General features: G+C 55.5%; 1 protein-coding gene across 1 annotated transcript; it reads left to right on the plus strand.

The window, feature by feature from the left end:
* Window positions 1–18446: 18446 nt before the first annotated feature.
* GAS6 (growth arrest specific 6) lies at window positions 18447–60098 on the plus strand. Its single transcript, XM_004423191.3, has 15 exons — window positions 18447–18654; window positions 18866–19032; window positions 34095–34119; window positions 35523–35585; window positions 42394–42516; window positions 43454–43576; window positions 47657–47779; window positions 48522–48643; window positions 49458–49576; window positions 49935–50124; window positions 52070–52234; window positions 53382–53550; window positions 56727–56899; window positions 58390–58618; window positions 59614–60098. The coding sequence occupies exons 1-15, from the start codon at window positions 18579–18581 to the stop codon at window positions 59766–59768; spliced, it is 2022 nt and encodes a 673-aa protein (XP_004423248.2). The 5' UTR covers window positions 18447–18578; the 3' UTR covers window positions 59769–60098.
* Window positions 60099–60948: the final 850 nt, after the last annotated feature.

Below are 60948 nucleotides of genomic sequence, written 5' to 3' on the forward strand. Positions count from 1 at the left end.
GGATTGGTGGAAAGAACTAATGGCACAATCAAAACTCAATTGGCAACGCTTTCAGGAGCATTTACTCTCTCATGGCCAAAAGCACTCCCACTAGTGCTCCTCAATCTTAGATCTACGCCCTTTGGTAAACATTGGCTGTCTCCTTTCGAGATAATAACTGAACGGCCTATGTAATCAGATAAAGAAATGTATGAATCAACTTTGCTTAAAGGAAATATTTTAATTATTGTCAAGGTTTCAGTCAATAATACTGTCAATTATTGAGACACTTAAGAAAAAAAAAATATGAGAGGTTGGTAGCTGATTCTTTTCACAGGGAGCTCCCAGGCCTTAAGGATCATTCTTAAGGAGAATTTATTTATCAGAAGAGGCATTAAATATAAAACTCTTGGCAGCCCTGTTGGAAAGGACCATACAAGGTACTTTTAACCAATTCATGCACTGCAGAATCAAAGGACGTAGACTCATGGATTCACATTTCTTGTTTTAAAAAAAGGCTTCTCCACCTGAGTGGGCGTCAGTTCCTATTTCTGATACCCGACTTCAACTGACCAAAGCAAATCTCTCCAAACCAGGATGAGAAGAAGATGGCATCTGTTACAGACAGCTGTCCCAAGACTCCGGACCAGGCTCTTATTCCCAACCTTATATCTCCTCATTTAAACCTTTGTTATGCTTAAACTGTATACCTCTTTCATAATTGTTCCATTTAAGGTTTTCAGAATACTATCATGCTTAAAGAATTAAGTGATTGATATGGAAAGGACGTGTCTCGATGGCCAGGCATTTATCAGGTGGCTCCTAAAGGAACTCAGAGGTTATGTGGAACAAGTCTCTGGCCTTGGCTACTGCCTGGGTGGCTAAAACACTGCACCCTGAGCTTCCCTTGGATGCAGGGAAGGATTCACACTGAACTAACCGCTGTTGCCAACTTTCCTCTCCTTAAGGCCAAATGGGCTCATTCAGTGTTCCCCTGGTATGGCCACCAAGCAGCTGGCTATATTTGTTCCTTTTTTTGGGCTAAAGGATGTCGTATCACATACACAAGCTCTTAATAACAGTCCAGCAGGAACTGCCTTATTAAATACTAAAATGTCTTTAACAAAAAAGACTGTCCTTCAAAATAGAATGGCCTTAGATATTTTAACTACATCCCAAGGTGGCACATGTGCAATCATTCAAACTAAATGCTGTGTTTTTATACCTGACGAGTCTTCCACTGTGTCATCTCTGCTAAAGCACACGAAAACGCAGCTGAATGCCTTAAGCGATCCTGCACCTGGTCTTGAGTTGTTTGGTTGGCTCCCTTCTGGTATCTGTTCCATTTTTTGATCTGGATTGCAATTTCTATTTCTATTACTTCTTGGAATTCTTGTACTAGTCGTAATATTTAAACTAATTGCTGTTTTCTTTACTCGGTGTTGTAGACTGGCATGTAAGCTGGGGTAATGAAACTTGAGATCGTCGATTGATCTTATAATCCTGGGCAAATTTCCTTTTCTGATAAGGATTATGCCTAAGAGCCCGTTTTAAACTAATCTTTTCAAAATGTATTGAATTATTATCAGTGTTACTGTACTTGTTCTATAATTGTGAACAATGTAAACATAAGGAGTCATAGAAAAGCACATATACAATGTTTGTGCAACAACCTAAAACTAATCTAAAACCTATGAGATGCTTCCTCTGTTTACATATATATATACACACACCTCTATGCTTGTCCACTATATCTGATTAATTCCCCCCAACGTGGACAACTGAGCAAATAAATGAGATGAAAGCCTGGCACCGAGGGATATGATGGACCCAGGGCAGGTAGCAACCACCCTGGTGCCGAGAGACAATATTTTGATCATCAATGCTTTCTATTGAAAGATTATAGATCAAAAGGAGAAAATGATAAATAAATGGCAAGCAACAAGATATACTGGAGTATATGAGGAACCATTTGGTGTAAAACTAATTCGGCCTGACCTTGTTTTTCCAAAAGGGTCTGATGTGGCCTTTGAACATGCATTGTATATGTGCTTTAAGCATTTACTATGCCACAAAGACAAGAACAAATGTCCTTAAGATAAGGATGCAACTTCCCCCACATTGGCATTTCCTTAAGGATAAGCATTTCTCCCTAGGCTAGGAATTGATTGCTGCACTCATCCTGTGACCACCCAACTTGAGACAACAGACCTGCTACCCGCTGTGTCCATCAATCGCTGTGCCAACAGGACAATCTCGTGACTATTGTAAAAGGGACATTGCAATCATATGTGATACATGCTCTTCGATGGTATATAACCACTCTGTACACCCCACTTCTTTGGTTCCCTTCCTTCCTTGGGGAAGGAAGGCCCTGGGCTATATGGTCCTCAAATTTGGCTCATAATAAACTCACCCAAATTTTTATTTATAAATTGATTATGGATTATTTGCATCGACAGGTGTCTTCTTCAGGAAAATCTGAGTCCCTCCTAATTCCTTTTGTGAAAACTACATGAGTCATCTCAGTCTTCAGAGACTGTTCGCAGGGAAGATGGTTATTGCATAATTTCCTATGTGAATAAACTGAATTACGTGACTTTTCAAAGGCCCTGATGGCTGTTACAGGGCAGAGAAGGGAACAGGCAGAAAGCAATCCAGTAATTCACCCCACAAACCAAGCAACTCTAAAGATGTCGTAACCAGGCCTCTTCAGCCCAAGACATCTAGCTGCAAGGAGAGACAGCCCAGGGAGATGCCTTCATCTGAACCTTGATGCAGGTTGGGGTGGCATGCCTCAGGTCTTGCACTGGCACCCTCTGCCACTTACTTAAGCCCTTCCAAGTTTCTACAGATGCCCCTCTTTGTGCAGCAGCACATGCTCACCCTCCGAGGGGCTGTCGATGTTTGTAAATTATGTAGCTCATTGTAAAAAACTCAACAAGTGCAGAAATCTAAAAGTAAAACACAAAGGCAGTTTCCCCTCCAGCCTCCACAGGAAGCCGCTGTCCCGGGCAGGCATGGCACACTAAGTCACAGACATGTGGTGGGCCACACAGGTGGGCTCAGCCGCTGCCATCGGTTGTGCACGGCCGGGCCTCGCTGAGCACAGGGCTGTGCTTCCTGCCTCCTCCTTCAGCTGCGTTGGGACTGCATCCTGAGGCCAGAACTACACTCCCCTTGGAAACACCTGCTCACAGCTCATCATCAGAAGGCCCTCCCTGGGAGACATGTCTCTCTTGGGCTCTGTGAAAGCCGCCAATTACTCTAGAAACCAGGGTTCCCAGGCGTCTCCCTGCTCTGGTCTGTCTGGGGGAAAGGCCTGCCGCCCCACACAAGCTTTGGTTTCCAGCACTTCCCAGTAAGCGGTTTGCCCTTCTTCCTTCAGTGCCTCTGTCGATGTAAATAATCCATAATCAATCTATAAATCAAAACTGGAGTGAGTTTATTACGAGCCAAATTTGAGGACCACATAGCCCAGGGCCTTCCTTCCCCAAGAAAGGAAGGGCACCAAAGAAGTGGGGTGTACAGAGCTGTTATATACCATCAAAGAGCACGTACCACCTATGATTGGAATGTCCCTTTTACAACAGTCACAAGATGCTTTGGGCACAGTGATTCACACAGCAGTTGATGAACCCAGCAGGTAGCAAGTCTGTGGTCTCCAGCTGGGTGGTCACAGTGGGTCAGCAATCAATCCCTAGCCTAGAGAGAGAGATGCTTATCCTTAAGGAAATGCTGATGTGGGGAAAGTTACTTTATTTTAAGGGCATTTGTTCTTGTCTTTATGGCATAGTAAATACTTAAAGCAGATAAACAATGCATGCTCAAAGGCCACGTCTGGCCTTTTTGGAAAAACAAAGTCAGGCCAAATTAGTTTTACATCAAATGGCTTCCTCATATTCTCCAATATATCCTATTGCTTGTCATTTATTTATCACCTCAAAGAAACCTGAACTGCGAATTCCTGATGAGATGGGGTGAAGGAGGCCCATCCTCTAACACTTGTCTGTCACACGTGGGCAGTGAGGAAGACACCGGAGGCCCTTGTTGGGCCTGGGGCACTGGGTCATGCTCAAGCTTGGGGCTGGAGGGATGGTCCCAGCCAGACCAAAATAGGCCCCACGGCTCCCAGAGCCATCCAAAGAAGGTCCAAACACACCAGCTGGGAACACAACCCTCCATGCCCCCACTCCTCCCCTGGGGACATGACCCTCCACATCCCTGCTCTTCTCCTGTTCCTGAGTTTATCAACAGAGCACACGTGACATTCACGTGGAACAATCTGTGTGTGGCATTGTCTGCACAGGCAGGGTTCAGAACCCCTGGCCCAGGTCTCTAAATGCCAGTGACCTTCCCAATCACTGTGACATCGGAAATGATTGCCATACACTGCCCAGCCCTGAAGGTCGCCACAGACCGTGAGCACCTCTGTGTGTCCCCGGGAGGGACACCGGTCAGTACGGCCGACTGAGCACTTCCCATCACCCATTTCTTCAGTTCTTCTCCCGACCCTCCTCACCAACCCCTCGAGCGCCAGAAGAAAACCATGAATGAAATTCGGAAGGGCTTCCAAGAGGGAGAGAGCAGATCCGGGCTGAGGGCAGGAGTCAGAGAAGCCCTGGACGCATCCGTCCTGAGCAGTGGGTCCGGTAAGACACCCGGCTCCGAATAAACGCAGCTCCACCATGCTGATGCACACGGCACGGTGTGTGTGTGTGTGCATGTGTGCGTGTGCGTATGTGCGTGTGTGTGTATATGTGCGTGTGTGTGTATGTGTTTGTGTTTTCCATTTTTGCCCAGTCTGAAGTATCCGGGTCGCAGGCCACGAGTCATAACTTTGAGTTGAGCGCCTCAGTGGGAGGACATGAATCTTGACTGCGAGAGTGCGTGTCATGTCCCTGGGGAGGGGACGCCGGCTAAGCACCACAAACCACTGCCCAGTGACCTGACTCCTCCTGCGGCATCAGGAGTGAAGTCACCTCTCCAGAAGCCAGGTGCCTGGCTGGGGGGCTTGGTCCTCACATTATCAGGAAGGACCCTCGTGTTGTCCTGCATCCAGAATGACAACTTTGTATCTCGTGGGGACACGTGCAGCCTCTCCCCCAGAACCTCGGTGAGAACCTCCCACAGACGTCCTCCGCTGTGTTTCCTGCTGCCCGTCTGTGAACACCACCGTGGGGTCCCAAAAGAAGGAAGCGAGCGCGTGCTGAGCGGGGGCGACGGTTCAGGCTTCCTGTCCTTGGCAGCGCACCTGCTTCCTGACGTCACAAGACCCACATGCTGGGTGGCTGAGCCCAGCTGCACGGTGTCCAGGCCAAGCTTCTGGAATGTCCCTGCTTCACTGTGGACCTGGCTGGTTTCTCTGCCGGGAGAGAGAGGCAGCAGCCCCCATCTCTTGCTTTCAGTGAAGGGTCTTTGCCGAGATTCCCCTTCTTCTAAGTAAGCCTTGGCAGCGAGAGCAGGTGCACTGGCCGCACGGGCTGCGTCCATCTCCAGGGCCAGGGAGAGGCCTCATCTGGCCACACAGAGCTTCATCGGCGTCAATGACCCTGCAGCTGCTTTCAACCAACCGGCAAGTTCCATGTCAAAATTTGCTTTTGCCGTGCTGGGTGGGAATATCCAGTCCTGCCATGAAGACAAACACAGGCGGGAAGGACGGAGCCCTGGGAAGTGTCAGCACAGAGGGGAGCTAGCAGCCGTGAGACCCGGCAGAAATCATGTGTGTTCAACAGAGAGAGTGAGCAAGGAGACATACTGAAGGAACACAGAAAGGAGAAAAGAGAATGTCGCAAGTGTCACAGAGAGGGATGGAAAGACCAGACCGCGGCGGTGCGTCAGCCAGCGCTGGGCTGACGGATCCGGCGTCACCAGGTTGGCCAGAGGGCGGCGACTCCCGGTATGTCCGGTTCAGCCCACCCAGCTCTGCCTGCGACGTGGATCCCATCCAGGGCTTCCAGGAGGATGGCGGGACCCCAAGCTAGGGCCGGCTGCCTCCACACTCCAAACCTTGGTCTCCAGGGTCCGTGTGATTCCATTCTTCCCCGAAATGAGCAATAAAACACTTCCCTCATTCAATCCCACTCTCTCGGGACACAACAAACCCTCTGCCAGACTCCCCAGCTGTGAACTGCCTCGATGTCCCCTGTGGACCCGTGCTGACATTGCCCTGGGTCCCTGGGGAAGGGCTTCTGGGAGCAGCCCTCACACCCCACCCCACATCCCCTCAGCACCACTGACTGCTCGTCAGGTTCTCTGGGATGGGCCGTCCTGGGCAGCATCTGGCGTGACCCCTCGAGGCTGACAGCACCCCAATCATGACAAACAGAACTTTGTCCAGACACCTTGGCATCCCGGGGGATGGCCCCAGCGAGAACCCCGCACTGACGCATCCGGGAACAAACAGGGGCCTGGGGAGGACACTGCTGCCCCATTTCACCAATGTTTTCCTGCAGAAGAATTTCTCTCAGAGCCCAGACTAAAGTTTACTCTACACACCTGGCACCAGGTTATGTTTTCTCATCACAGTAAGAAAGCTCCTAAACCGTCACTCTTGACAAGCCCATCCAGACAGATCCGCCTGCGGCAACAGTGAGGACCGACTGGGTACAGACGGCCAACATGGTGTGGGCCTCCTGGGGGCTCGTCCCTCTGTCATTCTCAGGATGGCTCTGGGAGGAGGTTCTGTCATCCATTTCACAGGGAGGGTGGATCCCACATGCGGACCCTACTCCTGCCTGTTCACCAGCACCCACTGTGGGGCCAAGGGAACCAGGCTTTTGATGAGGCTGGAAGGAGGCTGAAATTCCAGTGGAATAAACATTAGAAACTAGAGACGGCCGTGGGGGTCACTGCCCGAGGAACAGGGTCACCTGAAGTCAAGGATCCGGCTGGCGGCAGAGCTGGCGGGGGCGTTATTGGAAGGAGAAGCCTGTGTGCAAGCGGCCGGCTCAGCCGGGTGGACCTGGCAGCCGAGTCACAGCATCTGTGGGTCTCAGTCTTCTCGTCTGTCAACTGCGGAAAATCTTGCACTTTCCTGCTCCCTCTCCACGTCGTCAGGGTGAACAAGACAAGTTGGGGGGATGTGCAGATCTGACAAACGCACAGGGTCGTTCAGCATAGAGGCTGCTCCCCCAGCAGAGTGGAGGGGAGACGGCAGCTAAGCGGGCCCCCTGCCTGCCTGCCTGCAGCCTTGCCCGGCCTCCCGTGACAGCACAGAACAGTGACAGCCACTTTCCTAAGGGTCACTGTTATCATTGTCACTGGCCGCAGAGACCAGAGGTCAATCAAGCCCAGATGGGTGGTCTCACTCTCGCAACCCCGCGTGGTGGGCTGGGACGGGAGCAGAGGCTTAGGAACTCTGTCTCTGACATACTAGGACAGCCCTGACTTCAACATTGTTACCTGAACACTGAAAAGTCCTGGAAGTTTCAGTATTTCAGCTAACGCTACCGAAGAGATTGTCCATATTACGCTGGAATGTTGGGAGCCACAGAAGCGGAAGATGGGGGAAGGGGGTGAGGAGAACCCCACACATGTGGTGGATGTGCGAGTTCTGCCCACACGACCTGCACAAGGGCCTGGAGCACCAGCGAGGGTCCCGCAGTCTATTCGCAGGAACCCCTCGCTCCCTTCAGGCCTCAGCGCCGGGCAGGCCCTGCTCTGAGCCTCCTCCCGCCTCCTGACTGCCCAATTTCACGGATGCACGGCCCGCCGCCGTCCCCTTCCTGGCCTGGCCCAGCCCTCCTTCTGCCAGGCTGCCCTCACACCCCCAGAAAACAGAGCTGACCCTCCTGGGCCTCCCGAGAGCCAGACTGATAAGGAACCCATAACAAAGGGGAGACGCCACCTGCTATTTCAGGGGGACTTGGCTTCAACTTAAAATCCCCCTGAAGCGTGCTCAGCATCACTCAGCTAACAAAATTATTTTGGGATGCTAAATGGTTACAAAAAGAAGGTTTTCTAGCAGGCTTTATGAAATACATATCTTTGCCACAATAGCAAAATTACAAGTCCACCTGCAGTTATGTGGTGCGATGAATGGGAGAATCTGACATCACCCCCCACCAGCTGGCACCTGAGCCGCCGTCCAGCACCCGGTGAAGAGTCTCCCACGTGCTGTGAGTCTGCTACGTGTCGCTGCAGCAAAGGGCATCTCAGACCCTACAAAATAACGTCAGCTAAAATATACTTCTAAGCAAACTTACGTATTTTTCTAACAAATAGTCTTATCAGTCAGAAGAAAAAAAAAAATGCTCTGAAAAAAGTTATTGTTCCGGAAGCTCTAAAAATGTAAACTTTTATATCATGGTACACTTATCTACGCCTCCAAAACAAAACGCTGTCCTTCTAGATAAGAGGCGTCTGCCGCATTCTGTCTGCATTTGTCAGCGACTTTTCTTCCTTGGAGCCCTGCCCCACCCGCAGGGCCACGACGGCAGGCACGTTTCCAGGCAGAGCTGTGTGCATGTGGCCACAGCCCACGAGTGGGAGACTCACCCCGGGAGCCCCTTGGAACCACGAACCACGTGTGTTCCCTCTGGGATCACTAAGCGTGAGGAGACTGCTAGCTAGAGCAGTGCAGCAGCCCTGACGCAGGGAAACGCTGCCAGCAGGAAGGCAAGTCCCAGGAGGGAAGAGCAGAGTCCTGGCTTTGCCAGAACCCCGAGGTCAGCACAGGCCTGCACTCCTGTTACCCAAACCAACAGGTTCCCGTATGCAGCGCAAGCACCTTTGCCTTGGTTTCTGCACATGCAGCCAAACTGGCCCTGCTTACCCCTGAATTACTGAAATCTGCGTCTTTCTGCAGCTACCTGGGCAATGGCAGTACAGGGCTCCCGCTCTGTCCCAAACACAGTTGCATCGGGGCGACTGGGGCCAAATATTTATGCCCTACAATGCTGCCAAGGTCATCTCTGCTCTCGGGGTTGCTCCAGACCTGCAGGTCATGTGGCTTGCTGGACGCCCAGGCGATCCCACCAGACTGTCCTGGGCGTGGCACCATCATCCCTCCAGCTGCCCTCACGCCCCTCCCACCATTCTCAGCTCCCACCAGGCTCCTCTGCTGAGGAGCCTCACCGTTGCAGCTCCCTTGTGCTGGACCTGCGTGTGGACTGGGTATGGACTGAACCAACACTGGGGTGGTGGCAGCAAAGGTCACCCTCAACACAGAGACTGCTGCCCCCTTTCTTCTCTGTGTCACCTGCAGGGAGTCAGGTGTGGAGGCTGTGCAGCTGCAGCAGGAGTGGGGAGTCAGTCCCAGCTTCCATCTGTACATGCCAGGAGCTCCTCTCACCATCTCATTGAATTGTCACTCTGAACACCAAGAGTTAGAAGGTGCCATGTTATTTTGCAGATAAGGAAATTTGAGGCGGAGAAGAAAAGTGACTTGCCAAAACTCACACTGAGGGGAGGAGACAAACCATATCTGCGTAGCTCAAAGTCCCTCTCCTCCACCTGCCCTCTCCCTGTCCCGTCTTCACCTACTTTCCCTCCCTCCATCTAGTCTGTAAACAGATAGGCCTGGACCCAGGACTCAGGACTCAGGACCAGGACTCAAGCCCTGGACTCAGCCCCAGAACTCAGGACGCAGGACTCAGGACCCAGGACTCAGTCCCAGGACTCAGGACCCTGGACTCAGGACCAGGACCCAGGACTCAGGTGCCAGGACTCAAGTCCCGGGACTCAGGGCTGGGACTCAGGACCCAGGACTCAGATGAGGACTCAGGACCCGGGACTCAGGACCCAGGACTCAGACCAGGACTCAGGACGGAGGACTCAGGCCCAGAACTCAGGATCCAGGACTCAGGCCTAGGACTCAGGCCCAGGACTCAGATGAGGACTCAGAACCCAGGACTCAGATGAGGACTCAGGACCCAGGACTCAGACCAGGACTCAGGACCCAGGACTCAGGACCAAGACTCAGATGAGGACTCAGCACCTGGGACTCAGGACCAGCACTCAGGACCAGGACTCAGGATCAGGACTCAGGACCCAGGACTCAGGCCCAGGACTCAGGACCCAGGACTCAGGACCAGGACTCAGATCGAGGACTCAGGACCCAGGAATCAAGACCAAGGACTAAGGACCCAGGACTCAGGACCCAGGACTCAGACTGAGGACTCAGGACCCAGGACTCAAGACCGGCACTTAGGACTAGGACTCAGGACCAGGACTCAGGTCCCAGGACTCAGGACCAGGACTCAGGACCAGGACTCAGGACCCAGGACTCAGGACCAGGACTCAGGACCCTGGACTCAGGACCAAGACTCAGGACCCAGGACTCAGGACCAGGACTCAGGACCCAGGACTCAGGACCAGGACTCAGGACCCTGGACTCAGGACCGGCACTCAAGCTAGTGTGACAGTCTCCGTTTCAGACCAAGGAGGGGTTAACCATGCCGTGGTCAGCAGCCTTGCCCAGAAATGGATGTTGTTCCTAAAGGAAAATCCCTACGGCATTCCTTAAAATCACTTATATGTGGACATTTGGCACAAAACCCTTAGTAACTCTCAGGCTGCACAGGGACCCCCAAGGGGCAGAGAAGGGGCAGCAACCACCTTTGTCTGCCCGGCTGAGGGGCTCAGGGGATCCAGGACTTTTGATCTTAACCTGGGAACGTTCTTGGAAAACCAGGACAAGCTGGCGTCCTCAGGGAAGGCCCTGGAGGACTTTTCCCAAAAGGCCTTTTAATGAGGTCGGACCCTCTCCATTCAGTGTGGTAAGCAGCGTTTTTCCAACTTTTTGATCAAAACCCACAGTAATAAATACATTTCACATCACAACCCAGTGCACACTCACAAAATAGATACAGCGGAAACGGAGGATAATAATAAACTCTGATATCCTCTATTCTCTTCTGCAACATTAAAAAATTGCTAGTTAACAAAATAATAAACTGATTTCAAGACCTACCTGTGGTTGCAAAATGTGGTTCGAAACAAGACAACTTCATTAAAATATGACTGGGGACTTCTGCTCTGGACAAGATAGAGAACAGGGACCAGACTTAGCCTCCTGCCCGAAACAACTAGAAAACCAGACAAATATAAGAAATGCCAGTTTTTAAGACACTGGACATCAGGCAACCCTGAGGGACAGGAAACAGAGGAGGTGGGCCCTGGGGCTGCCTGGAGAGAGCGTGGAGGGCGTCATGCCTGGCGGGGACACCCAGGCAGAGCCCACCGACTCCCTGAGGAGGCGCAGACCTGGGAGCATGAGAGGAGAGGGCCGTGCAGAGGAAGAACTTGCAGGTTGTGCAGAGGATCCCATGGGTCTTCAGCCAAATCATCACAGACTTGGGAAGAAACTCCCAAGGTTGAGGCGAGAACCACCTGACAGGATCCCAGGGACCAAATGGAGTGCTCACGGGGCGGGAGTGGTCCCCACCCCCTCCTGCCCCGCTGTGGATCTCGCACGCCCAGGCGCTGGATGCAGGGGCTTGGCCTCAGAGGTGGGCACTTAGCCCTGACTACATCTTGGTTCTGCCCAAAAAAGTTTCAGGCAGACCTCTAGTGATCAAAATAAAATGTCTGAGATGAAGAATACACCAGATGGAATGAACAGTGGATATGACGTTGCAAAAGATTAGATTGGGGAATTGAAGCCATAGCAATAGAAACTATCAAAATACAACAGAGAGAAAAAAGACAAAAAAATGAAAAGAGCATTGGTGAGCTCTGGGAAAACATCAAGCCAACACACATACGTCTGAGTGGAGTTCCAAAAAAAAAGAGAAGAGACTTTGAGGGACATAAAACAAAATTTGAAGAAATAATGGCCAAAATTTTTCCAAATTTGATGAAAAGTGTAAACTCACAAATCCAAGAAGCTCAACGATCCCCAAGCACAAGAAACATGAAACTACAAAAGCCACATTATAATCAATGTTTTTAAAATCAGTGATAGGGAGAAAATCTTAAAAGCAGCCAAAGGAAAAAGACACATATGTACAGAGGAACAAAGAAGAGGAGGATTGTAGATTTCCCACAAACTAAAACACAGCCTGCAACTTCTTTAGAGTGTGAAGGGGGGTGGAGGACTGTTGATGTAGAATCCTGTTCCCAGTAAAAAAGATCCTCCAAAAAGGGAAATGAAATAAAGACATTTAAAGATATGGAAAACCTGAAAGAATTCATCACCAACAGATCTGCACTCGAGAAAATGTTCAAGGATTTTATTGAGGCCCAAGAAAAATGATACTAGAGTGAGTCTGGCTCCACTCAAAAGAATGAACAGCATTGGAAACAATACAGAGATGGGTAAACAGAAAAGATTTTTTTCTTATTATTTAAATACATGTTAAAAGAACTGTTTAAAGCAAAAACAGTAACACTATATTGTAAGGTTTATAACATATCTAGAAGTAAAATGTGAGAAAACAAGAGCATAAAGGAGGGGAGAATGGAAGCCAGCATAAGTGAAGGAGCATAACAGCACTGAAGGCCACCTACACCAGGTCAGAGACGCTCACCAGAATCACAACTCAACAAACAGTTATGGTTCATGAGCCAATAGAGGAAATAAAATTGAATCATGAAAAATATTCAATTAATCCAAAAGAAATCATAAGAAAAGGGAAGAAATCATATCAACAATCGTACTAAATGAAAATGGTCTAAACATGGACCATTGTAATAAACATTCCAATTAAAAGGCAGATATTGTCATATTGGATTTAAAAAAAAAAAAGGAAGACCCACTACCAGCTAGCTATAAGAAACGCACTGAAGTAACGAGAAGATGACCATGAAAACACTGACCAACAGAAGGCTGGAGGATCTATACTGAGAATCAGATAAATGGATTGTAAAGCAAAGAATAGTACGTTTCATTATGATCAATGGTCAACTACTCGGGAGTACACAGTAATCCTAAACATTCATGCATCAAATAAAAGAACTTGAAAATACATGAAGCAAAACTTGGTAGAACTGTAAGGACAAATAGACAAATCCATAATTATAACAGGAGATTTCAACACTCCATTCTCAACATTCTAGAACAAGTAGGCTGAACGTCTGCAAGGACCTGGTACACTTGAACGAAACTATCACCCAGCTCGACCCGAGGGACTTCTACAGAGCCTTCTATCCACTAAGCGCAGAATGCACCTTCTATTTAAGAGCACATAGAATGTCTCCAAGATAGACCATCCTCTGGCCACAAAACAAGGGTCAATAAATTAAAAAGAGAACACAGCATGTTCTCTTTCCACAATGAAACTAAATTATAAATTGATAACATAAAGATATCTGGAAAGTTCCTAAACTGTTGGAAACTAAATAACACAGTTCTAAACAACCTATGGGTCAAAGAAACTATGAAAAGGAAGATTAGAAAGTAGTTTAAACTGGATGAAAATGACTAAATTGAATATGAGATTCAAACCGTGGGGGATGCAGCTAAAGCACCACTTTAAGGGAAATTTATAGCACTAAACATCTATGTTAGAAAAGAAATAAGATCTCAAATCCATGACCTCAGCTTCTATCTTAAGAAACCAGATAAATAAAATAAAATAAAATGTAAACAAAAAAAAGGAAATTATAAAAATTAAGTTGGAAATGATAAAATGGGAAACAGAAAAATAATAAAGAACTATCAATAAAATCAAAAGCTGGTTATTTGAGATCAATAAAATTGTTGAATCTCTAGCCAGAATAACCCAGACAAAAAGAGAAAAGACACAAATTATCAATATTGGGAATGAGAGAGTATTATCACTACAGACCTACAGATATTAAAGGAATATTATGAACAACTTTACGTCAATATATTCAACAAGTTAGATGAAACAAATTTCTTCAAAGACACAAACTTCTAAGGCTCGCTCATGAAGAAATAGATGACCTGAAAAGCTTTATATCTACTAAAGAAATTGAATTTATAGGTAAAAACCTTCCCACAAAGAAAACTCCTGGTCTGGAGGGCATCATTGATGAATTCTGCCAATCATTTAAGGGAGAAATAACACCAATTCTATACAAACTCTTCCATAAAACCAAAGAGGAGGCGCACACCAACCCATTCTATGAGGCCAGCACTTCTGAGACACGAAACCAGGTAAAGACAAAACAAGAAAAGAAAATATCCTCATCAACACGGATGCAAAAGTTCTTAATAAAACTTTTTCAAATTGAATCCAACAATAATTTAAAAGGATAATATATCAGGACCAGTGCAGCTTGTCCCAGGGATGCAACATGATTTAACATTTGAAAATCAATCTAAGTAATTCACGGATTACGGAAAGGAAAAAGAAAAACCATATGATTGTTTCAATAGATGCAGAAAAAGTATTTGACAAAATCTAATATCCATTCCTAATTTTTAAAAAAATCTTTCAGAAAATTAGAAATAAAAGGGAACTTTCTCATCTGGATAAAAAGCATCTACAAAAATCCTACTGCCAACATTATACTTGCTAGTGAGAGACTGAATTATCTCTACCTCGGATCAGGAACAAGACAGGGACAGCCACGTCACCATTTCCAGCCAATTTTGTATCGGGGGTCCCTAGACAGTGCAACGAGGCAAGAAAAGAAGTAAAAAGCACTGAGACTTGAAAAGAGGAAGTAAAAATGTCAATATTTACAGACAGCTTGATCATTTATGTAAAAATTTTATTGAGTTTACCAAAAAAGCATTGAAACTAAAAATTTAGTTAAGCAGATTTGTAGCATAAAAGATAAATATACAAAAGTCAAGTGTTTAAACAATCAGAAAGTGAAATTATAAACATTCATAATAGGACGAAGAAATATGAAATATTTAGGAAGAAATTAAAAATGGATCACAGCCCTAAATGTAAAACTTAAATCTATAAACCTTCTGGAAGAGGGCCGGCTCAGTGGCATAGTGGTTAAGTTTGCACACTCTGCTTCAGTGGCCCGGGGTTCGCTGGTTCGGATCCCGGGTGTGGACCTGCGCACCACTTATGAAGCAGTGCTGTAGCGGCGTCCCATATAAAATAGAGGAAGATGGGCACGGATGTTAGTCCAGGGCCAATCTTCCTCAGCAAAGAGAGGAGCACTGGCAACAGACATTAGCTCTGGGCTAATCTTCCTCACCAAAAAAAGAAAACTTCCGGAAGAAAATCTTTGTGACCTTGGGTTAGGCAGATATGATTACAAAAGCAGAATTTATTAAAAAAAATAATAAATTGCGCTTCAAAATTAAGAACTCTGCTCTTTCAAAGAGACTCTGTCAAAGAGTTTTCATTCTTTAACAGAATGAAAAAACAAGTCGCAGACTGGAAGTAAATATTTGTAAATCACACCTCTGAAAGGACCTGTATCCAGAATATTTAAAGAGCTCTTAAAATTCAACAAATAACTCAATAATTAGAAAAGCAAACATCCAGAGTAAAAGAAAAAAAAGATAAAATTTAAACAGACACTTTCCCAAGGAATATATCTGAATGGCAGTAAGCACGTTAAAATTTGCTCAACATCATTAGTTACTAGGAAAATGCAAAATTAACCACAGTGAGATACCACAACACACCTATCAGAATAGCTGAGACTGAAAGAGTGACCACAGCCAGTGATGCACAGGAGGCGGAGCAGCCGGAACGCTCACACACTGCTGCTGGGAATGGAAAACGGTAAACCACCTGGAAAACCAGTTTGCCGGTTTCTGAAAGAGTTAAACAAATATCTGGTGTAGAGTCCAGTCATTCTGCTCCTAGATATTTCCCCAAGGGAAATGAAAGCTATGTGCACACAACAACTTGTACCCGAATGTTCATAGCAGCTTGATTTATAATATCCAATAGCTGGAAACCAGCCAGGTGTCCATCAACAGGTGAATGATAAACAAACTGTAGTATATCCACAACGGAACACTACTGCACAATAAAAAGGAACAAACTATTGACACATGCAACAACGTATATGAATCTGAAAATGAAAACGCTGAGTGAAAGAAGCCACACAAAAAAAGTACACATACTGTATGATTCCTTTCTGTAAAATTCCAGAAAACGCAAACTATTCTATGGTGACAGAAAGCCCCTCAGTGGTTTGCCTAGGGATGCAGGACGAAGCCAGGGCAGGGGGCTGTCAGGAGGGAGGAGTTACCAAAGGGCACGTGGAAACATTTCTGAGTGATGGCTGTGACCCTAACTTGATTGTGGGGATGGTTTCACAGGTGTATACATACGTCACAGATACATCAAAACCTATGCATACAATTTATTGTATTTCCATTAGACCTCAATAAACCTGTTTAAAAAACAAACAAACAAAACCAAATATGATTGGTTTGGTCAGCACCCAGCACAGTGTCTTTTAAGACGAAGTAGCAAGTACTGAACTCACATTTATTGAGTGGAAACCTGAAAGAATGGTCTTATTGCCTTGAAATTACCACCCACAGACGATGACAGAAGGGAGAATGCAGAACTTTCATTTCCCTACAAACACCTTATTTCGTACAACCCCACTCCTGCTGCACCTCCACACTTTCATCCCAGTTTATCCCCGGAAAGAGGAGACACTGGCTTTCCACCTCCTGACCACAGACTGGTTGACTGTCCCTATAAAGCATCCATTGCCCTGGGTCTAATCTGCCCCTCCTGTGGATGAACTGTCTACTTCATCATGGCTATTTCAGGGTATATAACACAGTGCCTGACAACTCTTTCCAATTTGGGAGACATTATCTAAATTGTTTCATATCTATTTTCCATTTCTGCCCTAGAGCAAATTTTCTGCATTGGTAACTACATTGAAAATTTTGTAGTTAGCATGGGTCAGACATCCTCCATCACTCTCCATATTCGCTTTCTGCAATACGCAGTTATCAAAACAAAATGAGCAAGTGCAGGTGAATGCATTTTATTAAACCAGGTCTCTGCATAATGGGAGATGTTGTGATTATTAGGATACCAACTCAGCAGAAAGGTGAATAGGGAGTGTGGGGGAGGAGAGAGAGGTGCAGGCTAACAGGTCAGGGGGACCTGAAAGGCCCAGTCCAGTGGGGCCATGCTGAAGCCTGGTCACCTGAAGCAGTGGGTCCACACCCAGAGGGACGTGCAGAGGCCAGAATACTCACTCTTACTTGGATCAAACTCTGAGAATTGCATGAACTCTATAAACTCTTCTCCAAACACACACCAATAATGCAGAAAATAATTGCAACCAATTTCTAGGAGTTCACGTACTTCTTGAAGTCTATCCATGAGCCGCTGGTTTAGAACCCCTAAGAAATAACAGAAGTGCCATTAATTAATTAAAGATCTGTGTAAATACCGACTAAAGAATTTATTGCTCCACCCAGATTTTTGAAACCAGTGCTTCTCCTTAAGAACAAGACAATTAATATAATAAATGTTCTTTCTAAGGTCCTGGTGTCTTCAGGCTGCTTTCATCATCGCAAGCTGACAAGGGCACGCCTGTAAGTCTAGTCCAGAAGGTTTGATGACTGATCTACTCAATTGTTAATGCTCTTTGAAGAGCGTCCTCAGGAACATTCATTTCCCGGAATTTAACACATTAATGCTCATTAGTCTCATCTTCAAACCTAGGACCTCAAAGAATCTGCAGCAACGTCACCTCATTCTCCCACTACAGAAGGCCAGGAGAAACCGAGGTCCGGACTCTCAGCGCTGAGCCCCCCAAGCAAAGTGACCAAGCATTTGGGGAGGTGGTGACTCGCTGTCCCTTGTCATCGTCCTTTTGGGGGGCGGGGTTTCCGGAGAAGGATTCCCCAGAGGGCGTGTCCGGGCCCTTCTCCCCGCGCCGCCTGCTCGGCCCCGGCGAGTGGTTTGCTGTGTTTTGGTTTTGTTTGCTTGTGTGTTTTTTGCTTGTGACTTTGCGAAATATCCCGGGAGGAGAGACAGAAAGTCTTGGTCTCTGAGAACAAGCACAATGTTGCTTTCAGCTTAAATATCTACTGGGAAACCTCAGGGTTTCAATGTCATCATTACAGAGAACAGAGATTACAAAAGGAAATAATTTAATCTCACTCCCTGGACCCTACTGGGATTCGGTTTGACCTCGGTTTATCTTTTCTTTGGTAGGTTTTAAGTCTTGAGAAAATCTGCCCAGAATGCAGAATCCACAAAGGATGTGGCAGATTTGGGTTGGGGGTGGTCACACTGTACCTGGTCACGGTGCGCCCCATCACTGTTAAATAAACTCAATCGCCGATTCGGCAGAAACTCCTTCTCCGGAGGCGAGAGTCTAAGCAGCCAGCGTGCGGAGGTCGCCGCATCCCGATGACCTGCGTCCCAGAGACCAGTCTTTCATCTTCTCGGCGAAAACCGGCTCGCGCGCCCGGCGGCTGGTGGGAACCGGCGCGGCCAGGAGGCCAGTCCCGCCCGGCCACGCGCCCCGCCCGGACCCGCCCCCAGCCCCCCCTCCGACTCCTCTGCCGCGCCCCCGCCCCCGCCCCCGCCGCGCGCCCCGCCCAGACCCGGCGAAGCGCGGCCGAGGTGCCGCCGCGGCTGCCGCGGAGATGTGACCTTCAGAGCCGCCTGCACAGGATGACCGGAGCCACCGCCCCGCGGCGCCCGCGGCTCGCCACGGCGTCCCGGGCGCTCTGACCGCGCGCGCCCCCGGCTCCCGGCCCCGGTCCTCGTCCCGGCCCCGCCATGCCGCCGCCCGGGCCCGCCGCCGCCCTGGGCACCGCGCTGCTGCTGCTCCTGCTGGCCTCCGAGTCCGCGCACAGTGAGTACCGCGCGGGGCCGCGGCGCGGGCTGAGGCGGGAGACGCCCCCGCCCAAAAGACCCGGCCACCTCCGGGGTGTCAGGGGCGCGCCGGTGCCCGGCCCCGTGTGCCCCGGCCCCGCCGCCGCAGCATCCCCGGGTCCGCGGCTGGGAGGACGGAGCTGCGGGGCCGGGTTGACGGCGTGTCCCTGCTCTCTCCCCGCCTCCGGCAGCCGTGATGCTGCGGGCGCGCGAGGCGGCGCAGTTTCTGCGGCCCAGGCAGCGCCGCGCCTACCAGGTCTTCGAGGAGGCCAAGCAGGGCCACCTGGAGAGGGAGTGCATCGAGGAGCTGTGCAGCCAGGAGGAGGCCCGGGAGGTGTTCGAGAACGACCCCGAGACGGTGAGCGCGCGGGGAGGTGGGAGGTGTGCGCGCGGCGCCCCGGGATTCCGCGGCTGGGCGGGACCGGGATGCGGCATTCGGGCAGCCAGGTCACCTGGAGCGCTGTCTCTGCAGCACCGCATTTCTGGGGACATCCGTCGGTGCGCGCGGGTGGGGAGCCCCGGGTTTCCTCTGCACCTCAGACTTCCCTTCCCTCAGTCTGCGGCGCGTCCTTCATGTGGGGGACCGGGCTGCAGGTCACACCCAGAACCCTTAATAGGCAGGCGTTGCGTTCAGGAACGGTGGAAGGGCAAGGCCATAGGTACCGGACCCTGGGCCCACCCTCAAGCCTCCTCCAAGCCTTTTGAGCCCCAGTTTTCCTGGTGACCCCAGGTGCTCCGTGAACTGGGGGGGAGAGGCAGGTGTTTGAGTGGGGTCCTGTTGGGACCCTGCAGTTGTCTTCCGGCAGCAGGCCTCTGGAGGCGGCCGCTTCAAAGGAAATGCGCAACAGAGGACACCCCCACCGGCATGAAATAGAGGCGGTTTTAAAATGTAAAAGAAACACAATGGTTGAAAAACCCAGCTTCCTCCCTCACCTCCGCTTTAGCTGGACTGGAGGGGAGGGGTGGGGCTGCCCGAGCTCCTGATCCTCATCTGGAGGAGTTGGGAGATGTGACAGCTGGAATCGCCGCGGCAGGTCCCGAGGTGTGACTGCAGGAACAGCGCTGGAAGGCGTCTGTGGGGGCGCGCGGGCAGGGGCGTCTGGAGGAAAGCAAGGAAGAGCCGGCGCCCGGGTGCGTGTGCAGCCTCTTTCAGCGAGGTGCTCTTTTAGAATCGGCTGGCGAATTCAGGAGCCTGACCGGCTGGCTCAGGACACTTTTCTGTTAATAATGTCCTTGGAGAATGTGGTGTGGCCGGGCAGCCTCCGCAGGGAGCAGCCCAAGTGTGGACTCAGCGTCTGCGCAGGAACTGTGCCATCTTGAGGGAGGGGAGCCGCGTCTTGAGAACGTTCGCGGTGGGTGGGACCGGTGGGAGCCTGGATGTCTGCCTGTCCCGGGGCAGATGACTCTGGAAAGCAGGCATGACAGAAAGGGGGTGGATTTACCTCCAGTCATTTTAAACAGTGAGGTCACAGTGATTTCACAGCTGTTTTTGGTTCTACCAGAATTTTTCTTTTAAAGCATTCTGCTGGGATGAAATACGCATCGCACGCAGTGAACGAATGGTTCTGTGTGACCATGTAGGCTTTTCTTTTGACTGGTATTTCTGGTTGGTTGACTCGATAGTCCTTTTAGGTCCCCTTTCTGAAGCAGGCTCGGAAATATGGACTGCCACTGTGCGGTCTTGGCGCAGCTGTGGCTGCTGTGACCAGGCCTTCTCCCCCGGCCCCGTGACACATGGTTTCCATCCTGCTGTGTGGAGCAGCTTTCTCGGCCTTTCTGGCCTCCCTGTTTTCTCCTTTCGTTCATAATTAAGCCTGGTGGCCCCGTGAATCGTGCCTCTGCAGAGCACTTCTGAAGGTCTTAGTGGAGGGCTGGCCTGGCTGCCCAAGGTCACTGCCTGGCCGCGCGGTTGTGACAGGTGCCATGCTCTCCAACCTCAAGCCTAACCTGGAATGTTAGCTTGGACAGAGTGTGGGCTGGGGCTTGCCGATGACAAGAGTTGAGAGCACGAAGACCACCATGCACCCCACCTGCCCCTACCCACCCAGGACGGACAGGCCAGGACCTGGCCTTTCCTCGCTGCGTGGACAGACTGTGCTCTAACCACTGTGCCACTCTTCCCAGAACGTTAATCTTCTCTCTGGTTTTAACTGTTTTTATGTTTTAATTATAACTTTATTTACAAGTATGTGAAATGAAGACAGAAAAGGAGGAAAGTGCTCATGATCCCATAACTTTAACACAACCTCCGTCCTTCCTGCATGTTTCTGCGAGGGGCCTCCCGCATTCCCTCAATGTCCTGGCCCCCCTCCCGTCTGAGGCACAGCCAGTTGCTCTAACGCTGGGAGCGTCCTCGCTCACAGTCGGCCCATGGGGAGTTTGCAAACTCCTTTTCACATCAAAGCCACCCATAATTTTCCAGAATTCTGTTCTCCTTCCCAACCCCTATTGCCAAATAGTGATAACATCTTCTCCTTTATTTGTCAGTTTCCCAAGGTGGACCAGCCACTTATGTCTCTTCCCCCGTGTCAGCTGGACTGCAAGCCTTCATGTGCATCTTGTGTAGACCATTGTGTGGACCCAACTATTGTGTAGACTGTTGTGTCGACGGTTGTGTAGACCATTTGCTTCATTGTCTGGATTTGGCCCTTGGCTTGTTTTCCTTTTCCTGGAGAGGCAGTGTGGACAGCTGGGAAGAACCAGGTTAGGGTCAGGGTTAGGGGTAGGGGTTAGGTGTTAGGGGTAGGGGTTAGGATTAGAGGTTAGGGTTAGAGTTAGGGATTAGGGTTGGGGGTAGGGGGTAGGGTTAGTGTTGGGGTTATGGTTAGAGGTTAGAGTTAGGGATTAGGATTAGAGACAGGGTTAGAGGTTAGAATTATGAGTTAGAGTTAGTGGTTAGGAGTTAGGGTCACGGTTTGGGGATAGAGGTTAGAGGGTTATGGTTAGGAGTTATGGAGCTGGTTTGAGTCCCAGCTCTGCTCTCATTAGGGTTAGGTTCAGGGTTGCAGGTTAGGGTTAGGAATTATGGGGCTGGTTGGAGTCTTAGCACTCCTTGGGCTGAGGTCCCGACCAACTGAAGTGGCTGCCTGTAGGAAATACCTGTTCCCTGCAGTCCCCTCTGGGGCTGGTCCGTCCTGCCTCTGCCTTGCAGTCCGCCGGGTCAGGGTACTGGAAGTGGCCGGTTTCTCCTTGTGTCTCGTTCAGTTGTCATCCCACCTGCCTGGCCCAGCTCTGCCTTGTGGGGCGTTTGCAGCCCTGCTCTTTCCTGCTGGCAGAAAAGGCAGTGCTGGCGCCCGCTCTGATTCCTGGGGCTCCGGGGGCCCTGGCAGAGGAAGTCCCGGGGTGGAGCTGGCTGGGCTCGGGCGCCTGGAGCCAACTTCTGGGCTGCAATCCCTCCCGGAGCTTGACGGTCTCACCGTGTGCTGGCTGTTCCCCGGGGGTCTTCCTGCCTGATCGGGGTCCTTCCACACTGGACTGTCTTCCTCTGTCTTAGGGAGAAGGCACCTGACCGTCAAGGCTCTCCGCCTCTTGGCAGGTGGCTGTTAGCCTCACTCACCTCTGCTGGAAAGGGAGCCCTGGCCGCCTTCCTGACCCCCAGTGTCCTCCGGCTTCCCTCTTGGGGGCAGGTGGCCTCCCCCCATTCTTTCGGCTCCCATGGGAGTGTCCCAGGTCCCATAGTTGCTTCTGCTGATGGCCTGTCCCTCGTCTGCAGGGCCTAGGCTCCTCATCTTGTTTCCGTGTATCGTTGGTGTGTCTTCCCTGCTTTTCCTCCTGTGGCTCCTCATTCAAGCGACCCTGGGCGTGAACCCCTAGTCCTCTTTGCTTCTATTCTCCTGAGCTCTCTCCCAGTTCTCCCCACACCAGCCCAGCAGCTGCCTTTCTACCTCAGTCCTTTAAGGCAGCAGGTTCCAGACGCGGGACACCTCAGTAATTGCCCTTTGCCGCCAGGGAGGATTTTATCCCAGCCCGGCCTGCTCGGATATGTTTCACACCTCGCGGCATCTGGGTCCCTGCCAGGCAGCTGACCCACGGCCTGGGCCTGTCTTTAGGAAGACAATTCCGGGCCATAGTTCCGCCAGAATTACCCCACCACCTTGTGTAATTTGAGATACAAACAACAATACTCGCAATGCAGCCCAGGGCTTCACAGCAGAGGTGCTGACAGCCGGCCTGTGCTCTAGCTGGTTGGTGTTCATCCATCCTGTCTCTGTCTTTGTCTCTCTGTCTGTCTGTTTCTCTGTCTCTGTTTCTCTCTTCTTTCTATCTCTGTCTCTCTCTCCCATCTCTCTCCCCCCACCCCCCAATCCTCCAGTCCCCCCTCCAGCTCAGTCAGACGTGGGGGGACCCAGTGGTGGTGCTGGGTTGTCTACTAGGAGGGTTTTGGGGTGCAGTCAGTTTCAAAGCCGCACGCTGCTGCTGGCCTCGTCTTGAACTGCATCTGTCCTCCAAGGACACGTGTCTTCCTGAGGTCCCAGGTTCTCTGGGGACAGTTTGGGGAGGGGCTCCCCTCAGAGGTGAAAGCTCCTCCCTCAAGTTGTCCATTGTTGGGACAGCCTAAGGGGTCTCGTGGGGGCAGAAGTGGGGTCCCAGCAGGGGGCTGGGGAGGGAGGAGGAGGGGGACCACCTCATCACCCCAGTGACTTGCCTCTGCAATGCAGGTCCCTGGCCAGGGAGGTGATGCCCTGGCTGTGACCTTCAGGACAGTACCTGCTGCCCACCTGCCCCCCACGTTGACACACTCAGACACACACACATGCACACACACAGACGTGCACATGCACACACTCTTCTCTTGTGACTTGGGGGTCCATTGAGAATTGGGACCAGGCACCCCTGCCCCGCACAGGCATGGCCCAGCTCCTTCCTCGGGGTTCTCTCCGCACGCTCCGGAAGCATCTCACCCTAGGGACATGGCTCCTGCTCCCCCTGACCCTGCGGCTGCGGCCTTCCCTGCTGGGCTGTCACGCTGGCTGCAGGGGCTGGGTTCTCTGAATTGTCGTTTGACCGGTTGTGCTTCTCCAGAGTCAGCTCCTGCAGAGGTTGCAGATGGCTGGTTAGACCAGGGCCAGCGCCTAGGCCCCCAGCACCCAGGCCGGCCGCTCCCCTCGGGGGACCTTGAGCCAGGGACAGGCTCTGCCCGCTACTCCCTCCCTTGCCCGTGCACCTGCATATCTGTCTGTTTTGACCCCAGGAGTCTGCAGGGACACAGAGCCGGGCTCTCCAGCGTAGGAACAGGCCAGGCCCTGTAAATCACGCCTCGTCCTCACCAGTGGGCTCAATCTCTGCAAAAACCAATTAAAGGCATTTTGAAAAACACTGAACGTCTGCCTTTGTTATTTAGGAACAAAACAGCCTTTTAAGAAGCTGATGCTTGTGGCCTGTTCTTGAGATTCCAAGTAGCTTGGCCGGAACATTCCAGACACTTCCCAGGTGGTGCTGCCCCAGCAGCACTGGCAGGTGTCCGATTTCTTCATGCTTCGTTTTCCCGGTTTGTCTAGGGTCAGACCCGAGCTGCCTCTGTGAGGCACGAGTGCGTCGCGGTTTGCGGGTTGGTGTTGGATGTTGGAAACGCCTCCTCAGTGGTCGTGACAGTCCAGCGACTTCGCTGTCACCTGCTGCGTGGCCTGTGAACTCTGACCCCGACAGGGTGCAGTTCATGGGAAGTGTCAGAGTAATGTTCAAGAGGAGCTGACAGTGGGAGAAGCGGGTGATCAGTTCCGAGTTTCCCCCTGAGGAAGGCCCAGATCTGCTCTGATGGCGGGAGTAACAATATGCTCCAAGAGCAAGAAACTCGTTAGCATCCTGCTTGTTAATATCATACTTGTTTCCTCAGACTTGTATCTTTTTTCAAATTGTAGCTGAAATTTGTTTCTTCCTGGTGTTAGTGCCATGATAATAAAGTACCTTTTTTTCCACATCTGTCCCCCAAACCTGCCATCTAGACCAGTTTTGTGAGGCCTTCTCCTGGAACGGTGCGCTCCGTGGAAGTCGCACAGCTGGGCTCTGCCGCCGGGGGGACGGGCTTTGCCGGTCACTGCTGTGTCCGCTGGCTCTGCCGCACAGGGGCCCCCCAAGGCCAGGCTGGGACCGCCGCCCAGGACAGCCGACGTGATTGGCGCCTGCAGGTGCAGCCCCTCAGGGGACCCTCTGGTGTGGACGTGCGTGTCTTTAGTGCGATGCTTCAGCATGAAACAGAGAACCTGTCAGGAGGCTGTTGCTGGAGGCTGTCGGGCTGGGGGCTTGTGCTTCCCGCCGGCCCTGGTGGGCAGCTGACTGACTCCTCAAGTTCAAAGGACCCGCTGTGTGTGACGCAGGAACCGCCCAGGTTGGCACCGAGTGCTCATGGCAGCTGTGTCATTGGAGTCTGAGTCACTCCTTGTACCATCATGCGTGTCCCGTGCCGACGGGCAGCAAGACTCCTCACGTCCACACCGCGGTTTAGCGTGGACCCCAAGAGGCACCAGAGTGCACTTGACTCCCCTTCCTGAGCCAGGAACAAACAAGAATTTTGCAGTAGTGTTTGTCGCAGAATCCTGGAATGTCATGGGGCGAGAGCGTCGGCATCCTCTCGTTCTCGGCGCTCGTGAAGCCGAGGCCAGGAACGCGTGGGGACAAGTCCTGGTCAGCTCTCTAGTGGGAGGACTTGGACAGAGACGAGGTCCCCAGGCTGAAGTGATGAGACCTCTCGAAGGTGAGTGTGGGTCCAGGGGAAGTGTCTGCACCGCCGGCTGTACGGTGCCTCCTGGAGAAACCACCTTTGCCCAGAGGCCGTCGGAGCCCACGCTGGTTTAACCACGAAGTCGATGACCCTGTGCTCGTCAGTAGTCTACTTCTCTCTTTTGCCTGAAGGGGAAATATGTTGTTTTTGTTTTTCCCAAAGAAACATAAAAAGAGGAGCATAACCTTCATTTGTGACCTGGGCGTGTCGTCTGCGGTGCTGGCCAGCTTTGCTGAAGCAGCCTCATCCCAGCCGGCCGTCCAGGGTGAAGGAGGCAAGCGGGTGGTCCAGGCCTGCAGGGTGGGCACCGGCCAGGCTTCCCTCCGCGCCTTCCTCCTCTTTTCCCTCCTCCCCCCTTCTCCTCCCTCAGTCTGGCTTCTTTCCTCCTTCCCACTTGGGTCAGTGCTGTCCCGACCTTTCAGGCCTTGGCTTCAAGTCCACAGTCCCGCTGCTCCTCCCGCCCCCCACCGCCTGTGACCGGTGGCTGCCCTAAGGCCTCCTCCTGCAGCGTCTCCTGGTCATCGCCTCCATTACCGCCGCGGCCACCCCTGCCCACGTGACATTCCGTCCTGTCTGCACAGCTCCCTGACCAGCCTCCGTCCCCGTTGGCGCTGCTGGACGGCTGAGCACAGTGTCTCCCCCACAGCTCAGTGGGTCCTGTCCAGCACCTAGGGCCACACAGCCCCCTTCCCTGCCCCGACCTCCTGGATGTCCAGCCCTGTCCCTCTGCTGCCCCCGAGCTCAGGGATGAATGGGTTCTACTTGCCCGCACCCTGGAGGCGTGGTATCTGTGTCCAGCAGATGGACAAGGTTTGAACCTCCGCCTGGCTGGAGCTCTCCGAGTCCCGGCCACCGCATGTCAGGTGGAGCCGTAGCGCTGGGCTGCGTGGCTGCGAGGACAAGCAGGCAAAGGAAGGTGCAGCTTTTCCTCATCACTGCATAAGCACAGACTGACAGTCCGGGGCTCAGAAGCCCAACATGGGTCTCACGGGGCTGCTTCCTTGTGGAAGCTCCAGGGAGAATACGCTCCCACCTTTTCCAGCTTCTAGAAGCACCGCCTTCCCTGGCTCTTCTCGGCCCCTCCTCCACGGTCAAGCCAGCGAGGTGGGCAGTTCTTTCCTCCCTGTTGTTCCTGGTTCTCTGCCTTCCTCTCCACATTTGAGGACCCAGTGGTCGCAGTGGGCCACCCAACAACCGGGAGAGCTGCCCCCTCTCAAGGTCAGCCAACAGCAGCCTGACCCGCTTTGCCACGTAGCCTGCCGCATGCACAGGTCCCGTGGAGGAGGACATGGACGTCTTCGGGCCGTTCTTCTTCCACCAGCGGGTACGTGGGGGGCGTAGCACGGTGCCGGCACGTAGAAGCCCTCTGTGCAGCACGGCCGTGGTTTGGTTCACAGAGGTAGATCTCGTTCCCCACTGAGAAGGTGGCCGGCCTGGCAGGCAGGGCCCATCGCCCGCCCACAGCAGCCGAGGGCCAGGCTGCTTCCTGCTCCCACCTGTGTGCATGTCCCATCTGCCCGGGGGCACGAGCGCTGCCCATGGCGTCGAGAACCAAGGCGTGTGCTGAGCAAAGCTGCTAACCAGCCCGCTGCGGAGATGGAGAGCTGGCAGGCCTCTGCCAGGAGAGCACGTTAGTGCAGGAAGAGCCGTTTGAAGTGGATCCACTCACAACACATCAGATTACACAGGAAACCAAGAGCTCATCTTGAGAAATGAAACTGTAAATCATAAAAACAAATTTATTTCATCTCATGCTTTATAAAATCTGTATTATGAATGCAATTAGCCACTAAATTTTTAAAACAAAAAATCATTGGGGCCGGCCTGGTGGCCTACCGGTTAAGTTCATGCACTCCACTTCCACTGCCCGGGGTTCAAGAGTTCGGATCCCGGGCACAGACCTACGCACCGCTTGTCAAGCCATGCGGAGACGGCATCCCATATAAAGTAGAGGAAGATGGGCACAGATGTTAGCCCAGGGCCAATCTCCTCCAGGAAAAAGGAGGATTGGCAACATGTTAGTTCAGGGCTGATCTTCCTCACCAAAAACAAACAAAAACCAAAGAAACGTTGAAGTGAGAGTTTGGGGGGAGCAGGGCATGATTTTTCCAAAACAATAATGATTTTTGGAAAGCCAGCATTCTTCTTACCATAAATAGAGATATTATTTTTGCAAGCAGTGTTAACGGCTTCATCCGTGTCCCGGCCTTTCTCATCCTCACATCCTCGGGTGGTTCTCCTCTGAAGCGGGCGTCCTGTGATGCTTTCTTTTCTCTTGTGGGTGATTGCCTGAACCCTTGTTTATCAACCCCTTTGCCGTGGGTGTTTCCAAAACATTCTCACTGATTCGAAATCCTGACTCTTAATCGGTTTATAATCTTACTTTGCAGGTGATTACAAGTTTATTTGAAGTACTTTGTCAAATTCAGCCAGCCTTGTGTTTTCAGCCTCATAAATTTGAAAAATGCAAACAATAGTAGTTTAAATGAGATAGAAGTTTATTTCTTTCTCATGTAACAGGTGGGAGACTGGCTGACTAGGGCTGCTCAGTGGTGCTCAGGGACTCACATTACCTATTTGTGCTCCGCTCTACTGGTGCGTGGCCTTCGTCTCCAAGGCCTCCTCTCACACTGGGCAAGATGCTGGAGCACCAGCCATCACATCTGCACTCCAGCAAGGAGGATGTAGAATCAAAGCCCCGCCCCCCACCTGTCTTTACTCAGTTTCATGCTCTGCTTCTATCTACTTGGTCAGAATTTAGTCACACGGCCACCCCTAGTTGCAAGGGAGGCTGGGAAGTGTGGTCCTGCAGCTGGTATGCTGCAGCCTTAAATAAATCCAGAGTCCTGTCACTGAGGACGGAGGGAGAGCTGGGGGCCTGGGCGGCAGCTACGGATCTCACTGTGGGGAGAGGTCTTTGGGAGCAAGCCTGTCTTATGAGGTTAGTCCCCATGAGTATGTTTGCGCCCTGCGGTGGACTCCATCAGTAGCCGCGTCAGAGAGTCTGTCCACGGGGTCTTTTCCGCGGCTCACGCGGCCCTGCTGTGCCTTTCGGTCCGGTTCCTGGTGGAGGGACCAGGCCCCGTTCCCTGCCGCATGCCCCACGTGGGGCCTCGTGCAGTCACCGTCTTTGCAGCCTGGCCGTCCCTCGAGGGCTCGGCTCAGCGCCTCCTCGAAGCAGCTGTGGTGACCCGGTGGCCACAGCCGGCGAGAGGCAGGTGACAGGCAGTGCAGAGGGACAGTGCTGGAATGGTGCCGATCGCGGCAAGCGTGGTCAGGTCTCCAGGCCCCCGAGAGCTGCTGCTGCCCCGTCGGCGCCCTGGGCATCCAGAAGAGCATCAGCTGCCCTAGTCAGAAGTGTTCCGGTTTTGTCCTAAAACTGGTCGAGAAGGACCTGGAGAACTTGGCTTTCTTGTGGGCCATAGCCGCCCCCAGGGACCCCGCTGGTCCAGGCCCCTGTCCCTGTCCCGCCGGCGCATGTCGGGTGCGGGGGGATGGCCAAGGGGGACGGCGGGGTGTGTGCAGCTGCGGAATCACACCGCACAGACCATGCAGAGCTGCGGCCGGCCCCTGGGGCCAGTGACGGCTGCTCCCGGCTTTCCTCCCTGCGGCCGGTGAGAAACCCTGGGTTTTGTTCAGCAGGAGCTCCAACAGCAAGCTACACTTCAGGGTCTGAGGAAGGAGGAGGAGCACAGCGGCCGTGTGCGGCGTCCCTGGGGCTTGCCTCCCTTGCACGGCTGGCCGGCTGGCTGGGGTCCTCTGGGCTGTGGCTGGGCGGGGGCCTCCGGGAGGCCCCGTCCTGGGAAGCGCCCGGCGAGGGCGCTGATATCCTTGTTCCCTACAGTTTTGTGCAGCAGGCACCTGGTTTAGAGACTCAGGAGGAAAGGAAGAAGGGTTTTGTACGGACCATGTTGGGTAACGCCGGCCTCGGGGTTAGGTCCGTCAGGGCTCGTGGGCGGGACTGAGGGGGCCTGGGAGTCTCCTGAAGGGCCGTGGGGAAGACGGTGAGACACAGATGTGAGCTCCTCAGGCTCTTGGGAAGCAAACCAGCCATGACGGCAGCTCCAGCCGGCGTGACTCTGAAGTCAGGTTTGCCAGCAAGACGACGTTGTGTGGTTAGTAAATTTTTTCGATCGTTCCCTTTGGAAAACATCTCACACACGTATCGTGTCAGTAAGCAAAGTTGCTGCTGTGCCCGGTCTCAGCTGCTTCGTCAAATAACATAGAGATTTTTGGAAACAAAACGTAGCGCAGTTATTAATTAAAGGAAGTAATAAATTCTTAGCTTACTGTTTGAAAAATAACCACTTGTTATGTATGACTCCCTGTTATAGCATCTAAATCTGGGTAAAAGTCTTAGATATTCCACGCCAAAAAGATTTATGCACAGCGGACACTGATGTGCTTGCAAAGCAGTCCCCACGTTCGTTGGCATGTCAACGTCTGTCGGCAGGGCCGGGAGGGGCCTTCCTATGTCACTCTCGAGTCGAAGGCGGGAGCTGAGGACAGCTGTGCAGAAGGCGAGTGGCAGCGTCAGGCTGGGAGCTGTGTTTAAATCCAATGGTTCACCCCGTCCCTGCAGGGCGTCGCCGGCCTCTGAGGAGCTCAGAGTTAACATACACTTGGAGTGCCCAAGTTCTAGAACTTTCCGAACTTCACACAGTCCTTGTTCATATGCTTCGTCCTCATGCTCTGAGTTCATGCTCTGAGCTCAGGTCACGTTTCCGTCTTGATAACATACGTTCTGACAGACAGCTTGTGTGGTTTTTTACCCTTTTTGGAAGGCGGATCTCTCTCTGAGCATCGAGATTGATAGAAAGACCACCAAAATCCCTCGCCCCGTAGCAGGGGAGGCCCAGGGAAAGAACCCCACAGGGTGGCCCTTGGAGGGGATTCCGGGGCTGCGGGCCAGGCAGGCTGCCCAGCAACGAGGTTTGCCCAAGGCCCCAAGGAGCTGGGGCTCAGACCCTCCCGCCCCATGGTGGGGGTGCGGGGGGTGGTGGGTCGAGTGCCCGCAGTGACCCAGCCCGGAGCAGGGTGGGCAGTGTGGGCAGCTCCCTGCTGCTCTTGCCCTTTGCCGTGTGGGGGCTGTGGGTGGTTGTCGGGGCACAGACCCTGCGGGGCAGACAGGGTCCTGGTGGTCAGCACAGGCGGAGGCCGGTGGGAAGTTCTGTCTGCAAACCAGAATTTTCAAGGATTTCACCAGCTACCTGTGTGTCCTCCCCTGCTTTCCTCTTGTTAGTGAGGCGACCGTTTGGTGACAGATAATAGGGGAGCAAAGACGGAGGAGGTCGGTTCATGAAACACTTTCTTGTAGTTTCATAGCAAATTAGACCCACGTGGACCAAACCTGCCCTTGGGCTCAGCTCCCCGAAAGTGCTTCCGGCAGGTTCCCGCATTTCCAAACCCGCAGGGAACAGGAGCGCAGCGGGACGACATCTGAGGAGTTGGTGACGCTCAACTCTGTTTACACGGGGATGTCATCCAGCAGGTGGGCTCCCAGCCAAGACCAGCGCCAGGTACCCGGGAGCCGGGTGTTCTCCTGCGGATGGGCGACAGACAGGATGCGCGCGTCACAGTGGCACTTGCCTCTGGGCGGTCCTGCCAGTGATGGTGACAACTGTGGAGTGCACTCACCTGCACAGCACCCAGCTGCCGCCTGGAAGGGCAGGGCCCTTGGAGTGAACGGCAGAAGGAAAGCTGGGTAAATCTCAGTTAATAATAGGGATCTAAGTTTGAAAAGTGCATTGGCAGTTTGTGAGCTTGAGGAGCCTTGGGACTAATGCTTCCCTATTTGAAGGAGATAAGCTGAGAGCGTTGATTTAGATTTTCCTCCCAGGGTGCTTATCTAGGATGTAGATAAAGTGGAGAATCCAGAGCTTCCTCCAGCTCAGAGAAACCTATAGGACCTTGTGTTTGCCTGCTTTTCCATCCAGCCATCCATTCACAGATTCATTCTTCCATCCCTCCATCCACCCTCCATCCATCCATCATCCATCCATCCCTCCATCCATCCATCCCTCCGTCCATCCATCCATCTGTCCATCCCTCCATCCCTCCATCTGTCCATCCATCCATCCATCCATCTGTCCATCCATCCATCATCCATCCATCCCTCCATCCATCCATCCCTCCATCCCTCCATCCATCCATCCATCCCTCCGTCCATCCATTCATCTGTCCATCCCTCCATCCATCCATCCATCTGTCCATCCATCCTTCCATTCGTCCATCCATCCCTCCCTCCATCCTTCCATCCCTCCATCCATCCATCCATCCATTCATTCCTCCATCCATCCATCCCTCCATCCATCCGTCCACATGTTCAGCAATGGCTCCTGCAGGCCTTCTGGGGTTGGTCAGCACCAGGCTGGGTGCTGGGCAGATGGATGCTGTCCTTCTCTCCTGGACAACAGCTCACGGTTTAGTGGCCTGGGGTTTTGCTCACTTCTTGCTGTCTTTAGCTGTTTAAGTAAAGTGGAGGCAAACCCCGAGGAAAATGATTGCAGGTGACAAATGGCTCCACATCCAGCAGGGTAGGTCTGCCCCATCATGGCCTGTCTGTTGGCCGCTCCCACCCACCGGCTCACACAACCACATTCGCAGGCCTTGCTGTTGGTGGGGTTGAGAAGAAACAGGGTAAGTTCGTAGGTAACAGATCCCTGGGTCTGTACTGGGGCCTCTCTGAGGTCCCTGTGGATCTCCTGGGTGCTGCTCATGAGCATCACCAGCCCTAGGCCTCAGGCCAAGGTTTACAGCTGAACAACCCGTGGTGCAGGTGGGACCCTGTGTCCACGGCGATTCCACAGGTCTCACTCTCTGGCCGGGACCCTGACGGACAGCAGGAAGTGACTCTTTGTCTTGGGAGAGCAGGGAGCAGGAGGTGTGTCTGTCTCAGCTTTGCTCTATTCGGGTTTAACCACCTCCCTGGGTCACCGGGCCGACCAGCGCGTGCTCCGCCCTTCCCCCCAGAGAAATCAAACACACAAATTGGGATAAACTGTCACCAGGCTTGACCTGCAGTTTCCCGGGGATGTGGTCAGCTGAGGGGAGAGGAGCATGGTTTTTCTATTAATATTGCTTTTTCACAATGGACTCATTATTAAAACTTATCACATATAAGTCTTAACTAGCGTGGTTTGAACAATGAAATACCCCTTTCTGGAAGGCTGTGCCAATGCAAACATGTGTGGGATCGGGCCCCTCACTCACGGTTCCTGGTTGTTTTCCGTCCTTTCCGGGTCGAGTCTTGGCTTCCACGGCTGCAGCCCACCAGCCCCGTCAGCGTCAGGGGTCGCAGGTGCCGTCGAAAGCCCTTTCCAGCTTCGAGACACAGTGAAAGCCCCAGCCCGTCCTGAGCCTCGATCTCCTCCTCTGTGACGATGGGTTAAGTAAAAGGCCTTCCTTCGAGGTGGTTGTGAGGATTAAACAAAGTGACGTGAAAACACAGAATCACACCAGCTTGCAGTGGACACCCGGCATCTAGCGGCTGCCATCCCTGCGTCACTTGGTTCTGTTAGGAGAAGATTTAGGGCCACACTGCTCTGTGACCGACCTGACGGAGTCAGAGTGCATGGTGGGGGCTCCTTCAACCAGCCCGCAGCCCGGAGTCCGGCCAGAGGAAGAGGCTCCTGAAGACCCCCAGCTGGGCCTGCTGCTGGCGGTCAGGATGGGAGTTCTGTTGTTCAACAGCCCCCTTGGACGTTTCGGCCTCTTAATTCGCCTTCAAGACATGGAGACTTCCGTTCATGTGCATGTTTTGTGCCATCTCAGCTGATCAACAGCCAGGGTTGTGGTTGGACCCTCTGTGGCTCTTACGATTGCAAGACGCCCTCAGCATAACCACCGGGAAACTTTGAAAAAATAAAGATTTATTACTCACAGGACCTAGAAATCACACAGCACACCCGCACCACACAGCGAGGTCCGAGGTCACAGGGAGAGAGAGGAAAGCGAGGGCCTGGGGTCCTGCTTTTATGGGGTTGGGGGTGCCTAGGATTTCGAGGGCTCACTCTTCATCGGTGAATTTAAAAGTAAGTGCAGGAATTTAAAGTGCAAGAAGAGAGAAAAACAAGTGGCCCAAATGGTCAGCTATGGAAATCAACCAGGATCCCTAAAGCAAAGGGGCTCTGTGGGGAGGCGGCTTGGCTCTTCATCGAGAGCGGCCACGGGGTGTCTGGTGGAGATGGCCCTCGTGAGGTGGACACTCCAGGCACTCGCCTTACAAAAAAGAGAGATAACCAACACCGTCAGGGTCTATGCTGCGGCCTCAGGCCGCGCCCATGCCGGTTTGTTTGCAAACACAGCGAATGTGCCGAGATCACCCACGGGCCCCTCCTGCGAGGACACCCACTCCTCCAGGGCTGGAGACCTGGCTTTGACGGGGGCTGTTTCTCACCCCCTACAAGATGCCCCCAGCGGCCCTAAGTCCCTGTTGTGCTACTTACGGCTTTGCAAGGGTTCTTGGGGAGCCCCGTCACTGCCTGGGCTGTCCCCTCGCTTCCTCTCCCGCTCCACCAGCTCGGAGGCGGAAAGCGGCTTTCTGCGGTCCTCACCCTGCGGGTCCTCTAGCGCCTGCCTCCCAGGGGTCTGACTCTGCCTGCTGGGAAGCCGGGCGAGGTTCACGTCACCCCCTGCTGACCGCGCCATCCGGGGCCTCAATCCTGCCGGTAACGTTGATCTTTCTGTTTCTCTTTCCACAGAACTATTTTTATCCAAGATACTTAGGTAAGTTTGGACCACTGCTTGCTTTCTTGTCATAAAGGGTCGTGGGGGATGCATTGCATGTCGGAGAAAGAGCTGGTCAGATGTCACCACCAGGTTGTCCGTGGCAGGGACGTGGCCTGAGGGTCTGTGCACTGCTGTCTGCTCTGCTCTGGTCCAGGCTCAGCTCCTGGGGGAACATCACTGACTTAGTGGTTCTCAGCCATTTTGGGCTCAGGGCTCTGCCCTTCTGAAATTATTGAGGACCCCAAAGGGCTTCCGTTTACGTGGGCTGATTTATTGATTATTACCATATTATTAATTAAAATTGAGGACATTAAAACGTGTTTGTGTTTAAAGTGAGGGACAGGAATGCTCAAGCCAATGCTGTCTTGGCCGTGGAGCAGCCGTTGTCATGGGGCAGGCTCTGGGACCCTCCGCTGGATGCCCCGAGACACTGAGGCTGAAGGGCGGTGGCCCCTGGTCTTCTCGGGACGGTGGAGCCTGAAAGAGGCCTGCGTCCCTGAGGACTGCTCCTCTCATCAGCAGTCTCAGAGTCTGGATGCATATCACTTATAGTGAGAGAAATGTATTCCAGGGTCTTCCTTTTTAATTTTATAAGGTGCGTTTTGGTAAATTTTCCATTGGCCTTATATCCTCTTAGAAGTACCTTCTCTTGGTCCGTATCTGCCAACAAGCAAAGTGGACCCATAATTGGCCCTGAAAAGCCTGGAACCTGCCCGCTTCCGGGCTCCCTGTTGGCCTCCGCAGGCCTCGTCCTGGGCATGGAGGTTTGTTTCCAAGGCAGAGGATGGCCGTTTACTGTGAGCCACCCTCCAGGTACCTCTGTTGCCCCTGCCGACGTCCTCCTGGGCGTGCGTGAGCAGCAGGGACCAGCTGAGGGACCAGTGAAGTGGCTCAACCCCTGTTCTGCACAGGGTCAGGTGTCACATCCTCCCAGGATGCACATGCTCAGAAAGCCAGGCCTCCCCCGCCCCCTCCACACGTCAGACCACCGGGAGGGAGCACCCTCCAGCACACAGGGCGTTGACCTTCAAGTTAAGGGCAGTGTTTCCAGACAGGGCTCGACTTGAATGGACGTTTAGCTCTCTGACTGTGGTCAGAAAACTTACTGAAATTTGCCAGTAGTTCTGTATGAGAGCAGAAGGGGCATCCGAAGAGGCTGCAGACAGGGTGCCCCGATGCTCTCTGGCTGCAGAGCTCTGCCCTTCGGTGGAGGTGTGTTCCTGTCTGTCAGTGTTAACGTGCTCGGTTGAACAAAAGCTGGGCTGTGTCATTGCTGGAGGACTGTAGCACCCGGTAAAGGCGAATCACCTTCTCTCCAGAGGTGCTGGAGACTGTAATCCTGGTTCTCAAGTCCGTTCCGTCCCTGTAGCTGCAGAGTGACTGTGTTTTCTCTCTTGCAGACTGCATCAGTAAATATGGATCTCCCTACACCAAACACCCAGATTTCGTCACGTGCGTTCAAAGTAAGTCTGTCTCCTCCCCGGTTCCTCAAAGCCTGTGAGTCTAGGTAACTTTAGGCCTGGTGGTGGTTTTGGGGGTCATGAATATTTCCGTTACCTTCAGGAGCTACAACACCTGCCTGAGATCTGCTCCCTTTTCACTGAACTTCCTTTTTTAAGCAAGTAGTTTTGTTTTTTTGAATAGGCACAGGGTGTGAAGTGTAAACCTTTCACGAGGGTGGAAACAGAAAGCCCGTCCTGAGCCTGCACCTAGTCAGCCGGTCCAGCTCCGCTTCCAGGGGCCACCACAGCCCCTTGTTCTCAGACTCTTCTAGGCCTATAAAGCGTGTGTGTAGTCTCTCATTTTTACACAGACTGTGGCTTACCGTGCTCGTGATCTGACCTCGCTTTTGCGTCCTGGCTCGTCTGGCATCCTCCGTGTCAGAGGTGTTCTCGTCAACTCCTGCCGCTGGTGGGGGCATACTTGGTCAACCAATGTGTGCGGTGGGCTGCTAGGCCATTGCCAGTTTTTTTTGTTTTTTTTTTTTTTGTGAGGAGATCAGCCCTGTGCTAACATCCGCCAATCCTCCTCTTTTTTTGCTGAGGAAGACGGCCCTGGGCTAACATCTGTGCCCATCTTCCTCCACTTTATATGGGACGCCGCCACAGCACGGCTTGCCAAGCAGTGCGTCGGTGCGCGCCCGGGATCCGAACCAGCGAACCCCGGGCCGCCGCAGCAGAGCGCACGCACTTAACCGCTTGCGCCACCGGGCCGGCCCCGCCAGTTTTTTATCATCACAAACAAAGCCAGAGTGATGGCCTGGTTCACACACCACCTGAGTTGTGAATAGAATAAGTTCCTGGGAATGGAATTGCAGAGTCAGGCGCGTGGATCTTTCATTTTGTCGCGGATCTGGTGCTGATTGCCCCCCAGCGGATGAGCAGGCGTGCCCATCCCCCTCCCTGCCAGTCTAATGTACTTTTTTAGCTTTTTGATCTCCTCTGATATAAACGGTGAAAAATGACACTCAGTCCTTTCAGTTTATGTGTTTCTTGCTAATGAGTGAAACCGAACTTCTTGTGTTTAAGAACCTTGTATTTCTTTTTCTGTGAATGACTTGTTCACATTCTTCGCCTATTTTTCTCAATTTGTAGGAGCTCTTGATAGATTTTGCAAATTAGCCTTTTGTACTAAAGGTAGCAAAATCTTTCCTCAGCTCACCGTGTGTCTTTTTTATTACCAATATTATTTTAGATTATTACACAGTAGACCTGGCGTTTTGGGTGTCCTGTTGCATGAATTTTAACCCATGTGTAGAACCGCGGAGCCGCTCAGCTGAGCCTGACTTGGCCGGGCTCTGGTCTGGGTGCCACGTCAGCAGTGCCGGGCCTGTCAGCGATCGTGACAGCACCTGTTCCCCAGGGAGGGGAACGGGCTCCGGGGGCACAGCCGGCCGCTGCAGGGCAGGACTCCTCCAAGCTTGGCGTCAGAGCTGCTGTTTCAGGGAGAGCCTGGAGGGCAGGTGGAGGACTCGCTGCTCTCGGGGCCTGGCTGGCCGGAGCTCGGTGGGGCTGCAGCGTCCGTCACCTGCCCGTCCACTTGCTGGCTGTAGGCCTTACCTGACTCCCCCCCTCCCGGGATTCCAGACCCCAGCCCCAGCCCAGATGAGCAGAGGAAATGGCCCATTCAACAGGGAAGGGGAGGGTGGTGCTGCCATGTGGCCCAGGCTCCCCTCTGATCCCCCGGGGCAGCCTCCAAGTGGCCGGGGCAGAGTAGACGGGAGGAGCCTGTTAACCTGAGGAGCCAGAACCCACGTCCATGCAGGGAGGGCCACCTGGAGCAAGCCCCTCCCCTCAGCGGTCAACTGTGACCCCCCCCCAGGAGTCAGCCTGTGACCCTGGCCTCCCCAAGGGTCAACAGTGACCACGCTGGGCCCTGAGAGTGTCACAGAGTGTCATGACGTGAGAATGTCACAGAGATTCAGCTTCATGTTGTTTTGGCTTTTTGTTTTTAGCAGTTTTTTTGTTGTCAATTTGCTAAACCAGTTTCTTCTTTTTTACTCATGTAGTCAAATTTATTAGATAGTTTTAGCTCCTGGGTTTTAGACTGTCCTTTTCCTGAGATTATAGAAAAGTTATCTGATGTCTCCTGTTTAGACCTGTGAGCCCCTAGAATTCTCCCGATGATGTGATGAGGAAGGGGCAGGACGTATTCAGTTATCCAGATGGCAGCCCCTGTTCCAACACTGTTTGTTTGAAATCACGGTGTCCTGCTCCAAGAGGGGCCACGGCAGTCCTGGGCTGTGCTATTCCCGTGTGAGGGTTCACGGTGTTAGGCTGACTCAGTTGTCTGAAGAGCAGAGACGATTTCTTACCAGGATGAGCCACTCTCTTGGGTGGCGGGCAGCCTGGGAGGTGGGAGGAAGGAGAACCGAGTCGTTTCCTGAGCCCATGTTTAGAGGCTAAATCTCGCACAGCTGCTTGCGCCAGATGTGGTGACTAAATGCAGTTTCTGGCAGACGAGGAAGCGCTCCCCCGCCCCGTCTCTGGTCCAGCTCTCACTCCTCCTCCTTGTGGTCCACTGCGTCCTCTGAGGGCGCCTGACCAGGGCACTGTCTGTGCCCCTCACAGGCTGCCTGGCCGGGAGGCAGGTCTCTGAACCTGAGGCACTGTGTGGGGTCGCGTGTTGCCCTTACTGGGCAGCGTGTGAAGACGGCGGAAGATGGGCCCAAGAGCTCTCACTGGGGAGGGACGGCCGCCCTGCCGTCCTCGGCCGCACGCCTCCAGGCCTCAGCCATGGGGAAAAGTCAGGCAGCTCTGCACTGTTTCCATGGTTCCTTCCTAAAATAGTCTTATTTGGTGTTCATGGCAGCTCATCACGGCTCCGTGCTTTGGTGATCCATTATTGGTAAAATGAAAGCAGTGGCCTCAGAGATCCTCTCTTAGTTTGCAAAGTGTCCAAATTCAGCCCCGGCCCAGGTGGCCCCCCGTCGGGTCCTGCAGGCAGATCCAGGGCAGCAGGGGGGAGGGACGAGCTGGGGGCCAAGTGGGCCCTTTTCTCACCCCAAGAACTCTCTGTCCCCTCAATGTTCTCGGGGCCCGTTTCCAGTCCCCCTCCCTGTGTCAGGCTGCGGTGCCCGGTGGGGGGCCTGGGTGGGTTTCTGGAGCTCGGGTTTCTCTGATGGCCCTGGCTGTGGGGTGAGCCCGCTCCTCGTGAGGGACCATCCCTTCGCCCTTTCTCTCCGTCGGAACAGCGGGCCCCGGTTTGAGTGCCTGGTCCAGGTCATAACTTGTCGTTACCCTCCAGTTTCGGGAAGAGGGAGCCACAGGCAGCTGAGAAGGCGTTGTGTTGGCCCTGCAGATGGTTCACATTCCAGCACAGCAAGTGCTTCCTTCCTTCCTCTCCTTCAGCACAGCTCCCAGGCCAAGATAAACCCTTATCTCCTGAACAGCTCCGTCAGGAGGCCTGGGGTCAGGCACAGATCCTGGTCAGCCCAGAAACCCTCCGCAGGGGGCGTGCCAGGGGGCGTTCAGCAGTGCCCTGGGCCTGCAGAGGTTTTGAGTGTGTCGCTTTAATTCCGCAGGAGCTTGGGGGGCATCTGCTGAGCGTCGGCAGCGGCCCCTCCTTTCTTTTGTCCTAGGGATGACCTTCCCAACAGGGCCATAAACAGCAGTGGTGGGTGGGGGAGTTCTTCTAGGGATGGGAGTTGTGTGGGAATCTTCTAGAACAGTCCCACCCCAGTGGTGGTTGGTGTTGGCCCCTTGGCCCTGCAGACCCTGAGTTTTTTAAAAGGGGGTTTACACATTTTAGGTAAGTTTCAGACGAAGTTGACCAACACTTCACGTCAAGTGTGCATTGTGTGCTTCCACCTTTAGTCAAATATGACACTATCTCCCGTGGGCCCCTCGGGCCCCGTGTCCAGTGCCCTGGGAGCGCCAGGTGAACAAGCGGGTCCATCCTGGCTTGGGCGCTGGCCGGACCCCGGCACTATCCCCACCCTGGTCTCTGCGACCCCTCCTGCCCTGAGAGCCATCCTGCCAGGACGGAGTCAGGAGAGCAGACCCGTCCTCAACCATCAGGCCTGGCACGGGCCTTGACCTCCCCTCCCGGCCCACGGTTGAGCCCTCGCTCCAGCGAGCACGGCGGCCGGAGCAGCGACATGGGGACCGCAGGGCTGACCCAAGGCTCGCAGCAGCCGTTGGTGACGCCCCGTTCCCGGAACGCATGTCCACATTCTTCTGACCGCTGGACCCGGTTCCTGTGTGCCAACGGGTGGAGACTCGTACGGCGCCTGCTGAAAACAGCAATGTGAAGATCTCAAAAACGCTTGGAGACGTTGTGCTCGGTCAACACTCTTGAGCGTTTTGTTGGCTGTAACTGTGCAAAACAAGCACTTTGAGGCATGCCACGGAGAGGCCACTGGAAGAGCCCGGGGAGAGACATGGTTCCAGTTTCTCACAGACAGTCCTGCAGGTTCTCCGAGAAGCCAGGCCCTCCGGGAGGTCACCCGGGGAGCAGGGTGCCCAGACTGCATGGGATGGCTGAGGGACAAAGGGCCGCAGAGTCTTGAGTCTGTGCCAGCGACAAGGGCTCACTGGAGATCTCGGTGAGCTGGAGGAGTGCGGAGGCCCCATGCCAGGGCAGCGGGAAACTGCTCTGCTGGGAGATCCTTGCTGCTGGCCAAGCCCTGTGGCGGAAACGGTGTTCCCAAACTCGGCGTTCGGCTGGGAGCGTCAGTCACCTTAAGAAAGAAGTGATATGTCGGTGGTGAGTGTCCCCCGGGCTGCCTCCCACCAGCAGACACTCAACAGTCAGCGGTCCTGTTGGCTTGGCTTGGGCCTGTTCCCAGTGACCAGGCCGTGGAATGAATGGTGACTTGAGATCCGTGTGGCGCGGATGGGAGGAAAAGCCGGAGGGCCATCCGGTTCTGGTTGCCCGGAGTCAGACCAGCCTCTCCACCGCTACCCACCTGCCCCATTATTCAAAGGCTCTTCGCTTCATAAATAGAACAGAGCGGTAATGGCTGACGCGGGTGCCATAGAAGGACGCTCGGCCCTTGGAGAGAATCCTAGGGACGTGCTGTGAAAGATAGTGGACACTGGTGTTAGAGAAGTCAGTGTGGCTGGTCTGAGCCAGGCCTGGGTTGCGTGCCCGGGGTCACTGCTCCTCCACTGCATGGTCTGCCACCTGCCCGGGCCTGGGAATTTGTGACAGCCACTGGCCTGGGTGACCACAGTCCAGGGCCGCTGGGGAAATGTGCCTGGCTGCCCTCAACTGGAAACAAACCAATGCAGAGAAGCAGAGTTTTGCCGTCGGTTGTCGGTGCAGCTAAAATCCACACCCCACAGGGACCAGGCAGTTGACCGAGGGCCACGCCTTCCCCCTAGCTGTGAATACACCAGCCACAGATCAGCCACGGACCCCGTGCTGTTTCGGGGCTGGATGAGGCAAGTGACCACCCTGGATGGGAGAAGAGAAACGACTTCAGCGGAGAGTCACTGGGAGACGTTCAGTGTCTGCGAGCTCGTGAGAGGAAGACTGTGGATAGACTGCGGCGAGCGAAGGCAGAGGCCAAGTTATACGAGGGAGGGGAGGGAGAACCCGCAGGCAGTTCAGGAGCTGGAAGTCACATGGCTCCTTCTGTGAGAACCAGACTGTGGGCCTGTTGCTGGAGGTCAGTCTGGACCCGGAGTCTGGGCCGGGCTGATCCGGGTGCAGGAACAGCACCACTTGCTGAGATTCTTGGGAGACCTGCTGGGAGCAGGGGCATGCAGGGCTGCTGTTTCTCCAGGGCCTGCAGTTTGTCAACCTGCTGAGCTGGCCGCCCAGGGTGTCTCCGCCTCCCAGAAGGGTCTCAGCCGCTGTGCGTGTCTGCAGACACCAGCCCTGTCTCCCCCGTTGGGTCGGGCCCCCCACAGGGTTCTGAGACCCACATATGTTTCAGGTTGAGCCAGTGACGGCCGAGGAGTGGACAGACAGGCCTGTCCCTCCGGCCTCGCCTGCCTCTGCTGGCCAGGGGCCAGGAGAGGATTCTCTGAGTTCTGGGCGCAGTAATGGCTCTTTCTCCTGGGCACTCTGCTCTCACCGCCTGGGTGAGCTTTCGCCCGCGATGTCCGAGCTCTGAGTGTGGAGGCTTCAGCTGTGTTTGCAAGAAGCTCCTCCTCGTGGGCAGAGCCCTAAAATGGGGAAATTGTGCCGGTGATGGACACGCTGGCCCAGGTGGACGGCTTCCAAGCAAGTGGGTCAGAGCAGACCTGGCCTGGGGCATGGCCACTGAGATTCCTAAAGGCCATGAGGCCAATGCAGCCTGGACCTGGGCAGACTCCGCCCCTGCAGGCAGATTTCTGGAAGAGGAGGGGCGGCCAGGCTGTGTGGAGAGGGTGCTGGCGAGTGTGGATGGGCTGGGGGTTTGAGTGGGCAGGGGCCTGGCCTGGGAAGGTGGGGACGTCCCCCAGGGGTGGGGGAATGTTCCACATCCACCTAGAAGGCCCTTGGGTCAGGCAAGGTTTGTTGACCTGCTCCCTGGGAGTTCCAAGCTCGTGGGGCCGATCCAGGCTCCTCCTCTCCTCCCCCGCTCCCCGAGGGCCGCGGCCCCCAGACCCTGGCCCGATGGGTGAGCGGCCGCTCCCTGCGAGTTGACCTGGGTTTCCTGGAGCTGGCTGGGGGCCTGGCCAGCCTGTTTGGTGACCCCGCTCCTGCCCAGAGGTGGGGGCTCTGTGTAGCCAGCCCAGGCCAGTAGAGGGGACGCCTGAGCAGGCTCCTGCCCTGGGATCGCTTCCTCCCCGCTGACCAGGAGCCGCTCAGGAGATTTTCTCCCTCCTTTCAACTCAGACCTGCCTGACCAGTGCTCTCCAAACCCCTGTGATAAGGAAGGGACCCGGGCCTGCCAAGACCTCATGGGCAACTTCTACTGCGATTGCAGGGCCGGCTGGGGGGGGCGGCTCTGTGACAGAGGTAAGGCCACCATGCCACGGATGGATGGACTGACCAGGTGAGGGCGTAGGCGGGCCTCCTTGCAGGGCCGCCCGAGGGCCTGGCTATGGTGCCTGTGTCTCCCCTCTGTCTCCTCTCCCACCCTGACCTCCCACCCCGCCGGCTCAGGGACACGGCCGCGCTGGCCCGTTCTGGCTGAGACAGGAGTGGAGGTGCCCGCAGGTGTCCTGAGCTCCAGGCCCTCAAGTCCTCCCAAGAGCAGGAACGTTCACATGGTGTGGCAGGCCCTGCCTTTGCCTTCAGGGCCGGGCACGGTCCAGCTCGAGGAGCAGTCCATGCTCAGCTTGAGCTGTGCCCCGGGCCAGGCCAGCTCCTTGAGAGAACTGGGGAGGAGCGGTGATTCCTCTCTCAGAGCAGGACGGGACCAAGGAGGGAGCCACCGTAGGGCCGTAGGGAGCCACACGGGAGCCCTGCAGCTGCCCTGTTGGCCTCAGCCCCATCGACTTGAAAGGAGACGAGGAGAGTCATTTCCTCTCCGACCTCCCTGAGTCAGCAGTTGTGCAGTGTCAGCAAAGAAGCTGTAAGAAAAATCCCACAGGACCCGGTTAGAACCCTGGGGAGCCCCGTACCTGTGGTAGAGCATCCTGTCCCACCTTGGGCCTCCTGTGTCCCCTCCTGGAGACAGCTAAGCTGCACGGGAGGCCCTGCCCCCAGGTGCCCCATGGGGGCTCAGCTCAGCACGTGGGGCTCCGCCAGGCTGGGTTTGGGGCTCGTGGCCACACAGCTGTATCCATCCTCCGGCACTTTCAGCCTCTCGTGTCTTCCCGTGGGCACTGGCCCATGTGCTGTCACCACCCCCAGCGCATCGTGGTCTCCCTGGGCCCTACCCCCACAACCTGAGGGCCGGGTCGTGTGTCACTTCTGGGCTTTCCCCAGTCCCTCTGTGTTCTGTGTGCAGATGTCAACGAGTGCGGCCTGCAGAACGGAGGCTGCAGCCAAATATGCTCCAACAAGCCAGGCAGCTTCCACTGCACCTGCTACAGCGGCTACGCGCTCTCCCCGGACGGCAGGACCTGCCGAGGTAAGGCTGGATCCAGCCCGCGGCTGGCTTCCCCGCCTCTCTCCTCCCTGTCGCCCTCCTCTCCGCTCCTCCCTCTACGGCTGCAATTCCCAGATTGCTGGGGTTGGCAGTCAGACTTGCTTCTCCGGGCAGCGCTGGTTCCTTTGGCTCCGGAGGGGAGGGCGTCTCACAGAGAGAGCACATGCCCGGGCATGTCAGCGGCCACAGGGAGCTGCCCCAGCCCTGAGACCAGGGATGATTCACCGGGATCTGTGGATGAGGCCGGCCCGGCTGAGGAGACGCACTCACTGCCTTGGAGGGGGAGGCGGCCGCTGGGCCTCCTTCCAGGGCCACGGCGCCTACAGGCGTTTCTGTGCAACTGGGAGCCCGGGCCATCTCAGACGGGCCGTGGGCAGGGAGCTGGGGAGAGGCTCTGGTCCCAGGGATCCCGCCCGTCTACACCCCCAAGCTGGCTTCCCCAGGGCCCCCCAGTCACCGGCCTCCATCTGGAAGAGGCCTGCTCGCTGAGGAAAGCAGAGGGCAGCTCAGCCCCCAGTGCCCCTCCTGCTTCCAGACAGTCCAGTGTGGGGCTCCCGCGGCCCAGCCTCAGCACGCCCAGGACGTCACTGCAAACTGCCCTCCCCAGGCGTCGCCTGTTGGAGCCGTCGAGGGCTGCACAGGAGCAGTGCCGCGATCTTTAGGCCGCGATTTTTTTCTTGCTTCCCCGCTCTCCCATCCAGACGTGCTGGTATCTGTGCTGCCTCTCGTCCCTGAGAACCTGGGCAGGTTTTCAGTGCTGTGGCAGCTCGCCCGGGAAACAGGACGGACAGAGTGAGGTCCGAGGGCCTGGCACCACTGGCCAGTCTCTGAATCTCCCAGGGCAAGGGGTGCCCTCCCCATCCGGAAGCAGTTTCCTTATTGTCCACGTCAGTGTCTTACGTCCCGACGACCCAGGAGGTGTTCTTCGTCCACGGATGATTCCCATCCGAGCGCACAGAGTAACCCAGTGCCTGCCCTCCTCTCCTGTCAGGGTGGGGCCGGGTCATGGCCTGAGGCAGGGATCTGCTCCCTGTGGTCAGTGTCCTCATCTTTAAGAGCAGCCGAGGACACCCCGTTGTTGGGGGGAGTGTCTAACATGCCCAGTGGTCTCCCCGTTACCTGAGGACCTGTCCCTCCCTTTCTGCGTGCACCGGGAGCTCCTCAGCCTGGGGTTGGCATCTCAGGCACCTGCAGCCACCAGGGGAGTTCTCAGGGCGCCCAGACTGATTCGTCAGCGGGGGACGGTGGCCCGCACTGGCTTTTAGATGCTCTTTGGACAAAGTCACTGTGCCCCAAGGGGGAAGCCCTGCTTTAACCTCCTCGGAAGACCCCGAGTGACCGAATCTCTAGTCCACTTTCGACCTCCCACCAGGTCTGTGGAGCATGAGGAGGACTCTGGTGGTCTGGGAGAAACCCTGCCTCCTGTTGCCTTTCCCCCGAGAAGAGCGTGTGGGACAGTGGGTGGGGTTCTGCGCCTGGCGGTCGCTCTCGTTAGCGTGACTGATGAGTAACTAGTGTGATGGAGGAGCCCCGCCCTCGAAGCTGAGTTTCGGGGTGTGCCTGCAGGCCTTACCCCCACACACCACCCTTCTCTTGGCTGGCACTATTTGGGACCTTGGGACCCCAGACCCGGACACGAGAGGCTGGGGGGGAATGAGGACCAGCCCTGTCGCAGAGGTAGGGAAGAGGCTGGCCTTTCCATTGTGTCCTCCTTGGTCCGACCCTGAGATGCTGGGGGAGGGGGCAGGGCCCCTGCTTCAAGGGCTTCCCCTGGGCAGCACGAGAAGGGGCGATGGGCTGACGGGGTCAGGGCCCAGGCCTCTCCGCCAGCCCTCCTTGGCTGCAGGAAAGGAGCGGGTGGCCCGTGGCTGTGTGGCCAGCCCCTCTGCTGGGGGAGAAGCAGACGAGGGCCCCACTTGGGGGGGTGCAGGCACCTGTGTCAGGGCCAGTGGGCCCCTTGGCCTTGTTGTACACAGTGGGGTTGGGCCTGGACTTACCTTGCCCAGTCCCACGACCGCCCGCCCACCCGCCGGCGTCTGCTTTCCTGGGTCGCTGCTTTGTGCTTAACGGTTGGATGGTGCCATCTTCGATGGGCAAAGTGTCGGGAGGGTCGAGGATTGGGGAGGAGGTAGCGGAGAGGGCCAGGGTTGTGCAGGCCCCGAGGAGGGGGCAGGGCACGGTCTGGGTCCCCAGCTCCACCCACCGAGTCACAGGAGGCTTTGTGGCGACGCGGCCACATGGGAGAAGAAAGTGAGGTGACTCGGGGCCGAGGTGGTCTGGTGGGATTCTGTCCACTGCTTGTCGTGGGGGAAGGGATGGCCCCTCGCTGGGTCTGCTGGGATTGGGCAAGGACAGGCTCCCGGGCCCTTTCCTGGTGCTGCTGTGAGTCCCGGTCCCCAGGCGTGTCCTGGGCCAGCAGCTCTGCATCTTGGAACTTGTGAGAAACACAGCCTCTTGGGCCCTCCCAGCCTCTGAGTAAGAAAGTGGCGGGTGGCCGTGGGGGTCTGACACACCCAGCAGGGGCTCTGGCCCAGCGCGGCTGGAGGACCCTTGTCTCGGGCATCATGGAGTGGCCGTCAGAGGCCAGCTTTACCCCCTGTGCCCATCAGCGATGCCCGGCCCTGGGGGCAGGTCGCTAGGCACTCGCTTGGCTGCCGACTCAGGAACGTCCAAAGGCTGGTCATCTGCCCAGAGCAGAAGCTTTCCCGGAGCCAGTAGAGGTGGTCCTGGAGCTTTTCCTGCGATTGTGGCAGGATCTTATCAGCTGTGGTCAGAGAGCTGGCGCTAACGAGGCGTCCTTTGTGCAGGGGGGGCAGTGTGTTTGTGTGTGTGTGTGTGTGCACGTCGGTGTGTGTGTTTGTGTGTGTGTGTGTCTGTATGGTATGTGTGTGCCTGTGTACGTGTATTTGTGTGTGCATGCGTCTGTATGCGCGTGCATGTGTATGTGTGTGTGCATGTGTGTCTATGTGTGTGTGCACTCGTACATCTGTGTGTGTGTATTTGTGTGTGTATGGGGTGTGTGTGTGTGTGTGTCCGGTGCAGCAGTGCTGTCTGGACCCACCGCTGTGCTTGTTCAGGGGAAGCGGGTGTCTAAGGCCTGGACGGAGGCGGGGTTGGCCAGCCTGGCTCTGAAATGAAGTCCAGGAGGAGCTCCACGGATCAGCGCTGATCAAGTCGGTTTCTCGAGCCTCCCCGGGGACTCGTGCCGTTTGTGTTGGCTCCTCCAACAGTCGTGAGCGATGTCTCCTGGTGTCCCTGCTGGAAGCTGTGTTTGTTGGTGGGCTGCCCTGTGACAGGGTGTGAACAGTGGATACAGGGTTTCTTCTTGCCTTCTGAGGAGCCGTGTTGATTGAAGTTAACGGTTGCACTTTCCGGATGTTCCTTCTGTCAATGGAGGAGATGGGTTCTGAATTGCAGGGTTCCCTGCTGGTGGTTCACCGGTGGCAGGATGAACGGGGACGTTGGGACAGAGTCCGGGACAGAGCCGGATGGTTTATCATTACCGTGGGGCCGGACTTCCAATGGACAGAGCCCAGGGGAGGGGGTGAGGACAGGGAGACCGACCCCAAAGTGATGGAGGCACAGTCCAGGGAGCCCGGAGTGTAGGCTGCGTGGGCAGCGGGCAGCGCAGGGCTCCAGGGCGCAGGGTGGACTTCCATTCAAAGCGCCCCTGGGGGTACTTCTCTACCTTCCTGAACTGCAGTCATTTGAATAAAACAATGATGTGTGCATCCTGGCCCAGCGGCCCTGTCCAGCGTCTGGAATTGACCTTCTCAAGGGGACCCTGATCAGAAATGCTCCCACCCCCACCTCTGCTCCTGGGCCTGGAGCTGCAAAGTCCAGTGGACAGAAGGGAGTGGAGGGCGGCTGAGTCGGGCCCAGGGGAGCTGAGCAATGCCCGCCGGGGCAGAGGCTCCCTCTGCAGAGCCAGAGGGCTCTCAGCCGCTCTCAGCCTGATGGCCAGGGCAGCCGCTTCCAGGCTCCCTGCCGGCCACCTGGGCCACTGCGTCTTTCCTGTCCACCTGAGACAGCTGCGGTTGTGTCCGCTGGTTTTCCCTGCAGATGTAGATGAATGTGCAGATGCGGGCGCCTGCGGAGACGCACGCTGCCAGAACCTGCCCGGCTCCTACTCCTGCCTCTGCGAGGAGGGCTACGCCTTCAGTTCCCAGGAGATGGCCTGCCAAGGTGGGTCCTCCCCCCCCACCACGGCACCACTCGCACACACATGCAGTGCACCACAGTCACACATGGGAACAAGTGTAGGCTCACGTACACACATGTGCATGCCCATGCATGTTTACACACACCACACACACACATGTGCCTGTGATGCAACCGGGTACCTTCTCCAACCTGCCACAGACACAGAGAGAAGATTCGACAGGGAGATGCCCCTGCACTCCTGTGCCACCCCCGGAGTTCTTTCTGACCCTCAGTTCACCCCACTGCGTTGGGGATCAAGCCTCTGAGATCTGACTTGCCCCGCTGGGACCAGAGAGGGACAGGATCTCTCACCGTCTTCCTGCCTGGGGCCCTGACGGCCATGACCTCCTCCATCTCCCCTCCAGGGCCATCTCTCAGGCCCTTCAAGCACCCCCAGGGACTCCTGCTGATGGCAGACCCTCAGGCCAAGCGTTTCATAGACATACTTTGTACGCTGACCGGGAAGCATGTGGGCCGTTCCACACCCTACTTTCACTAGTTCAGTGATAGCTCTCCTGGAAAGAGCAGAGGACGAGCAGACGTCTGGGCCGACTGGGACGGCTGGGCGCTGAGCATGGCTGGAGCCAGGAGGGAGGCGCTCTCGGGTGGGGCCGTCTGAGTCACACCCATTAGGGCTCGTCTTCACAGTGAATGCACCACATGTGTGATCAGAGCTCGTGGGTCCACAAAGTGAGGCTTGGGATGTTTCCCTTGTGGCCGACAGACGTGGACGAGTGCGCGGAGGGACGCTGCGAGCAGGCCTGCATCAACTCCCCCGGGAGCTACAGCTGCCACTGCGACGGACGCGGGGGCCTCAAGGTGTCCCAGGACATGAACACCTGTGAGGTAGCGCCCCGCCCGCCCCGCTGGACGCTCAGGCCCTTGGGACAGGCCCCCCCTGGGCTGCCCACGCTGTTCTGTTTGTGGCCCTTTAACCGCCAGGGCTAAGTTTGCGGGAGAAATGCTTTTGCTGAGAGGCCTGGTGTCCTTGGGGCCGCGTGGTCCCGTTGTGTTGATGGAATCGCTGCGGCGGCCCTGACTCCACGGCCAACAGGCGGTGTGGATGCAGCCTCACTTGCACACGGCACACGTCTCCTGTCACCTTGCTCAGGTTCTGAGCCACTCGTGCAGTCAGAGCCTCCTGACCCTGGCCCTGACTGCCCCTGGGGGCTCTGGAACCTGCTGTGGTCCCGCTGGGCAGTGGAGAAGCCACCTCCTAGAGCAGGGAACATTCTAGAACAGTCTTCAAGGCCTCCCCATTTTACTTATTACAGTATTTTACGGTTGCTTTTTATTATTCCCTGTACTTTCCTGTGTCTGAAATATTTCATAACTTAAGAAAAAAGCAGGGATGTCAGGAGGAAGGCGGGCGGTGGGCACCGGGAGGAGCATGTGGGACATGTCCTGTGAGCGCAGGAGCCCCAGGCTTCTGGAAAGATTCAAGACCAGTCCCACCTGGAGCCCCCCATGGCGGGTCGGGTCATAACAGAATCTCGCGGGTTCCAGTAAGAATCGGCCTTGGCGTCCACGCACTTCCTGCGCGGGCCCAGGGCGCCTGGGCGCCAGGCGGGCAGGTGGGCACCATGGGAGGATAGAGGGCTGGTCCAGCGTCCACAGGCTGCACCAGGGCGCGCCCGACGCCCCTACTCCCATCCTGCAGGACATCTTGCCGTGCGTGCCCTTCAACGTGGCCAAAAGCGTGAAGTCGCTGTACCTGGGCCGCATGTTCAGCGGGACGCCCGTGATCAGACTGCGCTTCAAGAGGCTGCAGCCCACCAGGTGAGAGGCAGCTCCGAGAAGCACAGGCTGGGGAACGGCCTTCCTCATGGCTCTGGGAAGCTGCTCGCGCTGAGGCCTGCGGCCCCGGGCGGGCCCCTGAACGGTCCCGGCCGTGGGCTCCATCCTGGCACAGACGCAGCCCCCACGCAGTCCCGTGCTGGGTCTCTGGGTCGGTGTGAGCCGCAGACCCTGCTTCTGGGGTTCGGGAACGGTTCCTGGGGTGTTGGGCAGGGGCCTTGGCCTGGGTTTGCTGTGTGGCCCGCCCTGCTCCCCTGCTGCTCGTTCTAATGCCGGTGTGAGCACTCCTGGTGAAGGCGGCCGAAGCCTGGGCGTAACCTGTTTCTTTCTCGGAGCTCAGATTGGTGGCCGAGTTCGACTTCAGGACCTTTGACCCTGAAGGTGTTCTCTTCTTTGCTGGAGGCCATCAGGACAGCAGCTGGATCGTCCTGGGCCTGCGGGCTGGCCGGCTGGAGCTGCAGCTCCGCTACCATGGCGTCGGGCGCGTCACCAGCAGCGGGCCCATCATCAACCACGGCATGTGGCAGACAGTGAGTGTGGCCCTGCTGCCCTCCCCAGGCCGGCCCTGCAAGGCTCTGGGCCAAGGGCTTTGAGGTGCGCTAGAGCTCTCACGCCTTCAACAGTTGTGGGCACTGCACGTGGCAGGAAGCCCCCACCCCGGGAGGCGTGGGCTCTGATGGGCTGACATCTCATCACGTAATCAGCGTGGCTTCTGCCGTGAACACCGTGGTTCTCGGCAGGGCGACCCCACTGGGGACACCGGGCTGGGTGTGGGGACAGTGTTTGTCACAGCCTGGGGGGGCGGCTTCTGGCAGCTGGGGTGAGGCTGGGGGCTGTTGGACACCCTGCAGTGACAGGACGCCCCACCTCAGAGAACCTTCCAGTTGTGACTGTCAGTAGTGCCTACGCTGAGAGCCCTGGGCCAAGGCCCAGGCTTCTTGCTCCTGTGTCCACAGAGTCTGAGCAGGTTCCAGGAGCTCGCCTACAGTGCAGGGCAGGGTCAGAGGTGAGGTGTCGACCATCTGGGCCTTGGCTTCCAGGCCTGCTCCATTCTGCTGAAATCCAGACGGGCTCACATCAGTACCTCTGTGTGGAGAAGCCCTGACAGCACAGTCTGGCCGTCTGGTCCTGGTTAGACCTGCCCCTGGGGCAGCCGTCCCACCGGCTGCTGGCCTTGTAGCACATGGCCTGTCCTGCCTCCCAGTGCCTGGAGCAAAGCTGTCTGTGAAACACAGCCTCCTTCCAAAAACTCAGGGGCCCACTAGTTGGAAGTGGGCTTTTAGAAGTAAACACTTGAAAGAGAAATGGGAAAAGCATTTAGAAGTAAAGACAAAAATGGAAAAATCCACCCTGGCGTCCGCGAATGAAAACACTGTAGACGTTTGCTGGTGTTTCCATCCTGCCAAGGGATGTCTGGTTCCCTCTTTCCTGCCCTCTTAAAGTGCAAGTGTCTCCCACACGGGGGGAGGGACGCCTCAGCAGAGTGCAGATGAGACAGTGACTCTGGAAGGAAGCAGCCTCCAGGGTTGAGGAAGCAGGTGCCCACAGTGGGAATCTGGTGCCCGAGGTTGTGGGGCTGGGATGGTGCCCACAGGGAGGAAGCGTGACAGCCGATGGACACAGCTGCCACTCCACCCGAGTCATGACCTGGTCCTTTCGGAGCAGGGTCAGCTCAGTGGTAATTGCTCTCCATTTTGCCGTATCTAACCTGTCCCCTGCCCCCAGTGCACAGCTAGGAAGATACACAGTGTGGAGAGAGAGAGATTTTTAAATTTTCCTCCATGGAACATAGGAGAGAACAGAAAGTTTTAGAATGAACTCAGTTGTTCGTTCAGTGTTCAGTCTACACCAGGCATGGAATTAACTGGTGCAGACTTAGAAATAAAATGCGTTCTCCTCTCTTCGACGAGGGACAGCTGAGGGGGCAGGAGAAGCGAAGGGCCAAAGCCAGGGAGCAGTGACACAAGGACTGACCTGAGTGGGGTGGTGAGGTCAGGCGAGACTCCCGCTCCCTGGAGGCAGCTCCCTGGCTGAGACCAACAGCCTGGAGAGATGAGAGCAGAGGGTGGCTCCAGGCAGGTTCACCTGGAGGAGGAGGAGCGAGGAGGAGGAAGCCAGCGATGGGAGGGAACCCATCAGGGCCTGGAGCCACACCATAGGCTGAGGGGAGGTTGTGCTGGCACAGGGAGGCAGGGAGGTTGTGTAGGTGATGAACATCATCCCCCGAGGTTGAGAGTCTCCTGGTTCTCCGTTGTGATGGAGGTGGTCCCCCTTGAGGTTGGGTTTCTCTTGGTCCTTGGTGGTGATGGAGGTGGTCTTCACAAGATTGGGAGTCTCCTGATCCTTGGTGGTGATGAGCATGGTCCCTCAGGGTTGGGAGTCTCCTGGTCCTCGGTGGTGATGAGAGTGGCCCCCCAAGGTTGGGAGCCCCTTCAGAAGGTGCATGCCCACCTCTCACAGCACTGGTTTCTTCAGATCTCTGTTGAGGAGCTGGAGCGGAACCTAGTGGTCAAAGTGAACAAGGACGCTGTTATGAAGATAGCGGTGGCTGGGGACCTGTTCCAGCTGGACAGAGGACTGTACCACCTGAACCTTACGGTGGGAGGCATTCCCTTCAAGGAGAAAGACCTCGTCCAGCCTGTAAGTACCGTGGTTAGTCCCCGGGGTCAGAGCAGGGGTCAGCCTGAGGACAGGGTTTAGCTGTGAGCTGCCGTAGGTCTGGAAGGCACAGGTTTCAGAGGTTAGCAGGCAGCAGGGTGAGCCATGTCATTAATCTCACTCTCTTCCTGGGAAACTCATGTGAGCTTTCATCTGAATTGGTAATAAAAATGTCTATTTTGCAGTGGAGATAAAACACAATGAAATTATTCATTAACAAAAAGAACAATCAACTGTTTTGGACAATTCCTAAGAACACTTGGGTGGTTAACCCTGCCAGGATTTCCGTAGGGGAAAAGACCTAACAGGGAGATCAGTACTGGTCGTTTACAAAGTCCTGCCGTACTCACCCTACCCCACACCACGTGCCCGGCCCTCATCCGTGTGTCTCCATCTCCCCACACGCTGCCCGAAGTGGCCGGAACCGTCGTGTCTTGATTGTGGTTTCCTCACCAGAGACGAGATGAGTCAGAGCGGGTGGAGGTTCCGAACGGGGGTGGCGTTCGCACCGTCTGCCCTCCAGGGGCTGGTGGAGGGGCGTCCCTCGCTGACCGCACACTCAGACCCCATTCCAAGGCTTCCCTCAGGAGTTACCGCTCACACCCCGCAGCCCTCTTCGTTTTGCAGATCAAGGCTGAGGGGGCCTGGTTTGCTCAAAACCATGTAGCAAGTGGATGGCCGAGCTGTGATTAGCATTCCCGGGACGGGACTCACCTTTCCGCGGGTGACTTGGGGGCCAGTCAGACTACCAGGCACAGCTACCGTGTAGGTGATGCCTCATCTCACATCCTGTCAGACAACTGGTCAGGGCGCCTCACTCTGTCACAAGGGGGGAAACCCACTGCAGAGGGAGAAGGTGGGCCTCACCACAGGTATGTGTGACCCTCACCTGCGTGGAAGGAGGGCCACGGCGTGCGCTCTACTCAGAGGCACCAGCAGCAAATCATCCTGTGAAGTAAAGCACCTCCACGAGCAGGAGGGGTCCATTCTGCAGTGGATTTCCACGGTCCTGAGCCGAGATGGCGCCCCATCCATCTGAGCGGGATGGCACCTGCCACATGGCCTCTTGCAGTGGTGTCTGGGAGCCTGTGTGGCTCTGAGGAAGCCACTGGGCTCTCTGTCTTTCCAGATAAACCCCCGCCTGGATGGCTGTATGAGGAGCTGGAACTGGCTGAATGGTGAGGACACCACCATCCAAGACACAGTGAAGGTGAACGTGAAGATGCAGTGCTTCTCCGTGACAGAGAAAGGGTCCTTCTTCCCCGGGAGCGGGTTTGCTTTCTACAGCCTCGATTACGGTAAGTCTCGGCTCCTCTGTGGGCGCGGTTGTACTTTCAGCCAATATACACTAGCAGACAGATGAACCAGGAATGCCTGCCACCTACATGACAGCATCAGGGACAAGCTGGTGCCCGTGCTGGCCTTGGGGCCACACATAGCCGGGTGGACGCAGGCCCCACCTCTCAGGGTGGCCGCTCCTGGTCTTGGTTTTGAGGTAGCCAGTGGGAAGAAATGACAGCTGGCAAGGAGACGGCCCCCTGCTGGCCTGTGATGGCTGAGACGTGGCGGATCTAAGAGGGTGCTTCACAGAAGGTTCCGGGACGAGACAAGCTTAGGCGTGTCCCAGGGGATGGAGAAGCTCTCAGAGATGTCCTTGGCGTTGCAATCACCCGTGACTCCCGAGGAATGAAAGGGGGCAGTGTCTGAGAACCGCAGTGTGGCTGCCTCTAGGGCTCCAGGGGACTCGGACTTGGGGCACAGGGCCGTCCGGGATGGGTACAGGCAGTGTGGCCTGGCCAGGAAGGCTGATGTTCTCAAATGGACTGAGGCTTATCAAGCCAGCGTTGGAAGTAATGAAGGAGCTTTTGCCTTCTACCTGGAGAAATAGAATGAACGCAGAAGAAACAGGGCTTTTTGAAGCCCGTGTAATCCTGGCACGTAGCAGAAAGAAGACAGGAGATATGGGGCAGACCAGAGGGGGCGGGACTGGGCGGGGGTCCCCGAGGGCCGTCTGGACACACTGAGGTGGTGTATGGGGTGCTGAGGGGTGGGCCCGGTTGTTGGGCATCACTGTCCATCACCGATGGTCGTCCAGGGCGTGAGTGTGGCTACAGCAGGCACAGGGTCGGCCCAGAGGCACCCCGGCTTCTGCAAAGCAGGGCCCTTAATTTCTTAGAACAAAACACAACACAACTCTCTCTTTCCTTTTATTATCAAATTAGTGAGAATTTACAATAAAACAAGCTTATCACGCTGATAGTTGAGCAGTCACTTGAACGTCAACTTTACGTGAAATGAGTTAATGTTCCAAATCCCATACATTGTCAATTCTCGACGGTACAGACACAGTTCTGAGGACGGTGGTGAGGACAGTTTGGGTCAGGGATGGACGCTGCATGATTCTGTCTGACTCTGGGCTCTCGGGATCCCCCCAACCTCATCCTTAGATCAGGGTAACGTTACCCTTTGCTCCTTGAGCACACACCGCTGGAGCCCGTGGTGTCGTCTCTGTGCCTGGGTTCCTGGACCTCAGGGGCTTTCAGCTCGAGTCGCAGGAGAGCCGAGCATCCGGGCCCAGGAAGATACCCGCACAGCATCGTGCAGACTCTTTCAGCCAGTTCCCAGCCCCTGGAGCCCACACGTGTCTGAAAGCTCTTGCAGTGCCTTCCTGAGTCTCTCTGCTCCTGGCCGAACCCTGGTCCAGGAGGCTCCTTGCGAACTCCTCCTGGTCCTTTTCCGTAGCCCACCTCTGCCCAGGCTCTGGGCGTTGCTGCAACGGCCACCCTCCTGGGGCGATTTCTGGCTCTACACTGCCCCTTCCCACGTTCCCACCTGCGAGAGTCCCCCCGGGCACTCCCAGTCCCGCTCTGTTCCTAGACTCAGAGGTTTTTATGGTTAAACTTCCCCCTGCTCATCAGCCCAGGAGGGCAGGCAGCAGCTCCCCCCTCCAGACCTCACTGCCGTACGTCACCTCCAGCACCGGGGGACCTCCGTGCTCAAGGCCGGAGGAGATGGGACCCGCTCCTCCCTCCTTAGCAAGAAGGGCCATCCTCTCAAGACCTCGGGTCACCATCCCCCTGTGTGTCTTTGCTTCAACTGTTGAAGCATAACCACGTCATCAAAGGTAATTTTGAGAATAACTGTTCACTCCTGATCACACCACTGGGTACAAGACACAGTGTTCCCCTAGTCTTCATTTTTACTCATACGAATCTAGAACACCATTGAGTGTTTAATGTAAATCATATATGAATGTTTGATTCTTCTTCACTTGACGTTATGCCATTCTTCGTGCTGTAGCACAGACGTTGCGGTGTGATCTGCAGTGACACAGACACTCCCGTTACTGTGTGTCTCACCGTCTGCTCACCGTTCTTGCCGTGTGGCCTTCGTCTGTAAGTTCTATGACAGCAAAGGCCAAACGGTGTTTAGAACTCTATGTATTTTTAGTAAATCTTAAACTATACCATTAATGCCCATTTTATAACAGAGGGAAAGACTGTTAGGAAATTACAGAGTCTGCACTCTTTCAGTCTGCAGCAGGTCCAAATGGGTGTGGCTCATAGGTCTTATGGTCTGAGGAGCCTGCGGTGGGAGGGGCGCGGGGTGGACCCCATTCTGCACCCCAGAGAGCGGAGGTTCCGGTGCCTTTAAAATCGCTCTGCCCACCGACCGTGAACCTAAACCCACCATGGGACACTGCCCCACAGAGAACTCTCTTCCTTCACAGATAAAGGGAGAACCTGACAAGCGAGGAGAATGATATATATACATATATTTTTTTGGCTACTTTTTCCACTTCTCTGTGCATTCAGTTCAATGGAAAATTACCGAGAAGTGACTGATATGGTATCTGTCATACCATTTATGTCATGTGTTTATTGCATATATTACATGTGTATATACTGCATCTAAGTGAGAGTCACCCCGCTGAGAATAGTGAAGAAATTGCAGCTCAGGATAGAAAGCTGTGAGTGGTCTCTAGGAGCACAGCTCCCCGCAGTTTCCATTCACATCACAGATCCTCCAACCCGGTGGCCCCGCCTGAGCCAGGGGAGACGTGGTGGGATTGGGGGCTGTGAGTCTAACACACTGTGTGGAAAGAGCTGGGCCCTGCGGGAGAGGGAGGGAGGGAGACAGGGAGGTGGGCGCCGGCAGCCCTGCGGGTCTGGGGCCTGGGGGTCTCCAGCAGGGGCGTTCGGGAGCGGGCCCTGGCACAGCCCAGGGCATCCTGGGGGCCCGGGCCACAACCCGAGTCAGGTGCCTTGAGTCCCCATTGTGCACGCGCTGTGGCTCGACGGTCATGGGTTCTTAAAGCCTCAGCACTGCGCTGTCCTCTGGCTCCCACCTGCTTTCCGCAGCTGGGCCGGCGTCTCCCACCGCCCAGCAGGGTTGGAGCTGTGGCTGGCGCCCTCCGCTCACTCCCGCCTTTCCTCCGTTTGTATCACCTCCTGGTGCGCCGCCTTCCTCGCAGCACGGACATCCCCGGACGTCGGGACCGAGACAACCTGGGAAATAGAGGTCGTGGCTCGGATCCGCCCCGCCACCGACACGGGGGTGCTGCTGGCGCTGGTGGGCGACAACCACACTGTCGCCCTCTCCGTGGCCCTGGTCGACTACCACTCCACCAAGAAGCTCCAAAAGCAGGTACTGCTCGCTGCCCCCCGAGAGTGGAGCTGCCGCCACCACGCCCAGTGGACATCGGGTGGGCCGTCCACCCTCGGGGCCCCTGCCGCTGCTCCCGGGGTCCATTCCCTCACTCCCTGCCTCCCCAGAGGTCCCTTCCCACCGTCACCCGTCTCCCTCGGCAGTCTGACCAGCCGTGCTGGGCTCGGGGAGGTTGTTGAGACAAGATCGCCCGACAAAGCCAGCGGCAAAGCCATGAGGGGCCGGGGCAGCCGGGGCCACGAGCCAGTTGCGCAGTGGGTGACTTTCCCGCCTATGCAGTTGGCCAGCTCAGCGGTTTAGAACAGATTTAATTAGTCGCTCATACTTACGTCAGAAGATTTAGATAACAAAATCAGTTTCCAGTTTCTCTTGAAAAGTCCGGTGCGCAAACACAGCCCGGACCCTCTGATGGCGTCGCTCTCAGTGACACAGGCTGGGCTCTGAGCACGGCGGCCCCCAGTCCCTGCAGCCAGCCCTTCCGCCCTCAGCAGCCCCCACCACTCTCTGCCGTCCCGACCCCGAGCCAGCAATCTCTGGTCCTCGGACCTGCTGCTTTCCTGGAGAGCAGCCAGGAGGCGAGGGAAACAGGTTCTGTCCTCTCGCCTCTGTCCACAGTGGGAGACGTGGCAGGCCCAGGGGGCACGTGGTCACCTGTCAACCTGCCCTCGAGGGCGGGTGGGCGCTTCTGCTCCTGGGACTGGGCACCGCCACCACCGAGACATGATCCACACGCTGTCTATGCTGCTTTCACACCAGCACCGGCATTTGGGACAAAGAGCTGGGGTCCCACGCAGCTGTGGTGACCACCTTCCCAGCGGGAGAGTGAGGGAGGAGAGGGCAAGCCTGCCCTTGTTAGGGCGTGATTCTGTCCCGTGTCATCAGAGCTTGTTTCTGTCCGTGTCATCAGACCGTGTTTCTGTTCCGTGTCATTAGAGCGTGTTTCTGTTCTGTGCCATCAGAGCGTGTTTTTGTCCGTGATGTCAGAGTGTGTTTCTGTCCATGTCGTCAGAGTGTGTTTCTCTTCTGTGTCATCGTTCTGCCCAGCGCCAGCACCCAGGCTGCAGGGTCAGCTGCCTCCTGGCTTGTTTCCATTTGTGCTGCTGCTGTTGCCCTGTGTCATTGGCTTTGTGTGGCTGTTCCACGTGGAAGAAGCAACCATGTCCTGTGTCGGGATCATGGATGCACTAATGGCTCCTAGTCCACTCTGTAGGCGGTGCCCACCGTCTGGGTGGCTGAAATGTGCTCCCCTCCTGACTCCTGGCCTGGGTGCTGAGGCTTTATTTGTTTGTCCTCTATCACATGGGAAGGGGCCATGGAGGCCTCCGGGCTGGCCTCCTTGATTTACACATGTAGAAACTAATTCACACACCAGCAAGTGGCTGGACACGGAGCCCAGGCCCCCTGAGCCCCTCACATCCCGGCCCACAGGGACCCCCACCCCACGTGCTGAGGTTGCTTCTCCTCTGCAGCTGGTGGTCCTGGCGGTGGAGAGGGTGGCCCTGGCCCTGATGGAGATCAAGGTCTGTGACGGCCAGGAGCACGTGGTGAGCGTCTCCTTGAAGGAGGGCCAGGCCGCCCTGGAGGTCGATGGCACCAAGGGCAGGAGCGAAGTGAGCCCCGAGGGGCTGCAGGAGAGGCTGGCCGTCCTCGGGAGGCACCTGCAGAGCTCCGTGCTCACCTTCGTTGGGGGGCTACCAGGTAGGGCTCCCTGTAGGCTGGTCACTCGGGGCTGGGGCACTGGCTGTCCTGACCATCCCACCTCCATCCCCCACACTGAACCTGGGCCTTTCAGTGCAGAAATGGACTTTTGTTTTAGAGGAAGAGAAGACACAGGTAGAGTTACTGGCTGGGACTGCGTGCCTTCATGTTCATCAGCACCAGCCTAGCATTTATCCGTTGAGGCTGAGAACGCGCTTGGGACAAGCCTTGGCCTGAACCTGCCCCACCTCCCCTGCATCCTCCAGGAGCGCCCACCTGAGCCTGCGTCAGACAGTGGCTCTGGCCAAGGCCTGTGGGGAAGGCCCAGCTGACCGTGGACCTCAGTGCCCCAGCCAGTGTCACCCCTGAGTCCTGGCGTCCAGCTGCTGTGGCAGTGGACAGAGTAACCACCAGCCCCTCCTGCAGACCAGGGACTCATGTCTGGTCAGACGGAGAGTGTGCTTGCCCGTGGCCGAGAGCCTCGTGACGGGCAAGGTGGTAGAAAGGCAGAGAGCGCCAGGCACTATGTCAACCCCTTGGCCCCAGCACTCAGTGCAGGTTTCCACTTGCCGCGGGGAGCGGGCTGTCTGTCTTGGCTGCCAGACCAGGCTCCATTTGGCTTTAACAAACAAGGCTGTGAAGAGGGTGAAGGGGGCCGGGGAGGCCTGCATCGCAAGTGACTCATCTGGGCCGAGAAGAAGATCCTTTTTAATTGAGTTGACGATCTGTGTGTGCTTCCCGGGGGTGAGCGGTTGTCCTGCCAAGGCCTGACTGGCAGAGGTGTGGTGCCTGCCTTTGGGCACGTGGCCCGGCCAGGATGGTGATGTTCTGGAATGAAAGGGAGAGTGCCCTTGAGGGGAAAGGCCTGGGACCGGGGGGCCCACGGGTGCCGTTGAGCACTGTGGTGGGGTCGTGGGGCGGGGGTGGGGGGGGCGCCAAGTCCAGAGGAGGGTGCCAGCCCCTAAGACGCTGTTTGTTCTTTCCCGCTGGCCCAGACGTGCCGGTGACCTCGGCACCCGTCACGGCCTTCTACCGCGGCTGCATGACGCTGGAGGTCAACCGGAAGGTGCTGGACCTGGACGAGGCTGCCTATAAGCACAGCGACATCACCTCGCACTCCTGCCCCCCGGTTGAGCAGGCCACTCCCTAGACGTGCCGCTGCAGACGACGCCCAGAGCTCTGCTCAGGCCTCCTCACAAGACACGGAAGGAGAGGGGCGCCCGTCGCCCAGCCACCCTGAGCAGCTCCCAGACACTGAATCCGCGCGCTCTTCCTCTGAGACCTCCCTTTGCCTGTAACATACGTGTAAATAGTCCAGGACTGATGTTGGTGACCCGAAACCACACCCTGACCCCGATGTCCCAAGCAAGTCTGGGCTCCACAGAGCCGACCTGAAAATAATTCTGTTATTTTTATTACGAAATGCTTCTTTCTGACCCAAAAATATGGAAAAATAAACTATTTACAGAAAACTTTCTAACTCCGTGTTGGCGGTTTCTGCTCCTTGTGTCTTTAGGGCTCAGTGGCCCGGCCTAAAAGGGGGTGGACGCAGAGCCGGCACCACGGGTCTGAGCCAAGGGGGTCTTGTGCTCGTCCCTAACCCTGGGCATCCCTCACTCTGTCCACTTGCCGGCTTTGCCCTGATCCGACCTGAGTCCCAGGCCCGGCGGCCTCTGGGAGCCAGTGGACCTGCTGCCCCTGTACTGTGGAGATGAGCCCCCCTTACTCAAGGGGAAGCACTAGTCTGGGGCGCCCCCCACCAAGCAGGCAGCAGGGGGTAAATGAGCTGATGCGGGGTCGGCACCTGCTCCTTTCTCCTGGACTAACGCTTCACCTCTCAGCCTCGTGTTTTCTTTCTTTACGTCAGAAATCCCTGTTTTCTCTCTTTCAAGAGGCAGTGGACGGAGCCCAGAGGCACTTCTTCTGGTGCAGAGCGTGCTGCCGTCAGGACCCCGGCCCTGCGTCTGTGAGGAAGGGGAGGACTTGACCCCGGGAGGGCGAGGGCAGGAATAGCCACGGGAACCGGCTGTGTGACAATGCACGTGGGGCTCCGGGAGCCACAATACCCAGCGGAGGGCACGAGGAGACCAAGACTCGGGTGTGAAGCCACAGCGAGACGTGGCCCTGCTGAGCCTGATGGGACTGTGGGACAGAGAGCACATACCCCATGGCTTGTGGGTGCCATTGCCGAGGGCATTGGAGCAGCGGGTCCCAGAGAAGGTTCCGGCATTGGGTGGGGGTTGACCACCGAATGGTTCCGCCACGACTGAGATTATTTTGTTTTTTTTAATACCAAACCCCACAAAGTATGTTCAGGCACCAGGGGCTTT

The sequence above is a fragment of the Ceratotherium simum genome, chromosome 10, assembly GCF_057802395.1.
Source record: "Ceratotherium simum simum isolate JZ-2026a chromosome 10, ASM5780239v1, whole genome shotgun sequence".
Taxonomy (NCBI): Eukaryota; Metazoa; Chordata; class Mammalia; order Perissodactyla; family Rhinocerotidae; genus Ceratotherium; species Ceratotherium simum.

Bases quoted from the DNA above. Each gene is read 5' to 3' on its own strand.
- GAS6 (XM_004423191.3), top strand. From the start codon at position 18,579: ATGCCGCCGCCCGGGCCCGCCGCCGCCCTGGGCACCGCGCTGCTGCTG. The intron at 19,033-34,094 runs GTGAGCGCGCGG...CTCTTTCCACAG, and splicing joins TCGAGAACGACCCCGAGACG to AACTATTTTTATCCAAGATA. The intron at 48,644-49,457 runs GTAGCGCCCCGC...CCCATCCTGCAG, and splicing joins AGGACATGAACACCTGTGAG to GACATCTTGCCGTGCGTGCC.